At 49.8% G+C, this 70,589-nt stretch overlaps 2 protein-coding genes across 10 annotated transcripts in view; both read right to left on the reverse strand.

The window, feature by feature from the left end:
- Positions 1-1,680: 1,680 nt before the first annotated feature.
- Positions 1,681-33,398, reverse strand: Cttn (cortactin). Of its 3 annotated transcripts, XM_051145736.1 has the most exons (18): positions 33,260-33,398; positions 30,896-30,989; positions 28,976-29,062; positions 28,420-28,493; positions 26,391-26,520; positions 24,057-24,167; positions 22,733-22,787; positions 21,584-21,694; positions 18,324-18,434; positions 17,782-17,892; positions 16,840-16,950; positions 15,452-15,507; positions 12,047-12,116; positions 8,653-8,801; positions 6,366-6,455; positions 5,205-5,370; positions 2,889-2,960; positions 1,681-1,821 (listed from the first exon to the last, which is right to left on the reverse strand). In XM_051145736.1, exons 3-18 carry the CDS (start codon positions 29,060-29,062, stop codon positions 1,685-1,687), a joined length of 1,641 nt encoding a protein of 546 aa, XP_051001693.1. In that variant the 5' UTR covers positions 30,896-30,989; positions 33,260-33,398; the 3' UTR covers positions 1,681-1,684. The 3 variants fall into 3 exon arrangements, with proteins under 3 accessions (XP_051001693.1, XP_051001694.1, XP_051001695.1); XM_051145737.1 differs by lacking the exon at positions 16,840-16,950 and having other exon boundaries at positions 33,260-33,394; XM_051145738.1 differs by lacking the exons at positions 16,840-16,950; positions 17,782-17,892 and having other exon boundaries at positions 33,260-33,396.
- An 8,675-nt stretch (positions 33,399-42,073) lies between these two features.
- Positions 42,074-70,589, reverse strand: part of Ppfia1 (PTPRF interacting protein alpha 1) — a 38,616-nt gene continuing 10,100 nt past the window's right edge. The window contains exons 8-23 of one of the 7 annotated variants that reach the window (XM_051145740.1): positions 70,388-70,589; positions 68,223-68,252; positions 65,498-65,649; positions 64,152-64,324; positions 63,740-63,833; positions 57,590-57,671; positions 57,298-57,498; positions 55,077-55,139; positions 54,581-54,607; positions 51,134-51,309; positions 50,941-51,038; positions 48,435-48,610; positions 47,919-47,987; positions 46,096-46,261; positions 44,237-44,307; positions 42,074-43,296 (exon numbers count right to left, since the gene is read on the reverse strand). The exon at positions 70,388-70,589 is cut by the window's right edge and continues 30 nt beyond it. In XM_051145740.1, coding sequence (XP_051001697.1) covers positions 44,249-44,307; positions 46,096-46,261; positions 47,919-47,987; positions 48,435-48,610; positions 50,941-51,038; positions 51,134-51,309; positions 54,581-54,607; positions 55,077-55,139; positions 57,298-57,498; positions 57,590-57,671; positions 63,740-63,833; positions 64,152-64,324; positions 65,498-65,649; positions 68,223-68,252; positions 70,388-70,589 — 1,768 coding nt within the window. In that variant the 3' untranslated portion in view covers positions 42,074-43,296; positions 44,237-44,248. Of the gene's footprint in view, positions 43,297-44,236; positions 44,308-46,095; positions 46,262-47,918; positions 47,988-48,434; positions 48,611-50,940; positions 51,039-51,133; positions 51,313-54,580; positions 54,608-55,076; positions 55,140-57,297; positions 57,499-57,589; positions 57,672-63,739; positions 63,834-64,151; positions 64,325-65,497; positions 65,650-68,222; positions 68,253-70,387 lie in introns of all 7 variants that reach the window. The other 6 variants (XM_051145739.1, XM_051145743.1, XM_051145741.1 and 3 more) reach the window with 6 other exon arrangements.

Below are 70,589 nucleotides of genomic sequence, written 5' to 3' on the forward strand. Positions count from 1 at the left end.
TTGGGAAGCCATCTTAACAGTAAGCAAGGCTGAATGTGGACATGATGTGACCAGCTGCTTCCTGCTTACACTGCCATGCCCTCCCCATGATGGACCCTCCAACTGTGGCAAAAATAAACCCTTGTTCTTAACATTGTTTCTGTCAGGATGTTTTGTCACAGCAAGAGCCCAAGAAATGCAGCAAGCACTTTATCCACTGTTCCTGTTCAGATCCCGGGCAGATCTAAAAGCACCTGTCAAAGAGTGGCCCTTCAAGGTGCTGGGGGCTGCCTAGCTGTCCTGGCAAGGGACTGTGCAGGCTTGATAAAGGGCACCTGAGCTGGGCCCCGGGAACCCAACACCAAAGCCACCTTCAACAACAGAACACAGAGACAAAGTGCTGCAGGAGACCACACAACAAATGGATCAAAAAAAGTTTATTCTGAATATTTAATTTTAAAAAATCCATACCTATGAGGTGTGCTACAGAATTCCAGATGATAATTCATATAGAAAACCTGACCTAACAACAGAAAGGCAAGGATTCTGCAAGAAAGCACATGGGGAGAAAACAGGCATTGATCCTCATGTGTCCCAGTGGTGGGGACTTGTCTACAAGGACATGCTGTCCGCCTGACTGTGCGCAACCAGTGTGGCCCAGCCTCCTGGTGTCTCAGAGATTGAAAGCATCTTAGGGACAGTTGCTCAGGGAAGCTGTGGCAGGCACCCAGGTAGGAACATTAGTTCACTCACAGTCCTGTTTTCAGCCACATCAATCAATCAACCAACCAACCAATTAATCAATCATTCGACTAATTGAATATATTTGGCAAAAAAAAAAAAAAAAAGAAGAAGAAGAAGACAGCTCCCTCGTAGGGAGATGCTTTTGGAAGCTTGCAGAAAAAGGCCTGCCTAGCCACGTGGCAGTCCAAGCACAGCCCATTCCAGGCTGCTCAGGGGTTGTAAGCAGATCCAAGACCCCCTCCGCCTGCCTCCCATGTTGGAAGCCAAGCCCAGGATAGCTGCCAGCACATCTCTTAAGATACGCTTTGTGCTATGGGCCTTGAATGCAGATAGGGGAAGGTAACACATCAAGGCGAGGCAACAGAAGAGGCTCAGCCAGGACTGTGGCATCAGGGAAGGGGTAAAGATGAGATGAGATGAGGGGGCAGAGTGCAGGAAGCCTGGGATCCTGGCTCGAGTTGTCAGTACTGACAGACAGGACTTCCCACGTAGTGTCAATGCTCCAGGGCTCCCAGAATCCTCTTCCACTACCACCTCACTTTCCTCTTCTTCTAAACACTGGACCTCAGAGAGCATCCTCACTGAGTGGCTATTCCAGGAGCACTGTCTCCATCCTGGGGAACCCCACTGCCATGGGTAAAGAGGGGAGGGGGGGCGGGGCACAAGGTCACACATACCACCAACCTCAGGAGAAGCACAGACCCTGAAGTGGCTACAATACCACAGTTAACTTGGATGCTGAAAGGAATCACCCAGGTCCTTTATGAACATGATTATCAGGTGTTAGCAAATTCTGTGGCAGGACATGGCCTGAAGCATCAGCAGAAGTATTAAATATAAAGGCAATATGTATATTCCCTTCCCCACCTTCGGAAAACAGAAACAGAAACCAACTCAAATGCACGCAGATGATCTGTAATATGAACCCTGTGCTGGTGCCAGTAGGTGCTGGACGGCTGCCTTACTGCCGCAGCTCCACGTAGTTGGCCGGGAAGAGCCCGTATCTGCCTTTGCACACCCCACGCCACCAGCCATCGTCAATCATTTCGATGTTGGTGATGATGTCATCGGGGTCAAAAGAGATTTCATCATCGCCAGCTAGGGAGGAAGAGCAGAGAGAGACTCAGATGGAAACGCCGCCTGCCATCATGACTGAGACCAAGACACCCACCCAGCAAGAGACGGGGCTCTGGAGAGGGCCTTAGTAGCTGCACACATGACGCAGGCAAGGGAGAAGGAAGCTGGAGGGCTACTAAGATCACACATGAAAACCTGGAAGCAAGCTGGGCATGGTGGCCTACGCCTTTAATCCCAGCACTTGGGAGGCAGAAACAGGTGGATTGCTGTGAGTTCGAGGCCAGCCTGGTCTACAAAGCGAGTCCAGGACAGAGAAACCCTGTCTTGAAAAACCAAAAAAGAAAAAGAAAAAGAAAACCTGGACTCTAGAGAGACGGAGGTGGGGTGGGGGTGGGGTGATGGCCAAAAGTCGCAGAACCCAGGAAATACAGTCCAGGTCTCCGTTCAGAAAGGGGACTTGAAAATCCCTCCATCTGAGCCTGGCACCTGAGGATTTGAGGGAGTCACAGCCATGCACCCCATTAAACGCTGCTCGAGTGATGACAGACTAGGCCAGGAGGAATGGATGATCTGACATGACTCATGGAGGGGCCATGTTGTTTCTAAGGCACCCCTCAACCACCACAGTAAGGTGGCCCTTGGGCACATGTGTAAGGTGTCATCAGTGGGAGAGTGGGGTGCATTCTTGTAGAATTCGGTCCCCAGTTTGCACAGTGAGTCTATCATGTCCAAGGGGGACTCTGCAGCTTCAGACCCCCAAGGATTCAGGAAGATGAGAGACAAGGGGGTGGGGGCACAGGCATGGGCGTCCTTGGCATCATCCAGGTAATATCTCCAAAGTTACTTCAATATAAATTGTAGGAACTGTTCCCAGGCACAGTCATCTTCACCTAAGGTATCACCCCCTGGGGAGACTGAGGCAGGATTGTCCAAGCCTGGGAGTTCAAGGTCAGACTGTGTAACACAGACACTGGCTCAAAACTAACATAAAATAGCTTTGTATTTGTGCCCAAAACTGGTCTCAGGAGAGGACTACCTAGGAACTTCCCCTGGGGCAGAAACATCTGTGTCCCCAGTCAGTGCCTTACCAGCTTGGTAGTCATACAGGGCGATGGCTGTGATGCCCAGGTCACTTTCATATCCATCATAGGTGTCATCCTCTGTAAGCAAAGCAGAAGTCTTGAGCAATGTACCAAGTCCTCTAAACATACTTACCAAGGACTCAAGGGAAAACTTGCTAACATAGAGAGGTCTGGACAGCAGCTGAGCTGTGGCAGGTATTGGGATGGAGGAATCAGATACCTCCTAGAGACAAAAGGACTTAGCCAGGTGGTGGTGGTACAAGGCTTTAATCCCAGCACTAGGGAGGCAGAGACAGAGGCAGACGAATCTCTGAGTTTGAGGCCAGCTTGGTCTATAGAGTGAGCTCCAGGACAGCCAGAGCTACCCAGAAATCCTGTCTCAAACAACAACAAAACCAAACCAAACCACTATAAGGCATTTTCTTAATTAGTGATTGATGGGGAGGGCCTAGCCCATGTGGGTGGTGTCCTCCCTGGGCTGGTGGATCTGAGTTCTTTAAGATAACAGGCTGAGCAAGCCATGGGGAGCAAGTCAGTAATCAGTACCCTTCCATGGTGTCTGCATCAGCTCCTTCCTGCCTCCAGGTTCCTGCCCTGTTTAGAGTTCCTGTCTGGCTTCCTTCATTAATGGACAGTGATGTGGAAGTGTAAACCAAATAAGCCCTTTCCTCCCCAATTTGCTTTTGTCATGGTGTTCTATCATGGCAACAGAAACTCTAAGACAGGTCTTGGCTTTCAAGAATAAAAGCTTAGACAGCAACTCTGACACCTACAAAGAAGCATGGCCACATGGACAAGTAACAAGTAAGTAGGCCAGCCTGGGCTACAGACTGAATGACTGTGGTGGTTTGAATAAGAATGGCCCCCTCGGGGGTGGAGAAATGGTTCAGTGACTGAGAGCACTAGCTGCTCTTCTAGAGATTCTGGGTTTAATTCCTAGCACCCACATGGCAGCTCATAACTGTCTATAACTGTAGTCCCATGGATCCGATGCCCTCTTCTGATATGTAGATGTACATACGAACAACATCCACACATAAATAAATAAATCTTAAAAGAAGAAGAGAAAGAAGAAGAAGAGGAGGAGGAAGAGGAGAAGGAGGAGGAGGAGGAGGAGGAAGAGAAGAAAGAATAGTCCCTATATATTTGAATGCTTTATTTGAAAGGATTAGAAGGATTAGGAGGTGTGGCCTTGTTGGAGGAAGCATGTCACTGATGATGCCAGGCCCAGCATTGTTCCTCCCCACCTGCCGGCAGATAAGGACATAACTTTCAACTACACAGCCAGGCATGGTGGAACACACCTTTAACCCCAGCACTCAGGAGGCAGAGGCAGGCAGATCTCTGTGAATTGAAGGCCAGCCTGGTCTACAAAGAGAGTTCCAGGACAGCCAGGGATACACAGAGAAACCCTGTCTCGAACAACAAAGCAAAGCAAAACCAACAACAAACCCTCTTAACTACTTTTTCAACACCATGGCTGCCATGCCTGTTGCCATGCTTCCTGCCATAATGATAATGGGCTACGGCTCTGAAACTGTAACAAGCCTCAATTAAATGCATTATAAGAATTGCCTTGGGCTGGGCGGTGGTGGTGTATGCCTCTAATCCCAGGACTTGGGAGGCAGAGGCAGGTGGATCCCTGTGAGTTCGAGGACAGCCTGTTCTACAATAAGAGTCCAGGACAGCCAAGGCTACACAGAGAAACCGTGTCTTGAAAAACCAAAAAAAAAAAAAAAAAGAATTGCCTTGGTCATAGTGTCTCTTCACAGCAAAAGAACAGTGACTAAGGCAGAGACTGAAAAAAAAAAAAAAAGTCCTATGCCACTAATGTAAGAGGAGCGGAGGCTGGGCACCAAAGGCCCAAAGGCTGCTCTGGGCCTCTCAGGCTGAGAGAAGCCGAAGCACTCTGCACCATCCCCACGCGCTGCAGGTGGGATGAAGAACTCACTTGGTCTAGCATTTCATTGGAATCTCAATTTCAAGGTACACAAGGTAACCTCACTGTTCATCTGCTTAGGCACTGGTTCATCTTCAGGGCATAAGTGATGTGCCTTTGAGGTGGCTGGGCAACAGGCAGTGCCCGCCAAGGAAGGACTCACCAGGCCAACAGATCCCTCCCCACTGCAGCCTGAACCATCCATGCAGCAGAGCATGGACCTTCCCAGGACTGCGGGATGGGAGCACTGCATCTAGCCCACCCTGATTCAGGGGGTGACAGAGAACTCACATTCCTGGACAATCAGACAGCAAGGCAACCCTCTCTGAGGAGCACAATAGAGGGGAGGACTTCCAGGGCATGGCTAGAGTAGGGTCCAGTACCTGCTTGGTAGTGGCCAGGAGCCTCTGTGGTCTCATAGACAGGTTCTGATGTGTAGGCTAGGCCTTGCTGGGTACTGGCCTCGGGGCCACCTGCAGCCTCAGTGCTGTACACAGACTCAGGTTCACTACTTCGGTAGTTCAGCTCTGACTTGAACGGAACTGCATCCTGGTGAGAGACAAACAGACATCTTTTATGTGTCACCTGAGTTGGGAGAGCTCCACTCACAAGCGATCTCCATGGTCAGATAAAGCGAGACAAGAATGGGGGCAGGAAGCTTCCTGTGGAGGGAAATGTGCAGAGCAAGCTGTCACAGGCCAAGGACATGACCCAGGTCCAGGTCCAGGACCAGTCCCATATGGCAAGGCGCTGGCAGCCAGAGAAGACTGCAAGGCCAGTTCCTATTGTGGTGGCTCCACACTGGACCCTGCCCCATCCTTCCTCCAAAGCTGATCACAGGGCCTGTCCCTGCCCCCAAGAACAATGCAGTTGCCAGCCTCATCAAACAGCTAATGCCCCAGCACTGGTCCAGTGAGAGGCATGGCTATGTATGAATGCCTCTGTTGGTTGGGCCACTAACTCTAAAGCCACACCACCTGGCAGGGAAAGGCACCTGCCACGCAGGACAAGGAACAGTGGTGTCAAGGAGAGAGAATCCTGGTGTTGTAAAGGTCACAGTCACCTAAGCCCCATGTCCATACTATCCCAGAACCCGTGAGGAATGTCACTGAGCTAATAGAAGGGCAGTATATGAGGACTGGCCGAGTTCCATGGGATGTGTCTATGGGAAGAGGGGCTCACTTCAGTGAGGGAGCCCTGAGTCCAGACAGTGTGTGGGAGATGCTAGGCAAGGTCTCACAGAGCTTCATGTGAAGAAGCCACAAGGACCAGAGAACAAGATGCTCAAAGGGCTAGGGGAGAACACTGTCTCAGGGCGAAGGGAAGGCCGATTTCAGAGGGAGCAGTCATTATGACCAACACACTGAGCATGCGCCATCCACTGACCTCCCAGAAGCCACAGGGAGAAGAAGGCCATGGTGCTATAGGCTGCCTAAAGGTAACAGCCGATCTACGAGGACACCTTGCTCCAGGGACACAGAAGGGGAGGGTGGCATAAGTCTGTAGGAGTCTAGGGCAGCCAACTTAGCCATATGACTACCCACCTCATAGATGGGGCTGGAAGGCGGTCTGTCCTCAGCTGGCTGAGGACTAGGGGATGCAGGGGGTGTCTGCTTCTTAGCTCTGGCTTGCTCCTAAGACAGAAGGACAGCAAATGCATGGTTAATGGTCAGCCTGGAAGTCACACCTGCCACTTCATAAGAGGATGGCACCCAGGTGGGAAGCTTGACACCTGCTGGGAGAGTAGAAAGCATGGATCGGTCATGCCTTCTCAAGGACTCTAGCCCATGGCACTCCTGTGTCATAAGGTGGGAAGATGTACTGTGATGTGCAGTGGACAGGGACACAGGGCAGATGTGCAGCGGTGCCATCAAGCCTCCCCTCCATCTTGCCTTCAGCCCATTTCCCAATTTGGGGCTCTGAGCCAATGCTACCATGGGCCAGAGTTTTGGGACCTTTGTGTGGGTAGTATTTTCTGCATGTGGGGAGACAGGTGGAGTGCTCTCCAGAGACCATGCCCCCACAAGGCAAAATCCTAGTTCCCAAGACTGCAACAGAACACTAAAAAGAAGATAGAAACCATTCCAGGCTGTAAGTGGGTCCATGTTACCCCAAAGTTTTGATAAAAGGAGATGGAGTAGAGATGACTAGGGGGAGCGATGAGGAATGCAAAGGGTGGGAGAAAGGAAGAGCCAAGGCAGCCTAGAGATGCTGAAGGCAGAACCTGGGATCTCCCCAAAGCCCCCAGGGCCACAGGACGCCTGGACTTCAGGGCTGCGGCGCCAAATAGGGGATGTTCTAACCACTAGGGGGACAAGCTCAGATAGCAACATGGGAAATTTACTGAAATCTTCATGTCCCCACAGGAGATGTTCAGGGTTGCAGTCAGGGCCCAGAGACAGGACTGAACCTCACCTATCCACTCCACACCCCCTCTTTAAGGGGACAATGGCCACACTATGTGCTCTTGAAAGAAACACCATAAAGACTCTTAACACAGTCTCTGCAGCCAAGGAACTGCCTGTAGTGCGACACTAGAACAGCCATGGCAATCACCAAAGATGCGCCCCAGGCATTGGTGGCCCTGTGCACCTGAGGGCAGGACCAATCTGGGCGGTCCATGCCTCCAGCACAATGAGGAGGCCAGGCTGTTAGTCAGGCCATTTGTGACTACAGGCTGTGGGGTTCTTCCCAGCCCTCCCTATACACAGCTGGACACCAAGAAGAGCTCTCACTGCCAAGTGCAGGTTTAAAGTCACACAAGGAGGTCAGGTCTAGTCTCGTCAGCTTAAAATTGACAGGAGACGATGGTATAAGACAGGAGGTGGGCAGGACAGGAAAGCACCACACAGCAGAGGCATTAGCATCAAGAGACTCTGATATCAGAACTAGATATCCAGAGCCACAGGACCCAGTCAGCCTGCAGTGATCTTCTAAAAAGGAGTCAAAATGCTGTAGGATGAGGCACGTGCACTGTGGCTGAACAAAGCCTGAGGTGTGAGCCCTCGCTCTGGGACTGGGCCTCTAAAGGGAGGAGCTATATACTTTACACACGCAGGGTCACTCCTACATGCAGCTGCATGTCCTCAGACACAACAAACCAGGACCAACTGTCAGTGCCGGTGCTCTCAGCGCCATCTGCCAACTGCACATCATCTTCTTTTTTTAAAAAAGATGTATTTATTATTTATACAGTATTCTGCCTGCATGTGTGCCAGCAGGCCAGAAGAGGGCACCAGATCTCATTATAGATGTTTATGAGCCACCATGCGATTGCTGGGAATTGAACTCAGGACCTTTGGAGGAACAGTCAGTGTTCTTAACCTCTGAGCCATCTCTGCAGCCCACACATCATCTTCTTTAATTTCCTCTGCATGGTCTCAACCCCAGCACCTCCTTGGGAGGAAGTGTGTGCACATTAGCTTAGATGGAGTCTCGTCTTTATGAATAACTTTGCATGGGTTACTGGGGATTCTACTTCCTAACCAATGTGGAGAGTCAAGGCCAGCACACATGTGGCCACAGGGCCACGGAGAGGCGCTGAGGATTGAAGGTGTCCTGATAGTGGGTGGCCAAGTTACTCTACCTCCCCACGGAAGCGAGCCTTCCTACCAGCACCTCTTGAATCTAGCTGGGAGCAAAGAAACTCTCCTGTGATATGCAAGCAAGCATATCATAGGAGCTTCAGGAAGGAGCCCCTCCCCACACCCACTTCCTCTACTCAAAGCAGTGACAGAGTGATGAAAAGGAACATCCTCCTCATAGTGTGTCCCACTGCAAACTTGAGAGAGGCAGCTAGGTCTTGGAATGGGACGCAGCATCTTTACTCACTTCCAGCTTCCTTCGAGCCTCCTCCTGCTCCTGCCTCTCTTTGGCCATCCGCTGAGCTCTCTCTGCTTCCGCCTTCCGCCTGTCCTCCTGCTCCCTCTCCTTTGCCAGGTTTTCAAAGTTAGCTCGGATATTACTGGTTTTGCTGGTCACTGGGAGGAAAGAGAGGACACATCTGTCTCAGAACACCTCAACAGGACAAAGCCACACCAGGGTAACACTGCAGTGTCGTCATCCTCATTTAGCAGGGAGGGTACCCAAAGAACCCAGTCAACTCACCTTAGGCCAGCCACATGCAACGCCCAAGGGAGACTGATGGGTGTCAGAAGCCCTGGGCTGGACCACAGTTGAGCTGGCCACTGTCCTAGCCAAGCACCACATGCTCAGGCTGAATGATCGCTAGCTCTAGGCTAAGATCTCTAGCCATGAAGGCTGGGTCGGGAGGGGTTCTGTCCCTAGCACCAAAAAAAATGAAGGAGGAGGAGGGGGAGGAGAAGGAGGAGGAGAAAAAAAGATTAAAGAAGAAGGAGGAAGAGGAGGAGAAGGAGGAGGAGGAAGAAGATTAAAGGAGGAGGAGGAAGAGGAGGAGGAGGAGGAGAAAAAAAGATTAAAGAAGAAGGAAGAAGAGGAGAAGGAGGAGGAGGAAGAAGATTAGAGGAGGAGGAGGAGGAAGAGGAGGAGGAGAAGGAGGAGGAGGAAGAAGATAAAGGAGGAGGAGGAGGAGGAAGAGGAGGAGGAGAAGGAGGAGGAGGAAGAAGAAGAAGAAGAAGCAGCAGCAGCAGCAGCAGCAGCAGCAGCAAGGAAGGGGGAATAATTTTAGAACAAACAAAACAAAAAAGCATTGGCTTTCAACACCTATTGACCCTTGAATATATTTGCCCTCATTCTGTGTGAGGAAAGCAGAGAGTATGCCAGTCATGACCAGTAAAAGCCTGTCTCAGGAATAGGCTTACTGTACTACTAAGCTCACAAGTGAACAGGTTTGTTCTGGGAACACCATTTTTCCAGACATAATAAGCGGGTTTGAGTGTCTGGCGGGCCGTTCCTCCAAGGTGAGCCTGTCTGGTAAAGAATATGTATTCCCGAGCCAAGTACAGTGGTAAATAAATAGATAAGGAAAGAAAGTATTGCTGTTTGTCAACATGAAAGTGCTGTTTTCAAGCAAACTCCTGGGTTGGCTGGGTGTCATGGCACATACCTAGGACCTCAACACTTGAGAGACTGTAGCAGGAGGATCACTTTAAGCACAAGGCCATCTGAGCTAATTCATGAGCTCAAATGCAAAAAAAAAAAAAAAAAAAAAAAAAGAAGAAGAAGCTCTGGGTTCTGGGACATTTGTAGCTGCTATCACAGTGTGCTGGCTGGTTTTATGTCAGCTTAACACAAGCTAGCATCACTGGAGAGGACGGAGCCTGAAAGAATCAGAGTCAGCACAGGACACACCAAGGCCAACCTCATGGAACAAAGATTTATTTGCCCCAGGGGGACAAAGGGCAGAGAATAAGAGACAGGGGACAAGAGGCAGAGGATAAGGGCAAAGGGAAAAGGGACGAGGGAGAGGGAGAAGGGAAATTGGCTCAGGAGGGACAATGACTACCTCTGAATAGACAGAAGGCAGACGTGGCCCGTACACGTGTACATAGGAAAATGGCACTTTATAAAGGGAAAGAGGGAAGCCCCGTGTCAGGAGGAGTTGGTTAGTTTTGATTGGACAGGTTTGGTCAGTATAGCATATTGATGGCTGGACCCTGATGGTCAGCCTTAGGAGGGAAAATGGCCAAAAAAGGGAACAGACTTTGGTGGCTAGCTTTAGGAATGTAACCTAATGGTTTAGCAGGAAGAGGGAACAGGAGGGGACAAGACCTGCCAGGGCCATGTTTGCCATGCTCCAGCCTTCCTAAGATCAGGCTTCAGCTGGGCAGTGGTGGTGTGTGCCTTAATTCCCAGCACCTGGGAGGCAGGGGCAGGTGAATCTCTGAGTTCAAGGTTTACAGAGCAAGTTCCAGGACATCCAGGGCTACCCAGAGAAACCCTGTCTCAAAACAAAACAAAACAAAAATCAGGCTGCAAGCAAGCCTGCTGGGCATTTTCTTAATTGGTGATTAATGAGGGAGGCCTGAGCCCATTCATTGTAGGTGGGGCCACTCCTGGGTTCTATAAAGCAGGCTGAGCAAAGCTATGGGGAGCAAGCTAGCAAGTAGCACCCTCCATGGCCTTGGCATCAGCTCCTGCCTCCAGGTTCCTGCCCTGTTTGAGTTTCTGTCCTGACTTCCTTCAGTGGTGACCAGTGATGTGGGAACATAAGCCGAATACACCTCTTCCTCTCAAAGTTGCTTTTGGTCACGTGTTTCATCCCAGCAAAAATCTCTAATTGATACAATGATCATGACAGCTGTCATTTAAAGCCTGTAATGAGATGGCTGTCAGGTGTGACCTCTCAGATTGTGTGAAAGGGCTCTGCAGGTGAGGAGCAGCTAATCTGGAGTCTGAAAACAAACAGTAGCACCACTGAGTGAGCAAGACTCTGGAGGTGTTCAGAGAGAGACCACAGCCCGCTGGGCCTCACACTCACACAGCATTCTCTCCCGCTGCCTAGCACGGTTTCTTGTTCCCTTGTAAGGTTCCAGCAGGCAGCAGGAGCCTGTGGTCCTGTGACAACACCACCCCCATCACCCAGCATGACACTGAGGCCAATTTCCACACTGTATTCTCTATTTAAGCACCTCATAGTCTTTGTTTGTTCGTTTGTTTGGTTGGTTTGGTTTGGTTTTTTGAGACAGGTTCTCTCTCTACAGCCCAGGCAGGTCCAAGCCTCACTATGTAATCCAAGCTGGCCTTGAACTTGTGGTAAGCCTCCTGCCTCAGTCTGCCAAGAGCAGAGATTACAGGTGGCATATGCCACCATGTCTAGACCCTTCTAATCTGACAAACAGTAGATATCAAACTCCAGTTGTACCTGCAGAGGCCTTTGCAAAAGGCCTTGGTTTTCATGTATCAAAAAAAGTACTGATCGTGGATCTGCAGTGGCCAAAGGTGAGTTGGGGATTTCTATCCTATACGCAAACGGCATTTTCCAGATGCTTCTCACCCCTCACTTCTCACATGCCCAGTAGGCACCTGAAGCGACACCTGAAGTGACACCTGAGTCACTGGCCAAAAGCTTGTGGATGAGAGACTGAGAAGCCTCTGCTTCTCTTCCTCAGGCTGTAGCTGGGACCAGTGAGTAGAGTGGGCTCAGGGGCTACATGTAGGCTGGTCCCAGAACTGGTCCCCAGCACCTCTTACCAATACCCTACAAGGTGAGGCCTCTCCCTCAGCCATGGCCGGGAGAGAGACCACAGGGCACGAACAGAGTACCCCATGGACCAGACAGTGCTTTCAGACTGCTAACACTCACCAGCCTCAATGGGGACAGTCTTTTGGTAGGCAGAGGGCACCTGGGCCACATCTTCAAAGGTAGATGCGTTCTGCAAAGAGAGAGAGAGAAAGAGAGAGAGAGGGATCAGGGAGTACTGTCCTCGCTCCTTCACAGCCAGGGCAGCTGTTGCCTCGTGAATGTGAGGGGCCTTCCCCAGCTTTCAAAACACCCGCCACCCCCCCCCCCAACACAGAGCTGTTGCCCCCATCCTACACTCTGCAGATTCACTGGGGCTCAGCTCCCCTTTCACAAACTCGCTTATTAGCACGCAGTTGCGCGCTCCTGTACTTAGACCGTGGGGCTCTGTAGGTCACAGGGTCACTTGGCCAGGCCCTTCCTTGCCCTTCTGCATGTTCTCTCAACATCCCGCACCCCAACCATGCTTATAGGCTCCAGAATTACTCTGGAAGGGATCAAGGAAGTAGAGTGGCTGACATAGGCACAGGCTCACAGGGCACTGACACCAGTGATAGCCCAGCCATGGGGCTTCTATATAAATGGATATTCAGGGTTCGGCGCATTCACCACTCCCAACACATGCCACCTAAAGAAGAGTAGCTAAAGGTGGTCCAGGGGCCCTGAGCAAATGCACTCTGTCCTCTAACTCAGTTGACTCCAGATGGGCTACATTCAGCTTGACCCTCCCCTCCAGTCTCAGAGCCCATCCCCCTTCTACAAGGAAGCTGAGACCACCAGCAATGAAGCGGCACCCTGCCCGTCGCCCATATGGAGCCCTTCTCAGCTGAGTGCCCCTAGGTCAGAGCTGTGCCCATCCTAGCTGCCCTCACTATCCTTTTTCCTCTTCCCAGATGGCCTGCCCTCACCCTGACCCTAGCTGATCCTGCAGAACAACCCTCACCTTGCTGTCCAGGAGGCTCCTGTCTCATTGCCAATCACCTGGGGGAGCCCTGATCCATCTCCACACCCTCCACTCCTTTCCCTCACCCACCCATGCCCTGCCTTCCAGATCACAACACCCCCTTTTCTTCCTAAAGCATCCTGGGGGTGACACCGAGGGCCTCCTCAGCCTTAAGCCAGCCTCACTACTAAGCCACACACAGCCTCAACCCACCTTCTTGACCCCACTCCTACTCTCCTGGGTCTCCTCCTCTCAGACCCTGTTCCAACCTGCCTATATCAACACTCATTCCATCTCCTTCTCCATGGAGCCTGGCTCTAAGAGTCCAACAGGGTGTCCACTCTTTCCTTTGGATCACCCAAAGCCACCATGGGGAACACTTCTCCTTTCTTGGAGAGGGAGAGGCATCAGGGTCAACGCCTCATCTTAATCACTCAGGCACAGCCTGTGCCCTGATCCTGCCCCACAGTTCCCTGGGCAGGAAGGACCCTGGGCTCCTTCACAGGACGACAAGGAGAAAATAGCTACGCTACGCCTGGCTGACAGGGGCAGAAGAGATAGTTCTAACCACATCATTTCCTGACTGAGCACACAAGGTTAGCGGTCGCCGTCTCTGCGGTCGCCATGTTTGCCATTGCCACTAACCACAGTCACCACAACTTCCTCGATGCCGGCCTCGAACACACTTAGTTCCTCATGTCCTCTGCCACAGGGCCCTCAGCCACCAGACACCTGGTCTCTTGCCCCCTCCCCCAGCCTCCCTGCTCGGTCTCTGCTGACTGGCAGAGGTGAAGGCCTGAGGGGAGTCCCTCGGCACCCTGCAGACCCTCCTGTCCAACTGAGTCAGCCTTGCAGCACCCTGGCTGCCTAAAGCTTTATTACCCTCATCGTCTTTACCTGAGTTCTCCAACTCTGCAAGGATCCACCACTGCCTAGAGTGCCCCAACTCCTCCCTCAGCTCTGTCAAGTGCTGGAGTTACAGGCGTGTGCAACTGTGCCTGGACTCAGGTTGCTTTCATAAAGGACTGGCTGCATGGTCCACAGGCTTCCCAGGTCCCTCCCCGAGGCAGAAAACCATGTAGTTAAAACCGCCGACCCGTCACTCTTCCACACCTGCACTGACCTTGCTCCTAAACCAGGCTCCTAGCACATCCTCTGCTTCACAGTCCCTGAGACCCCATCTTTGCAGACAAGCTCCAATCTACCCTCAAATTTTGGCCCAGGGTCCAGGAGCACACTACCAAGCCCAGTGACCTCGGTTCAACCCCTGGGACCCACATGGTAGAAACCGACTCACACAGGGGTCTTTTGACCTCCATGTATACTCTGTGGTACATACATGCGCATGCACGTACATATGCCTACATATACATGCATACATATATACATACATACATGTATACACACAATAATAATTTTTCGAGACAGGGTTTCTCTGTGTAACCCTGACTGTCCTGGAACTCACTCTGTAGACCAAGCTGGCCTCAAACTCGGGAATCTACCAATCTCTGCCTCCCAAGTGCTGAGATCAAAGGTGTACATCATCACCGCCTGGCAACAGCTTTACCATGCACTCTCAGGTTCTCCTGTAAAATGATCTGGTGATGAGGTGGGAGGGGGGCCTGGGGTGAAGCTGCCCACAGTGGGCTATGAGCCTAACTGAAGAACAACTCTGTGGGTGCTCCTGACATGTGTGACCACAGCCAAGGACAGGACTGAACATGTGCATCTGTGCAGTTGAGAAGACGCAGCTCACCTCAGGCAGAGAAAAGCAGCACCTGCCAGGGCATTGGAGAATCCACAAAGCTGTCTAGCAATGCCCAACACTAACCCACCACTGGCTGAAACACTAGGAAAACAATTCTTTCACAGCTGACCTCACAGGGTCCCCAAACTGACTATTGCTGATGAGGGGATCTAGGGAGAGGAAACAAACTGTTTCTACAAGAACGTGCTTTCATGCCTAAAAGATAAAGCTGGACTAGATGGCACTGGCCACTCATGCCAGACTCTGGAGGCCGAGGCGGTAGGGTCTCAAATCCCAGGCCAGCCTGGGTGGCAACAGCAAGACCCCATCTGAAGGAAAGAGTGAAAAAGGACAGACCACGGACCAGTGCATCCCACCGGCTGTCCAACTGCACCAAGAGTAATGGCCTGGCTCCCTCTGTCTGTGGTGACAGCCAGAGACTAAATGTGGCCACTAAGCTCTTCCAAAGTACCAGCCAACCAAGAACTGGTTCTCGTCTGGCCTATTGCTAATAATTAAAAGTTCAAATAGTTGCATGGCCCAAAGACCCTCACAGCAAGTGTGTGGGTTTCACCTGAGAGCCCCTCTGCTCAGTGCTGTGCTGTGACCAGGTTCTCAGCTTGTCTGAACCAGAATGGACCCATGGTGTGCTACATGAGGTATGCAGGGTTCCCAGGCGGATGCCCCAGGGCCATGTCTAACGTTGCTGGATAGACCTCCAGTGTTGGGAGCCTAGGGCTCTCAGAAGGACATTCCCACAATAGCTCGGCGGCCTTACCTTGTCCATCCGATCCTTCTGCACCCCGTACTTCCCGCCGAATCCTTTGGCATAGTCTAAAAGGTGGTAAAGGCCAGACTTACATGAGGCTAAGGACGAGTGTGCAATGGCAGACACATGCACATGGGTCCACAAACAGCCCGGGGACACGAACCAGAGCAGAGGGACGTGAAAGCTGCCTGAGGACAGGCTCTCCTGGCAAAGCCAGCTGTCTAACCACAGTGCCCAGTGCAGGCAAGGAGCAGGAGAGGTGTGGGCATGCTTCCAGGAATGGGGGTAGGGAAGGGATGGGCAGCAGGCTGGCAGGAAGGAAGCCGAGGAGGGGGGGCACAGGACAGGCCTTTGCAGTGCACACTTCTATAGCACAGTCTTCGCACCAGCCAGGGCCTTATTCTCATCTGCTTCCTGGGCGCCTGCTCTACTGGGCACTAAATAGAGGCCCCACCGTAGTTTGTTCTCTTGCTTTTTAAAAAAAAAAAAAAAAAAAAAGGCTCTTGTGTCGAAATGCCACCAGACAAATATGTCTGCTGCTGCCACACACACAAACACATGAAAGTGACAGCCACGCAGCCTCGACATCACAGGAATAATGGCCACATCTGTGTAATCTGCTGGGCTGGCAATAAGAACACTCACTCCAGGCCCGATGGCATCTGGGAGGCTACATTCCACCCTTATTCAGAGAGTCACATACCTCTGCCTGGACACTCAAGTTCCAGGAGCCAGGTCTGATCTCTCAGAGAGAGAGAAACCACAAGAGCGGCTGACACCCCCAAGGGTATGCCTCCACCTGCCTGTAGCAGCCATGTGCACAGTGTGCCCATACTGTATGGCTCAGAGTGGAAATGCTACACATGGACAGTGTGGCCAAAAATCAAAACAAACAAGTCAAACAAAACAAAAGCCCAAAACTCTGAACACACAAAACTTTGTGCAACTGGCCATAAAAAAACAAAACACCACTGCAAACAAAGACACAGAGACCACATGAAACATGCCTGTCTTTCCATCTCTATGACCCTGGCGTCGAGTTAACATCAGGGCTAGGAGGAGTAAACCCACCTCCCTGTGAGTCAGAGTCAATAAGGAGGGGCTCAGATACTCAGTGCTGGGGGTTGGCAGCAAGGAGGCCAGAGTTGTCTGCTGCAGAAACTACACTGGCCTGGCCTGCAGGGTCCCTCCTAACCTGAACCCTAAAGGTTAGAGGAGAGAAAAAAACGGAGCTGAGGGAAGAAAGGGCTGAGCTCCAGGATGCTGTTGGGGTGGAAGACATCCCTGGCAGCCAGTGGCATAGGGAACTGTCACAGGCACTGCGGTGAACCCTGAAGTCTATGCTGCAAGTCAGCTGCACTGCAATGGCTGGTGGGAGGAGGCAGGGGCAACTGTGCCTTGCTGGGACTCGTGCTTGGCCAATCTCTCCTTGTAATCAAACCCCACAGCGGAGGAGTCCTGCCTCTCGGACTGAACACCAAATTTGCCTCCGAAACCAGTCTTATAGTCTGGAGATCCACGCGAGACAGTAGGGAACATGACCAAGAGAGGAAACAGCCAGGTTAGAATCACATGAGCATGTGCAATGGTCAAGCACACCCTGTTCAGACAGCAAGAGCTCCAATCTGGGCCTGACGGTCTAACGCTGACCAAAGGGTTAAGGAACAGACTTGAAAGTCAGTGCACTTCTGTGGAGATGCAGAAGCAGGGTCGGATGGTAAATGTAAAGCTTAATCAAAGCTACTCCAGGCTTCAAGATTTGCCTGTAGTGTCCTGCCCAGGCTGATGACAGGAAAGGGACAACAGAGGGATTAGTTAGCAGGCCCACTCCTTGTCCTGGAGGGACAGCTATAAGTGTCCCTTTACCTTCCTCAAACCCTGGGACAAGGTTCTCACTGCGACGAGAAAACACTCCCAGTTAGAATGGATGTGTGCTAAGGATTTGAGGGGAGGCTCAGAGGCAGACAGAAGCTGCCCAGCAAAGACTAGGCCCTGGGTTCCATCCCCAGCACCACAGAAAGAAGGGCGCCTTCCACATACCACAGCCCACCTTATAAGGAGAATCCAGGAACCCAGAGGATAAAAGTCCCTCTGGGAGCTACAGAAACCAGGCTCCCAGTGGCTGCAGCCCTGGGTCGGAGGGTTAGGGTACGATCACCCTAGCCCTCTGCCACCTATGGGGCCTTCTGACACTAGAGGAGACAGGGACAACTTCACACCGTGAAAATGAAACGCAAGACAGAAACACGGCTGACATGAAGCACGTGACCGACTGGGGAACAAACACACGCTTCCCAGAGGCCCCTGTAGAAAGCAGGGAGCAGAGCCAGAGGAGGTACCTTTTTGGGATTCATGCAGCTGCAGCTTCTCTTGATGGTCCCAGCCAAGGGCACACTTGTCTTGTCTGTCTGTCTGCACACCAAATTTTCCTCCAAACCCTTTCACATAGTCTACATGCACAACAGAAAGCCACACCCTGGCGTTACTTGCGCAGCCCAGGACGGGGGGAGGAAGCAGGTTTCATATGCAAGGAGACACACTTCATTTCCCCCTCGGGCACAGCTGGGAGGCGACCCTGGCTGACACCTCCTCAAGACAGCCATATCTTAGGAGTGCGGCTAAATAGGCAGGCCCAACACACATGGACCTTGAGGCAGCAAGGTCTCATCACACACAGGCAGACATGCGTGACAGGACACTGCTACTAGCAACCCGGGGGCTTAGAGCCAAAGATGTGGCCAATATTTGAGTTCTTATGTAGCCACGGGCTGGAAATGGCTGCCTTAGATTGACCATTTGAAATCCTGCCGGTGACAGTTTCATCCTGGCCACACCTGTCGTCCCGGAAGGGGCTAGCTAAAGTAAGATGAAGTGGAGGTACCTTTCTGGGATTCATGCTTCTCTGTTTTGCCTTGATACTCAAAGCCCACAGCACTTTTATCCACTTTGTCCTTGTCGATTCCATATTTGCCACCAAAACCTTTGGAGTAATCTGAAACAAGAACAACACTGTATAACAAACTAGCAACAGGGCCGGTCAGAAGGCTACGGGGTGCCGGCTGCCAAGTTTGAAGGGTCGAGGTCAATCTCTGGGACCTATGCGGTTTAAGGAGAGAGCCAACTTCTGTAAGTTGTCCTCTGACCTCCATACATGCACACATCCATACACGTGCACAAAATGAGTAAACATAAAACATTAAGCCACCAACAGAGTCAATGGACATGTTATATTGCCTTTAAGAAGGTAAAAATGTGGGCTGTCGAGATGGCTCAACAGGTAAAGTCACTTGTCACTAAGCCTGATGACCTGAGCCCAATCCCTGGGGCTCACATAGTGGGGAGTGAAAGAGCCCAAGTATGGGGGCTCATGTCTGTGTCCCAGGACATAGCAGGCTGAGGCAGGAGGATTGCTAAGAATTTGAAGCCAACTCCCAATATACACTGAGTTCAAAAACCAGCCAGTAAGACCTTGTCTGGAAAACAAACAAACAAAAAGAAAACAGAAATGCACTAGATGTTCTTGCAGAGGACCAGAGTTCAGTTCCTAACACCCACATGGTGGCTCCTAACCATCTGCAACTTTAGATGCCCTCTTCTGGGCTCTGAAGGCATCTGAACTCATAAGTCATACACACACAGACACACACGCATACATATATTTAAAAAAAAACTTTAGGGCTAAAGAGAGATATCTCAGTGGTTAACAACACTGGCTGTTCTTCCAGAAAACCTGGGTTTGATTCTCAGCACCCAAGCGGTGGCTCAAAACCATCTGTAACTCTAGTTCTAGGAGATCCAACACCCTCATCTGGCTTCCGCAGACATCAGGCACACATAGTAATATATAGACATACATGCAGGTAAAAATACTCATACACATAAAAATAATAGGAAAAAAAATACATGTGCAGAACCTTCTAGAAATCCAGGCTCTGTTCTGACAAGGTCATGTCACTCTTGCACTACCTATCATACCATGATTTCTGTAGGTTCTTGGACCCTCTAGAAGAAGCTGCAGGCAACTTATGGGCCCATGTGCCACAGCCAGCAGGGCAGGACAGCTTAGAATGTTCAGCACACACCGCCTGAGTGAGGGGTGGCTCCGGAAAAGAGCAGTGACCTGGGTGAAGTCAAAGCTGCACACCCAGCCCAAGGAAGCGCCCAAGGAAGGCAGCTAGCCACAGCTATGCAGGCCCCAGGCACATTGGTCCATTTCAAGGGGCCAAGCCAGCATGGCCAGAACTTTTGATGCGTGCGTGCGTGTGTGTGTGTGTGTGCGTGTATGTGTGTGTAGGTTCATGTGGAGATCAGAAGATAACCTGGGGTCCTCACCTTCCACCATATTTGAGACAAGACCTTTTGTTTTTCTACTGAGTACGTCAAGCTTGGCCCATGTGCTTCAGAGATTCTGTCTCTGCCTCCCAACTCCCAACAGATAAACTGGGAACACAGACCCTCATTCTACATGCTGTGCCCAGCTTTCATGTGAATTCCGGGGTTCAGACTCAGGTCCTCACACTTGCATAGAAAGCATATGTACCCACTGTGCTGGGACCCAGACAGTCTCTTGGCTTTTGGTTTGTTTGTCTGTTTGTTTTTAAGAAATCCAAGGGCTTCTTTTTGACACAAGCTCTTGGTTTTCAAATTCTGGCAAACACTAAACAGACTGATGTGTGTGTGGGCACAAACAAAAACATCACAAGGACAACAAGCCGTGGCTGCACCCTCGGTAAACACCAAGCTCCGCGTGCTCTTCAGAGCCTGGAAGGAAAAAGTCAGTATGGCCTAGCAGGACCTTTTGGCAGAATCTGACAAAGTTACAGAGGTTTGGAGGATGTGGAGTTCAAATCCAGAGCCTCGTGCTCTGCCACTAAGGTATACTCCCAGACCTTGTCCCCAAGTTTGCCCAGCTAAACGCAATCTTTAAAAAAAGAAAATGGGGGTGGGGAGTGGGCTTTAACATGGCTCTGCAGGAGCTGGAGAGATGCCTCAGTGGTTAAGAGCACTGCCTGCTCTTCCAAAGGTCCTGAGTTCAATTCCCAGCAACCACATGGTGGCTCACAACCATCTATAACGTAACCTGGTGTTTTCTTCTGGCCTGCAGGTGCACAAGCAGACAACACTGTATATATAATAATAAAATAAATCTTAAAAAAAAAAAAAAAAAAAGATGGCTCTGCAGGTACAAGTAGAAAGTAAGGTGCTTCCCACAAGCCAGGCGCTTGGAAGGAAGAGACAGGAGGATCTCCATGAGTTCCAGGCCAGCCTAGTCTATGTAGTGAGTTCCAGAACAGCCAAAGCTACATAATAAAGATTTTGTCTCAAACAAAACAAAACAAGACACAAAAAGGTGTTTGCCACACAAACATGCCAATCTCAGACAACCTCTAAAACCTGCATCCAGGTAGGAGGTGTGACCCCACGAAGTTGTCCTCCGGCATACACACATGGCACGTATGCCCCAATACACACACACACACACACACACACACACACACACACACACACAGATTCACACCTGTAATGGCAACATTCAGAAGACTGGAGCAGGAGGATTAGGTCAAGCTTGAAGCTACATCGTGAATTCTTGGCCTACAGAATGAGGCCCTGTCTTAAAATACAGAGGCACAAGGGCAGCGGCTTTCAATCTTCCTCACGCTACAACCCTTCAATACCTCATGCTGTGGTGACCCTCAACCATAAAATTATTTTTATTGCTATGTTTTAACTCTATTTTTGCCACTGTTACTAGTTGCAATGTAAATACCTGATACGCAGGATTTCTGCTACATGACCCCTGTGAAAGGGTCATTCAACCTCAAAGGGGTCGCGACCCACAGGTTGAACCCTGCTGTGCTAGAGAGACGTTTCAGTGCTTGAGAGGATCCTGGTTGGGTTCCGAACACCCACGTGGCCACTCATAACCATCTACAAATGCAGTTCCAGGGGATCTGATACCCTCTTCTGGCTTCTGCACAAAGTACATATATATACATGCAGACATAAAACCCACGCACGTCAGTATACATCACAAAATAAACAAATGTAAAAATAGTTGAAGGATGAAAAGATTGAAAGCTACACAGGATCAAAAAGAAAAAGAGCGCTTTCATCTGCAAAGGAGCCCAAGACCCAGCGCACCTTTCTGTGACTCATGTTTCTCCGTCTTGCCCTGGTAGTCAAAGCCCACAGCGCTCTTGTCCACACGGTCAGCTTGTACACCGTATTTCCCGCCGAAGCCACTAGAGTAGTCTAAGGAGACAAGACAGCAGCCAGCAAGAGTTAAGACTCCCGAGAGCTGCGGTGGACATTTTGAACAACACAAGGGTGGCATCCTTTCAATGACAGAGGTCAGATCAGTTCCCACCACTGCATGATTGTTTTGTACTGAGGGACTGAACTGGCCGTCGCAGTTCCCACCAGGAATTGTCAATCTGGGCTACAGTGTGAGATCCTGTTTCAAGAACCCAAAGTAGGGAGCCACTGAGCCTGCGGGAGCATGGGGGAAGGCGCTTGCTGCTCAACCTGATTGAGTTCCTTCCCCGGGATCCACGTGTTGGAAGAGAGGACAGACCCCTGTGGTCATCTCTGCACACACAGGTAAATAAAAATGCTTACATAAAATAAGTAAGGGAGGGTCACAAAGAAACGAAGATGTCTACCCACTTTAAAGACTCACAGGCCAGGCAACGCTGCACACAGCTGTGGTCCGGGTACTAAGGCTAAAGTGGAAAGCTGCCGGGAGTGGGAAGCCAACCTGGGCTTCAGAGTAAGGTCTAGGCCAGAATGAGTCCCTGTCTCAAAAATAAACAAAAGTGACAATTCACAGTCGGGTGAAGTGCCACACACCTGCCATCCCAGGACTCATGGGGCTGAGGCAGGAGAATTATTGAGTTCAAAGCCAGCCTTTGATAGCATGACATCTTAAAAGAAAGAAACCAAACCACTAGACAGTCAAGAGATGATTTGCCTTTGCTGTTTTTTAAAAAAGGCTCTAGCCTCCTGTGGCACCACGAAAACCAGTTAACACTCTCCCATGTTTCAGGGCACGTGCTGAAACACAGGCCTGTAGCTCTGGGTTTCTGCTTTCAGGGACAATGCCAGAGAGCTGACACTGAGCTGTTCTGCTCAGGCAAAGAGAATGCAGCTTCCAATGGAGCCAGCACACACAGGGCTCTGTGTGTGCCACCTACAGTGAGGACACACACCCTGCCACAGCCAGATGGCCCTGGAGCCCAAAGCAGAAAGCGGAGGCCTCCCTGCCTCTCCCTGCACCAGCACTCCCCTTACCTTTCTGGGAGGCGTGCTTCTCCGTCTTCCCCTGGTATTCAAAGCCTACAGCAGACTGCAGGACAAAAACATAAGGGATAGGCAGTTGAACCACCACGCGATGACCCATCTGAACTCATGGCACACAGAGAACAAAGGTTTTGGTGATGTTGGTTTGGGGAAGGGGTGTGCGCCACCCAAGTACAAAGGCCGGAAGAGGATGTCTGGTGTCCTGCTCTAGCTCTGTCTTCTTCCTGGCAGATTGGGTCCCTCACTGAACCAAAGCCAAGCTAGCAGCCAACAAGCTCCAGCAATCCTCCTGCCTCCTCCCTATCCCATACCCCCAACACTGGGCCTGCTTGTTGTGTGGGTGTTGAGGTCCAAATACAGGTCCTCAGGCTTGTACACCAACATCTGAGCCTCCCCAGCCTTGAAGGTTGGGTTTTTTGTTTGTTGATATAGGGTCTCACTTTGGAGCCCAGGCTGACTTTGAACTCCTGGCAATCCTCTTGCCTCTGCTTTTCAGGTGCTGGGAATACAGGTGTGAGCCAGGCTTAAAAAAAAAAAAAAAAAAAAATGTTCATTCTGACCTGTAAATTTTGCCTTTCCTAAACAAAGAACAGATACAATGATCACTGCGCAGGTATGTGTGTGCAGGCCCCTCCATCCCCCGCAGTCTCCCGGCACCAGCTTGGCTGACTTATTCCAGGGACAACATGCTGATCTGGAACTAATTCCTCTGCCACACAAGCTTTGCTGAGAACACTAACAATATGGCAGGGCTGCCATGAGACCGTGTGGTAGCCCGACTTCAGTGTCCACTCTGCTTTCTGTGTAACCTAGGGCTAGGACTCTGCACCTCCCCTACTTCAGAAAGGGACAGTCAGACTCAGCTACTATGTCTTAGAGACTGGGCACACACTGAAAGCCATGTGTTTCCTTGTTGCACTGACAGCCCCAGACTGGGATAATCAGAACAGCTCCAGTACCACAGAACCTCCGAACACTAAGAATCCAACTCAGCAAACCCACACTGAGGGAGGGCTCTACCTGTCAATCACATCCATCTAGAGGAGACAATGAATAGCCCAGTCAAAGGCTAGGCACATGGGGAGGCCTGCAGGAAGCACAGAGGCCTGTCATTCTGCGCCACTGCTCGTTCCCCGTTGGACAGTCCGCACCCCTCATATAGGCCAGAAAGGCTGTAAGTTCTTATTTAGATGCCCTTCCTGCAGTCCCATGGGGTCCAGAGGGCACCTGTGAACTGTTGTGCTAGCCAAAAGGGCAGCCACACAGCAGCTTGCTGCTGTGGCAGGGAGCCTGTAGCCCTGGTCCCATCACTCACCTGATCCACCCTGTCCATCTGGACACCGAACTTGCCTCCGAAGCCGCGGACTGAGTCCACTTGTGAGCAATGCTTGGAAAGCTTTGACTGGTACTCGTGGCCAACGGCTGACTGAAACAAAACACAAAGATGTGGCATTATGCACTCATGCCCAGTGTGGCGCGGCAACCATACTCCGCCACTCTGCTACTGCTGCTACTTGGGACAAAAAGGAGGACACCCCTGTCAGAGGTGGGCCTTTGCCCTCAAGAGGCCTTGACTCGCAAGACATGGCCCTGAACTGCCTGCGCCCCGATGCAGAGTTCTACTGTGGACCCCAAACCTACAGATCCTCCAGACTAACATTCCTGACTACAAATAGGAACTTGACAGAACCGAGTTTGAACAAAGGACAGAGCCTGCAGTACACACAGGAAGACCTATTTATATCAGTCACTCTCTCAGAGTTGGGTGTTTTCAAGGCTGTGACCCAAGTGTCAAAGCGAGGCACACACTTTGTGACTGTGCTGAAGCAGACACAGGTACTTCCATGACAATGCAGACGTGCATGCCACACCTCCCAGACACGCAGGCCACACAGGCAGGAACCAAGTGCTGTCATGTGCACAGCAGCTTCACAGCAGCCCTGGTCAAAGGATGCAGGGCCCCCAGGGCCTTCTGTTTAAGGCTGCATATCTGCCAACAGACAACGCAAGGAACACCAACTTACAGGCTGCTAGCAGACCCCCGTCCTAGCCCCTTCCATAAACAGGGCTCTCATATCTGCACTGTCACAAGCTGTCAGTGATGATACTGCCCGCACAGCAGTCCCATGGCCTTTTCTCATAGTGGACAATGCCTGTGTGGCTCCTTCCTGGACAAGGACAGAAGATTGGTGTGGGCATGCACAGGGCCCTAAGCCTCTGAACCTGTCTTCTTGGCCCTCCTGACAACACAGAGCCCCAATCTGACTGGCCTACAGGGAGAGTCAGCCCTGTGCACCATAGACCTTCCTTGGTTGGTTGGCCTTGGGCCCTGCTCTGCATATCACTGACCTCAATGTCCCTCTTTAAGGACACTGAGGTCAGTGATACCTAAACACAGTCTACAGAGAAAGCTTTGGCTGAAGGACTCTCTCATTCCCAGGCTTAGCTGTGGTCAACAGCTGATGGCAGACCACAAGCCACAGCCTCTGAAACCCCATCAGCACAGTGGCCTGCCCTCGCTGGGCTGCTAGGCTTACACACAGAAACTATAAGTGAAAGATCAAACAGAGGCAGCCATGCCAAAGAGATTTCCCAGCAGGACTGTCTGTCAGAAGGATATTAAAGAGAAAATGGGGCTGAAATGACAGCTGGCCCTGGTTCCAACCTACTGACTGAGTGCTTACAGGTTCATATTGGCAAAAGCACATCTGTTATCTGCCTTGATCTGCAGCATACAGGGAAGGCAGGAAGCCTCCTTGGCAAGCCACAGGTGTGAGCAGCCCTGGATGAGCCTGGCTGGGGAGGTCTATAGAACTCACCTCTCTTTCCAGTTTTTGACAACAGGTTACTCTCAAATGTTCACACGAGCCAAGGGCTAACCTCTACTCAATGCACAAGGACTAGGGGGCCAACATGATGGAGCACCAGCGACTCTGATGTCGCCCACTGCTTGAGAAACACTGATTGGCATCCAGCTGAGGAGGTGAACTAAGGATTCTAGAAGCAGTCTGGGTACTGACAAAGGTCAGCCACAGAAGTGTGGCAGTGCGCAGTGCACACTTACAACATTTGATACCCAGCATAGAAGACCAGGCCATGCACAGGCTGAGGGCAAGGCGTTCTAGGGGAAGCCCAGAAGGGCAGGTCTCCCCAGAATAGCAGCACAGGGCAATAATGAGAAGCCAACAAGGGAAAACAGATGCCAAGACAGGTGGGCACAAAAGGATGAAGGAAGGGCGAGGCTTGATGAGGCCAATGCCACAGGTTTGATGATGAGATCTGAGGCAAGGGAGGCCCAGTCTAAGTAGCAGATGAGAGCCAGAGACCAACACTTAAGCCTGTTGTTAAGCATGCCCCTGGTAAGTTACAAGCCTCCCCACATTGTCCTTGTAGCTCTCTTTGCTGTGGCTCTCTGACTTTATGGGAAGTGGGTATCCATTCCTGCCATGTGAGGGCCTCTGACAATTTGAAAAAGAGCTTCTAGAGACACAGAAGAACTTCACCAGGGAGCAGTCTACAGAGGACCCCTCAGAGCAGCCCTCACCCTCAGCAAACCCCACTGCACACTGTGACTCAGGAAAAATGAGGCTGCTGCCCACACTGTGGTGTACTCATGTAGGCCAGCGGCCCAGCCTGTGCGGCCACTTACCTTGTCCATCCTATCCTGCTCCACGCCGAACTTCCCGCCATAGCCATGGGAAGCCTTGGGGCCTGTTTCCAGCTCCTTCTCCTTGAGCGTCTGGTGCTCTTGGAAGACATTCTCTCGCAGCTTGTGGATGCTAGCGGGGAGGAGGAAGAAGATTCATGGCAGGGGCCAGGCACGCACCTACCCGCCAGCTGGACCAGCAGGGGCAGACATGGCCCTGTGAGTCTTCGGTTTCTCATTGGGTCGCTGTCCTGAGGCTCTGAAAATGGCTTGTACGGGGCTGGGGGGGCACGGACGGACATGGATCTAAATCCACAGAACCCTGCAGCTGGCCCTAGAGGCAGCTCAGCTGAACCTGAGCTGCCCTTCACAGCAACACTGCCACTCAGATCAGCAGATAGAGGGCACAGCTCTGTGAATGCCACCCGCAGAGCTCCCTCTCCAAAACCCCAAGGTCACCAGAAACTGGCTGTGCTGGTTAGCATTTTGGCAACTTGACACAAGCTAGAGTCATCTCGGTAGAGGAAACCTCAACTGAGAAAATGCCCCCATCAGACTGGCGTGTAGGGCATTTTCTTGATTGATGACTGATGTGGGAGGGCACAGCCTATTGGGGGTTGATGCTACCCCTGGCCTGGTGGTCTCAGATGGCATAAGAAAGCAGCTAAGCAAACCATGAGAAGCAAGCCAGCAAGAAGCCTTCCTCCATGGCCTCTGCATCAGTTCCTGCCTCCAAGTTCCTGCCTTGGCTTCCATCAGTGATGGATTTATAAGCTGTAAGGTAAAACAAACCCTTTCCTGCCCAAGCTGCATTTGTTCAGGGTGTTTACCACAGCAATACAGAGCAAACTAAGACAGGGAACAAAGATAAAACAGGTCAGAGGACACACTCAGAACCTAGATGCCTGGAAGCAGCTTCCACTGAGGCACTGCATGAGCAAAAGGGCCCACAGTTCTGCACGCAAACAAGCCCGAGAGTGTGGACAGACACACACCAACCTGGACCCACCCACCTCGATGAGCAGCAAGAGAAACACCACCCCAACAACCTGAGAGGGACCACAGGATGCCCATATGGCCCCTACTGGAGTCTTAACCCATCGAGAAAGTCACATGGGCATTCCCATCTGCCCTCTCCAATGTGTTCTAGAACCATGAGGAAGGAGATTCCCAGGCACTTGGTAGCCCAGATCCCTGGTCGCCTCTCAAATCCATTCCCTCTCCTAATGGCCCCCACACCCTTTGTACCACCTGTGACAACCACTATGGAAACTTGAAGCTTCTGCCATAGGAAGGGTGAGCTACGCTACGATCAGGTCCAGAGAGCCACTGTGGAAAAGGATGTCTCTAGCCTGGTGAGACCAGATAGGGAAACTCAGCAGGACTCTATCAAAGACAGATAACATGTAACAACTAAAATCTTCCTAGGAACCACCTCACAGAGTCCTCTTCTGGGCACCTGACTGAATGTTCTGAGGAAAAGATACTGCAGCCAAAATACCAAAGTGAGAAAAAAGGATGTATTCTGAGCCCCATGGGGCCTGAAATAGCATCTGGGTGTCTGCAGAGGCAGAGGTGTGCCTTCCGGGCAAGGATGCAAGCTGCTGTACAGTTGGCATTTCAAAAGGTATTGGGTCAGACTCCACGGCACAGTGCATTCCACACTCCTCTCTCTGCCTCTTCAACGCGTGGAGTTGGCTCCCGTCAACTCTACATTCCGCGATGCAGGACAATTGGCAGACAATGATCCAAGTGAAGGAGATGGCTGGGGTCCAAGTCACTCAAAGCCACCTCACACCCTCAAAAGCTGCTGCTTAGAGGTGAACACTCACAGCACTGCGTTCTGTGTTGAAAAACACGGCTTATGAGAGTGAGGCCTCACGTCCACTGTCTGTGCTCGCCTGACACCTGAGGCCCACAAACACAAGCCCCTGTAACGACTGCCACCTGGAGCAGCAAGGCGAGGCCCCTCTGACTGCTTCACCCTACAGAGGGGGGCATGTAGCAGAGTGGAGTGCCAGAAGGTACTTACTTGATGTGTTCCTGGTGACCCGATCCCTGCACAGTTTTGGCGCCCCATCTTTGCTCCTTTTCACTCACATCATTCTGCAAAGAGAAGTAACTAGCACATCCCACACCCTGATTGACACATCCTGTACTCTAACTAGTATTATCTCCACCCTGGAGAAGTAACCAGCACATCCCACACCCTGACTAGCACATCCTGTACTCTAACTAGTATTATCTCCACCCTGGAGAAGTAACCAGCACATCCCACACCCTGACTAGCACATCCTGTACTCTAACTAGTATTATCTCCACCCTGGAGAAGTAAGTAGTACATCCCACACCCTAACTAGTACACCCTGAGGCCTAACTAATACATCCCACACTCTAACTAGCACACCCCATATCCTGAATGGTGTATTCCCACCCTGGATAAGTAGGTAGTACACCCCATGCCCTAATCAGTATGACAAACTTATATACCCCATGGCCTGGAGGAAATTAACCAGCTCGGTGCAGGGCCAGGCTGGGAACCTCAGAGGCAAACACCTAGTAAGGCAGAGCAGGCTGGTGACTCCTACCACAAAATCAGGGTCAGTCTCCCAGTCATCGGCTCCCCCATCGTCCTGGGTGACAGACACGGCGTGGCCTGCAGAAGCTTTCCACATCTACAAGAGCAGCAGAGAGTCACCTGGGAGGGTCAACCCAGGACCCCAGAGAAGCCCTGATCCAAACCCTTAGGAAGCCACCTCCCCCAGAGGGCAGTCACTGAACTCAAGGACACCTGAAAGAATCAAAGCTTCATATTAAGAATCCTGTGTGGGGGGACACAGCGCCATCCAATGCTTGCCTTGGCATCCAATTAAAAAAAAAAATTATTTTTTTCAATGTAATGGGAATATTTATAACCCCACTACTAGGGAGGTAGAGACAGGAGGATCTGCAGGGCTCCACTGGCCAGCCTACTTACTGATCTGGACCACTCAAGAACCCTGACTCAAAAAAACAAAAACAAAACAAAGCAAAAACAAAAAAAAGATGGGCCTGGAGAGATGCCTCAGAGGTTAAGCATATTGCTGCTCTTCCAGAAACAGATTCAGTTCCCAGCACCCACAGAGCAGCTCACAACGGTCTGTAACTCCAGTTCCAGGGGATGTGGTGCCCTCTTCTGGCCTCTGTGGGCACTGCAAGTGTGGTGCATAGACACACAGCATGCAGGCAGAATACCCATAAACCTACAATAAAAAGTGAAAGTGGAGTGACAGCTCATATCTATAATCTGAGCAGTAGCTAGGCTGAGGCAAGAGGATTGCTACAAGTTTATGGCCAGACCAGACTGAGCTACAGAGTAGGACCCTATTTCACATCAACTAAGGGGGGAAGTGCACATTCTCCACCTAGTGAGGCTCTCCCCCTGATCAGCCCTAGGGTGACTATACACTCTAGGGGCAGCTCCCAGGGCCATGGGACTCCGGCGTGCCCTAAGTGCCCCTTGAGGCAAAACCACGTTATGTTTATTTTATCACAATTTAAAGAGATTATTTTGGCTTCAAGGACTTCCTGGGACTATGACGGCTATCTTAACATAGACGGGCAGTTCAAGAAGTGCCACTCGCAGCTTGGCACAGGGCATACATGCCACCTATTGGGGGGAGGGGGAGGCACAGCGCAGCCTCCTCACACGAAAAGCTGTTAGATGCAAACCCTGTGGGCAAGAGTGTTCTGGACATGACCTACTTTTTGTCAAGATTTTCCTTTTTCTTTCAGTTCTTCTATTTTTTAGTACACATGCATGGCCATGCGTGTCTTCTCTCACTCGTCCACCTTGTACACTGAGGCAGGGTTTCTTAATCCAGTCTGGAGCTTCCTGAGAAGGCTGGCCAGTCTCTCCAGCCAGCTTGCTCTGTGGATCCCCTACCTCTGCCTTCTGAGGTAAAGGTTACAGACAGGCCACTAGCCCTACCTGGTAATACATGAGCCTGAGGATATGAACTCTCACCCTCACACGTGGATGGCAACTGCTTTAACCACTGAGCCACCTCCCAGGCCTTGATAGGATTTTAAAGAACACCAAGAGCTGTGACCACAGCACAGGTGGTTCTCTCCTTCCGCCCTATAGCTCCCAGGGATTGTATTTACCCGCTGAATTAACTTGCTAGGACATTTTGGGGGGGAGCGGGCAGTGTCTCTTCATTGAACCCTGAGCTCACCAATGGGCTAGGCTAGCTAGCCAGCAAACTCTGGGATCTGCCTGATGCTGCACACACACATACACACACAGCACCTCACAGATGTATGCCCTGTGTTTACTTGGATGCTGGGATCCAAATTTAGGTCTTTATGCTTGCACAGCAAGTACTTTGCACACTGAACTATCTTCCCAGACCCTGGCATGAGATTCCTTTGAAAAGGTTATTGTCTCCTCATCTTTCACAGGTCTCTCCCTGTGCTGTCAGGAAGGGAGAAGAGAGAGCCTACTGGGGCCTTCACAGTGCACAGACCTTTCTTTTTTGCTGGGAAAGGCAGCTCACAGTCTATCCGTATCCAAGGAATTCAAGGAGGAATGCGAGGGCATCTGCGATGGTCAGTGATCACCTGGGAAGAGAAGACTTGAGGCTCAGCACCAGGCTTTCTGGGCAATCCCACTCCAACCCCTGGGAGGCACTTTTAGAGAACCTGAAATCCCGCCCCTCTCCCCCCAACACACAGAGTGCGTATGACATCAGCAGACAAGAAAACTGGCCTCCTACTATCAGAGTGCTTAGCCCACAGGGCCCAAGACCCATATCCACCACCCAACACGTGCCCAAATGCAACCCGAGACCTCAGCCTCTGTGGCCAGCACGTGCAATGCTCGCCGTACGGCTGAGATGCTTCATTTCTTGTCCGCTCTAACTTATAAAGGAGAAAGGCCATGAAATTCCATCACTGTGCTTACAAACAGTAACAGAAGTCCAACACAGCACATGCCTGTGACCCTAGCTATGGCAGAGAGCCAAACCACAGGCCAGCCTCTCTCAAGAAGCCAACATAATGAGCGGGCACAATGGTGCACACCTGTCATCCCTGTGCCGGGAGGTCGAGGCATGAGGATCGGGAATTCTATCAACCCCATCCTTAGCCAGCCTGTGCTACATGGGACCCTACCTCAAAACACAAAACAAAACACTAGCCAGAGCCCATTCAACAGGGCTGGAGAGATGCCTCAGCAGATAAAATTGTGTGCTGCACAAGCCTGGTGACCTGGGCCTGATCCCAGAACCCATATGAAAAGCCAACTAATGCAGCCAGTGATCAGGGCTGAGCCCAGGGTCTTCCTCACACTCACCAGACACTCTGTAGCCAAGCTATGGCCCCAGCCGTACACTCCATGTTCTCAACTTTACAATCACGAAAAACAACCAACTGGAAAATAAGCTTGTGCAATTTCTAGATCTAAATAAGGCTTCTGTGCCCTGCCTCTCACACACAAAACCACCGAAGTGAACTGGATGGTTCTGCCTGGGATTGCTGATAACGTCTCAGATGTTACATCAAGAACACAGGAACACGCCGGGCTTCAGTGGCACAGGCCTGTGATCCCAGCACTCGGGAGGCAGAGGCAGGTGGATCTCTGTGAGTTCAAGGCCAGCCTGGTCTACAAAGTGAATCCAGGACAGCCAAGGTACACAGAGAAACCATGTCTGGAAAAAAACAAAAAGAAACAAAACAGAACAGATACTTGGGGACGGGCTCTGTGTGCGTCAGGCCTGCCTGTCTTTTTTTTTTTTTTTTTTTTTTTTGCGTGCATGCATGTGTCTGTGTCCACGTGTGTATCTGTGAAGCAGCACATGTGCCATGGCATGTTTATAAAGTCAGAGGACTAATAACCCAAATCTCTCCTGCTACCGTGTGGGTCCCAGGGACTGAACTCAGGTTGTCATGCCCAGCAGCAAGTGCCCTTTACCCTCTGAGCCTCCTTATCTAAATGCCTCGCCTCCATACCAACAAGAGCCTGTATGGCAGAAGTTGGAACCCAGCACTTGGGGCTAAGGCGGGAGGATGGAGAGTTTGAGGCTAGCCTGGGCCACAGAATGAGACCCTGTCAAGAAACAAACAAGTGACAAGTTGACCTGCGGAAGAAGAGTGACTTTCAAATAATGGATTCAGAACATATAAAGAGCCAGGCGTGGTGGCGCACGCCTTTAATTCGAGCACTCGGGAGGCAGAGGCAGGCGATCGCTGTGAGTTCGAGGCCAGCCTGGACTACAAAGTGACTCCAGGATGGCCAAGGCTACACAGAGAAACCCTGTCTCGGAAAAAAAAAAAAAAAAAAAAAAACATATAAAGAGACTTTACTAAACATTAGTCAAAAAGACAGCTGACCTGTTTAATGACAAAGATACTAGGCACAGTGGGGGTGGAGGGGTGACACTTAAGCACAGGAGCTCAACAGAAAGATATCATCTCAAACAAACAAACAAAAAAGGAAGGGGGAGGGGTGTGTGTGGAAGGAACAAGGGAAGAGAAAGGCAGGGGTGGGATACTAGCTTTGTGTGTTCAAGGCCCAGCAATGGGAGGTGGCGGTATGGGAAGAGGGCTAGTTGGTGGGAAGTCAAGGCTAAGGTATCCAGTTTCTTTCTTTTCTAAAGGACAGAGTGTAGCGAGAGGCCCTGCCTGGTAGTGTGTATCCCCAGTCCAGAATCCCAACGCTCAGGAGGCTGAGGCAGGAGGGTGGTTTCAAGTCTGAAACCAGGCTGATATACACAGTGAGCTTACAGCCTAATCAAAGCTAAAGAGATCCATCCCAAATACATTCCAACCATCACCAAAAAGGAAGTGTGAGGGAGACGCAGAAAGAGAGGGGGACAGATGGACAGACTCACTCTAGGTTTGTTGCCCAGGCTGGCCAGAACTCCTTGGACTCAAGGCCCTCTGCCTCAGCATTCCCAGCCGCTGGAACCACAGGCATGCAAATTCTACGTATGTCTCTGAGAAGGCCAAAACTGCTTGTGGTGATGGCTGCACAACGGTGTTAACCACTGAACCCTTTAAGTGGGTGATCATGTGTGGGGTGAGCTATATTTCAATAAAGCCGATACAAAACACAGGTCAAAGAAAAGATGAAGCCTCCCCCAGTGCAAAGGCCAAAGCACAGAAAGAGGACGCAGACAGAGAAAGCCGCTCAGCCCTGCACGGCCAGCACAAAGCTCAGCCAGAGAGAACTGAGTCACAGGAAGGAGGAATCCAGCCTCCTGAGGCCCAGATCTTGACAGCTACAGCACAGCAAGCAAAGACAAAAAGGAAGGCAGCTGGGCCAGGAGTTGTGGAGAGGCCAGCCCCAACCCCATGCCTACTGAGGCCTGTAAGGGCAGTGCACAGAGAGGCTAGCCTGCCCAGGACACCAGCAAGAGACAAGTTGGTAGGCAGACCCTACCATGCCCAAGACAAAGACACGGGGCACAAGGAGGCAACGGTGCCTAGGATGATGCCCTGTTACAGCAGGCGCCTTCCCAAGTAACAGGCTAAGTCTGAAGGGCCAATTATATTCCCCGGCATTTACAAGGTGTTAAAGGCAGTGATTGTTAGTGTCTCCATTAAAGGTCAGCTCTGGGGCTAAGGCTGGAGCTGGTTAGAGAAGCTGTCTAGCAAGGCCCAGAGTTCAATGCCAACAGAAACGGAAGCATGCGGGAAATAGGCTCTATGGGGAAAGAGGTGCTCCAATGGCAGCTCCATTTCTAGTTCCTGGGGAACCGAATACTGGAGTCAGTTCTTCAAGCCCAGCTCTGCATTCTCCCGCATCTCCCTCCTTCGAATTTCTGGTGAAAACCTCCTCAGCCACACAGAGAAGCAGTGTTGTTGACTCAGGGCCTGAACTGGTGACTCACTCTGGAGGGAGCCAGCAGTGCTGAGGCTGGCCCTCAAATCCACAGTGGCTTGGCCTGGCGGACAGGGGTCTGTCTGCATTGACCATGGGGGCCTACTGGGTAGTGAGAACCTACTTGGGTCTCAGGCTACTGACAAGGCCCAGGGCAGCCAGGTCAAACCATCAGGAAGGGCTGAAGTCTTTGCTTCACTGGGCACAAGATGGAATTCCTTCTCTCTGGCCAGAGGACCCCACCCCTCACACAGACCAAGAGGAAGCAGGGGAACAGACCAGGCCCAAACACCTCTGCAGTAACTGGGCACACACCCAGGAGGAGGGGCGGATTGCGTTCCAGGCTCCCTGGCTCCAGGACGCAAACCAGCAGTCTGGATTTCCACTGACCCCATTGCAAATTTCCCTCAGGTGCTCAGGCCCCTCCCCAACTGCTGGCCTCTCCCTCGCTCAGCCCAGAGGACCAGATCCTAATCCTCCTAGCCCCTGGAACAAGGGCTGCCCAGCCCTACCAACTTCCCATAGGCCCTCATAATTCCACTAGGCTCTGGAACCCGAGGCTCACCAGGCCCACTAGCTTCCCCCCAGGCCCTCACCATTCCACCAGATTCTATAACCAGAGTCTCCCCACCCCCCTCCAGCTTCCCTCAGCCCTCAGGTCTTCATTCTGCCCCTAGGTTTTCGGTACTCTAACTACCCTAGAACACCCCACGCCGGCTTTGCACTTCGTCCAGGGATCCTACCCTGGAACCCCACCCCTTCCTTTATGCCCAGGAATCTTGGGCCAGCGTTCTGGCCCCGCCCCCTCTGAGCCAGACCGGCTCTCCACACCCGGGTACTCCAAAGATGACCGGATGATCGCCCAGCATCGGAGCCCGAAACCTCAGATCCTTGCCCCGTACCCTGCTCCGATCCACGCTCCAACGCCCCCATCCAGATCCCGCAACTTGGGACTTCGAGCCTCCAATCCTGGCCCCTGCACCCGACCCCCAAATCCCAGCCCTGAACCCCAATCCCCCGATTCTGGCCCCACACCGCGAACCCGTGGCCTTGGCCCAGCACTTGGGTCTTCCGATCCTGGCCCTGAACACCAACACCCCATCCTAGCCGTGCACCCAACTACCGATCCTAGCCCTGTAACCCGGGCCCCGACTCCCGATCTCGACCCCGCACCCCAAGTTACAATCCTGGCCCCACACCGCGATCCCCGGGTCCTGGCCCTGAACCCTGACTCCCGGGTCCCGCACCCTGCACCCCGAGGCCCCGATCTCTGGATCTTGTCCCTGCATCCCTAGGCCCCGATCCCTGCCCCGCACCCGGATCCCCTCGGTCCCGGCCCCGACCCCCAGGTCCCGGCCCCGCACCCCGACCTCTCGTTCAGGCCCTGCACCCTGACAACCCATTCCACCACCCTCCCAGCCCCCAGCAGCTCTCTAGGACGCCCATCCCCCTCCCCCCCCGCCCCAACTCACCCAGCTAGCCAGGTCCGCCAGGCTCCCGCCGCGCCCCGCCGCTCCCTGCGCCCGCTCACTTCCGGTTCCGCGGGGGCGGGGCCGTATCCGGGGCCATTGCGATACCCCGCCCCGTTCCAGGCCGGCCCCGCCCCATATTCCTAGCCGTTTGCTGATCCTGGACGCTGGATGGCGACCGGGACGCCAGTCAGCTGAGGGGAGCCAACTTAGAAGCACCTGCCATGCCCTGTCCAACGCACACTCACCCTACACCCATCTCTCAGCCAGCTTTGCATCCGCCCATCCACCACCATGCAGCTCTCCACCCAGGCGCGGATCTACACAGCCTCATCCACACACCTGTCAATCATCTACCCACGCATCCACCAGTCTGTTCTTCTGCCCATGTACCCATCCACCCATCTACCCACTCATCTATCTATCCATCTGTTTATCCATCCCTCCATCTATCCACACCTTAGTTAGGGTTCCTATTGTGATTAAAAAAAAAAAAAAAAAAAAATACTGACCAAAAGCAACTTGGGGAGGAAGAGACTTATTTGGCTCATAAATTACAGTCCGTCACTGAGAGAAGTTAGAACAGGAACTCAGGCAGGAACTGAAGCAGGGACCCTGAGGGAGTGCAGTTTACTAGTTTGCTTGGCCTGCTTTCTGACACATCCCAGGACTATGTGGCCAGGGATGGCATCTCCTACTATGGGTTGGGCCCTTCTAACAAGAAAATGACCCCAAAAACTTGCCTACAGGCCAATCTCATGGTGGCAATTCATCACCTAAGGTCTCATCTCCCCAGACGACTCTAGTTTGTGCCAAGTTGGAAAAAACTAACCAACATCCTACCTATACACCCACCTGTCAACCATCCATTTACCTATCTGTCCATCTGCTCGTCCAAAATGTCCTAGTTGCATTAACTGTCACAGCCTAGCTTTTAAAATAAGTCTCAAATGTGTATGTACTTGTCTTACTCAGGCTATTCTGTGGACATGGTTATCTTAATTGCTACAGGAGGGCCAGTCCACTATGGATGGCCCCTTCCCTAGGCAGGTGCTCCTGGTCTATGTAACAAAGCCAAGGCAGAGGCATGTGGAACACTAACAGGACAGTCTGGTCCAGGCCACCCCAACAGGGACTGACACCCCACCCCCCTCTCTGAAGGAGGAGAAGAGATGAAAGAGGGAGGAAGCTAGAGATGTAAGGCAGCGGTCCAATGCCCGTCTAGTGTGTACAAGGCCCTCATACCAACACTAGCATGGCAAGGGAAGAAAAGCTACAATGTCAGATATGAGGATGGGTCAGGGAGGAAAAAGAGATGTCAGACATCAGAGGAGAGTGTTTTCTTGTGTGTGTGTGTGTGTGTGTGTGTGTGTGTGTGTGTGTGTGTGCAGGTAGACATGCATAGGTGTGCATTCAAGTGTGTGAACATGCATATAAAGGTCAAAGGACAAGTTCTGGCACTTCCTCAGGAAGGTCACCCCTTGTTTTGAGACAGGATCTCTCTGGCCTGCAGATCACCCATAAGGCTAAGCTGGCTAGCCAGCAAGCCCCAGGGATCCTCCTGTCTCTGCCTGTCTAGGGGCGGGATTACAAATGGGTACCACTCCACCTATCATTTTCACTGCGGTTCTAAGAATCATACTCAGGTCCTCACGCCCGCACAGCAAACACTGAGCCACCTCCCAGCATGGGGGTATTTGTTTTTGTTTTTTGTTTTTCTTAAGTAAAAGCATGGTCACATACATACATTTTGTTAAGTAAAAACTATAGGCATCATTTTATATTAAGTACCTAACCTGTGCCTAACAAGTGGGGCTGAAGATTAAACTAGAGTCACTCCTCAAGCTAAGTCCATGTCCCCAAGCTGAAAAGCCAAGATCTATCTATACCTGAACCAGGCACAGTGCTATATGGAACTGAGGCACGAAGATGGCTTTAGCCTGGGCACCATGAGAGTCCACCTCAAAACCAAATCCTTATTTACTCTTCTAAGCAAAGAGGTAACAGCCAAAAACTAGGTCACTTCCAGGTCACACAAGGAGCCCCCTTTTGCTTTAACTCTCACTCAGGAGCAGTCGGAACCAGATGTGCAAGTTGGTTAGGGCCCTGCCACCAAGCCTGACAACCTGACTTTGATTCCCAGGACTCATGTGCTAGTAAAATACACAGTCTGCTGTGTGTTTTAGTTTCTTCAAGCCCTTCTCTGGCTAGGGTGCTGTTGCAGGATATTTGGTCCCATTGTGAACCCCGAGATTGTGAACTGTAAAAACCTGTTCTTGTTTGCCCTAACACATACCTTTAATCCAGTAACTTTATTTATTGTAAACAGGTGATTATGGTGTGGTCCAACCAGCCCTAGCACACATTTTTAATACAGGAGCTTTCTGTACACAGGATTTAATAAAGTTAACCTTAGTTCAAGAGGTGGAGCAAGAAACCAGCTGATAGGATTAAAAAGTAGGAGGGACTTTGAGTTGAAGGGTATTTAAGACAATGTGGATAAAAAAGAATGGGCCTTTTGAGCTTTGAGCATGCAAGCTTGGGGCTTTTTAAGCTTTGAGCAGGCAAGCCTTTGCCTTGGGTTTTTCGGCCTTTTCTTCCTGGGCTGTTGGCTGAGCTAGTGAGCCTTTTGGGCTTCTTCCTCTGAGATGTGAGCTGAGTAGGAAGGTTAGCTAGGTGCTTTCTCTACCTCTCTGAGATAGCAAGTTTTCCACCTAACATCTGGCTTCCGAGTCTTCATTGATGAAATCGAGCAGTTGGAATTTTCATTCTTTGTAATGACAAAAGTACCTCAAAACTACCTCCAAACAGACAAACAGCCTTTTCTCCTCAGCCCCAAAGAACTACCCATTTGACAGAATAAAATGCTGCTATGTTCTAGCCTCACAAAACAAAGCCAGAAGTGGTTCTGGGGTTAGGAACACTGACTACCTGTTCCTCTAGAGGATCCAGGTTCAATTCCCAGCACCCATATGGCAGCTTTCAATGGTCTGTAACTCCAGGCCCAGAGGATCCATGGGAGCAGCATGCACATGGTGCACATATGTGTATGTGTGCAGGCAAAAACTCATACACATAAAGACCTGTCAACAAACGAGCATGCAATTTGTCCCATAATATTTACAAAAGCCTGAGGTCAGAAGAACCAGTGAACATGAACATTGTCTTCTGGACATGACAGACTGCTGTAGTCAAGAACACCTAACAGCTGTGGTTGCCTGTACATGATTAAGCCAGTCATCACTCTGGAACGCAGTGGGGATGGGCCTCTGATCAGCTGATAGCTGCTGGGGTGGGAAGACTGTTGTCTTTGATGGTGTGGTTCCTGGTAGGGCAAACAAGCATGCACCATCCACCTATCCATGCACCCATCTAGCCCTCGGTCCATCCATTTACCCCCTCAGTGCTGGATCTTCAGTGCATACCATTTGGCTTCTTGTGTGGGTCCCCAGGAACTCAGACCCTCAAGCTTGCCCAGCCATCACTACCTGCAGAGCCATCTCCCAGCCTTCCCCATGGATCTTATTCCAATCAATAATGACTAAAAGAGTAAGAGTTACAATTTCTCAAAGAAATAGAAATGGTGATTTGCAAGTATGGATCTGTCTTTGGGGCCAAGCAACTTGGATGCCCCAAAGCTCAGCCCCAGAGAGACCAGAGATTCCAGGAAGGAACCAGAAGCCCTGGAATGCAGGAGAACAGGAGGCAGTGCACAAAGGCCCCTGAAGGAGGCAGCTCTGAAAACACCTGGCCCTTCACCTACTTGACACAGATGTCAGCTTCTGGAGTGAGGGTGTTAAGGGTTGATGGTGCACTCCTGTTATTCTAGCCTTGGGAAGACTGAGACAGGAAAATGACAGTTCTAGGCCAGCCTGGGCTACACAGTCAAGTCCTATTTAAAACAAAAACCCCACACAGGCAGGTGTAGTAATACACATTTTAATTCCCACACCAGGAAAGCAGAAGCAAGTGAATCTCTGTTTGAGGCCAGCCTGATCTACATAGCAAGTTCCGGGACAGCAGAGGCTATGTAGAAAGGCCCTATCTCAAAAAACAAATTAATAATAATAATAACAACAACAACAACATTTGGAAAGTTGTTTTGATCTGGCTTTATTGTTTTAAAGATTTATTTTTAATCTGACAGAGGGAAGTGGGAAGGGAAAGGGAGGTGTGAGTGGGTGGGTGAGTATCCCCTGGAGCTGAAGTTACAGATAATTGTGAGCCTCTCATTGTGGATGCTGAGAAGTGAACTTGGGTCAGCAAGTGGTCTTAACCATTGAATCATTTCTCCAGTACCTTTATATTTTGGTTTTGGTTGTTGTTGTTTTGTTTTGTTCTTGGGACGGTTTCTCTATGTAAACCTTCCGGGCCCTGAACTTAAGTAGCCCAGGCTAGCCTTCAATTTAGAGGTACAAAATTAGCTACCATGCCAGAGTTTATGTTTGCTCTGGGACAGCATCTTGCTCTGTAGCGCAGGCTAGCTGTGGACACTAGGCAATTCTTCTGCCTCAACCTCCTGAGTGCTTGGTTTACAGACCTGGACAATGACATCTGGCTTCAAATGCCACTATTTCCACTCAGGATTGGCTTTCTGGCATAGGAGCTGAAACAACCTTCCCAGCCTCACATGCACTTGAGTGTCACCTTGGAATGGGAGACATGGATGGCCTGGTCTTCTCGAGTCCCACAGCTTCACCTCCTATTGGCTGAGATGGTGATGGAGGGAGGTGCTCTGACTTCTTGTTGCCACAAGAACAAGTCACAGGAAGCCCAGCACTTTGTTGTGTGTAGTTTATGGTTATGATTATTTACTTTTTGAGATAGGGTCTTTCTACATAGCCTCTGCTGTCCCGGAACTTGCTATGTAGATCAGGCTGGCCTCAAGCAGAGATTCACTTGCTTCTGCTTCCCTGGTGTGGGAATCAAAATGTGTATTTGGGTCCTTGTAAATTGTTGAGCCAGCTCTCCAGCCCCTGCAAAGGATGCTTCCTATCCTGTGTGGGCTGTTGTGCTCTGTGGCATCCACCTGGTGTACTGGTCTGTAAGATTCTAAGGATCCTCCTGTGTCCGTCCCAACAAGCTGCAGCAGGATTACAGATATGCACTACCACATCTGGCTAGATCATTACTTTTGCCCATTGACCTCTCCTTAGCACTACTTATTTAGTTCTTGAGACAGTTTCTACTGTGCAGCCAAGGATGGCATAGAACCTGCAATTCTGCTCTGCTCCCCGAGTCTCGGGATTACAGGTATGCTTCACTGTGGGTGGCTCAGAAATGAGAGGAGTCATAAGTGTGACCCCATCAGAATTAAGAGCAGGGATGCTTGCAATCCCCGGGACCCATGCCTGCCAAGGGTGGCACAGAGCACGGCAGGATACAGCAGTTCTATAGATAATTCTCAGCTGACTAGTACCACCAAGGAGACAAGGAACCTTTGTAATGTGTGAATGCTTTGCCTATATGTATGTTCGTGTATCACTTTATGTGTCTGTGCTGGAGGCCAGAGTAGGCATCAAAAACCCTGGAACTAAGCAGGGTGTGGTGGCCCATGACTATAATCCCAGCACTCAGGGAGGCAGAGGCAGGGGGATCTCTGTGAGTTTAATGTTACCCTGGTCTACAAAGTGAGTCCAGGACAGCCAGGGATACACAGAGAAACCCTGTCTAGAAAAAAACAAAACAAAAACCAACCAACCAACCAAATCTAGAGTTGGACTGTTGTGAGCGTTCATGTGGGTGCTAGGTCCCTGGAAGAGCATTACGCTCTTAATCACTGAGGCACCTTACACACACGACATCATATTCAGTTTTTTATGTTGAAGACCTAAACTCAGGTCCTTTTGCATATAAGGCAAACTTTTACCCACTAAGCCATCTCCCTGGCCTCTATCATTGCCTCCAGCAAATAAGGTTGCAAAGGCCTGTGGTACAAGGTCGGCAGGCAGGTTGAAAACAGGAGGCAGTGCCCACAAGCACAGCTGTGCTGGGAAGGGGCAGGAGGACCCTAATCCACACCAATGCAGACATGTCCCAGGAAGACTGTTGGTTTTGAAGAGATACAACTTTCAGAAGAAAGACTCAGATGGGAGTGGCTCCAACTGCCTGAGGGTAGACTGATGGGAATGGCTCTAGGGATGCCTGGTGTGGCCATTGTGAGGCTAGCCCCCTCACTAGTGTCACCCTTTGCCCTCTCCTGCCTCACTGTCTGAAGCCCCCACCTCTGTCCAGGCCATTCCAGCCCTGTGTCATCTCCCACTCTCTACCTTCAGCAGAGCATGAGGCAGTCGACGCTTGCTCATCGCATTTTTAACTGGCAGTGGAAAATGCTGGGGACTTTATTGAAAAAAAAAAAAAAAAAAACACACCAATAAATAACACTGTGATAAAAACAGTTCAGAAGTCGACTGCACAGACTTTGTTATATAACTGGGAGGGTCACAGACAATTAACAGAAAAACAGAACAACCAATTGTCCAGATGAATTAAAAGCAGAAAGCAAATATAAAAGCCTCTCCCACATCAGCTACACAATAAATACGCACATGTCTGCCTGAGCTCTGTGGCTTAACTCCCCAAAGTCAGTCAGGATGCTGCCAAGACAGCTATGAGGGTACAGCTAGGTCCATTCTTAACACATTTACAAATAAATGTAAAAAGACAGTTTACACAAGAAAAATAAGGCCTTTATTGGAGTTGCAGGCTGCCCGTTCCGCTGAGGTCTCTTGCTTTCACCTGCTCTGCCCCAGCCAGGAAATGAGCACCTGCCCCATGATTGGTCCTTGAAGAGTGTTGGAGGGAGGTGGCTGCAAGGCTCCTTCAGCTGTTCAGTCTGCAGGTGACAGCCACCCTGCCCCAGTAGTGCTGCTCCCAGCTCAATGCCCTGCTCAACCTCTGAAGACGATCCACCCATGTCCAGAGCAGGGCCAGGGATATGGCCAGGGGTAAAAGCTGTTCACTGAGTCCTGACCGTCAGTCCCAAGCCTAATGGAAGCTGAGATTTTTGTCTAGAAAAAGTACGGTTACAGTCAGTCATTAAAATACGACAGAAAACGTCTGGAAATAAAGTCTGCTTCTTTCTGAATGATTGTTGCAGAGCTGGATAGAAGAGAACGCACATGGCTTGTATCATGATGACTTTATAAACGTAGCAAAATCCTTTCCTCTGTCAGGTTCATCATTAAAAAATTAAACAGGAATAATTACAGTAAATGCATAATTTACAAAAGCCCTATATTTGCTCAGATTTACACACAAGCATTACAGTACATTCATTTAAAAGACTAAAATTAGGTATAAGAACATGAATTGACTCAAAAGGATATTTATAGCCTGGATATACATGAAAGAGTAAGTAACTATATAAATGAGGAAGTGTAAGTTTACATAAATATAAGAAACAGTCAATTCTAAAATATTTTCTCTATGGTATTTGTGATTTTTTTTCCACTATTTTAAAAACTCTGTAATAAAATATCTTGGGTCCATATAGCGAGCGTCGCCAGATGGGGCTCCACGAGCTCTGCACCGTCCCCGCCACAGTGGCGTCATCTGTAGAAGTAGTGTGGGTAAACTGGAAACAAGCACAGACACTTCCTCTTAGCACACGCTGCCCACACAGGGCCACCCCACAGCCACCTGTCACCTATGGCCAGTCCCCAGGCATATATTTTAAAACATTAATTAAAAGAAGCCCCTCAAAAAGTCCCACATCCCAGTGGGAAAGCACTCCTGAAAAATAGGGGACTCAGAAGCAAAGAGAGATGAGGGAGGCCTGGACATGGGGGAGCCCACCCTCAGGTGTGTGTTTAAACAGCAGCTCTATAGACTGAGGACCGTGGTATCACACCACTAGTACAGTAGGTGTCTCTCATGAGGTGCTGCACTTGAAAGAGTCACACCAGTATGGAGGACTGTTCTTACCCCTACCCCACCCACTCCATGACATCAGCCAACACCTAGAAAGTCGGCAGAGCTGGAGAGATGGCTCAACAGTTAAGAACACTGGCTGGTCCTGCAGAGAACTTGAGTTCTGTCCCAAGCACCCACATCAGGCTGCTCAAAACTGCATGTAACTCCAGCTTTAGGGGATCTAATACTCTCTTTTGGACTCTGCTGGCATCTGAACACACACACCCACATTCTCTCTGTCTCTCTCTGTTTCTCTCTGTCTCTGTCTGTCTGTCTGTCTGTGTCTCCCCCCTCCCCGACTCTCTCTCTTTCTCTCTCTCTCTCTCTCTTTCTCTCTCTCTCTCTCTCTCTCTCTCTCTCTCTCTCTCTCACACACACACACACACACACACACACACACACACACAAGCAAGGTTTTCACCCTCTGTGGTCACTGTCCACCACACCACCTGTGTGGTTCCAAGTGCCAAGAGCTGTATCCTTTCCATTCCCAAAAAACTGAGGTTGGCTCTCATGGTCCAAAGCTGCCAAAGCCAGGTGGACACAAAGTGGCTCGCCTGGGCTGTACTGAAGGCATCTAGGAGCAGCAGCTCTCTACTCACCAGCAGGAGGCTCTAGCAGGAGTAAGTCCTGACTGTGGCAGAGTCCAGCCTCTGTGCTCCGGACACACTACCTGTCTCCACAGCCACAGGAGGAAGCATGCAAACACAGCGTGCAGTTAGTGTTAAACATCACACAAGGGGACAACAAAGACATTCCACACCTGACACGGCCTCCTGAGTGATGGAGTACAGCCTGCTGTGGGGAAGGAGCCAGGCAAGAACACCAACAGTGGCCCAGAGGCTCCCACTGAGCGCTAACTGGCAGCTAACTCAAACAGCAACAGGCAAGCATCACAAACAGAACTTCAGATGTCCACATTTGTAAGTGGCAACTATGAAAGGGGCTGCTATGTTTCTCCTGAGACTGCACCATAGGTCTTGCATAGGCCTTATACAAGAACCTCTAAGAATCTATACGTGAATCCTAGCCCCAAAATGGGCTCTGAGAGGGGCTGAGGCTATACTCCTAAGGTGGAGAGATCCATGAAATGGGGGCAGAGGTGAGGAGCAGGATGGCTAGGATAATGACTTCTCTTAGGAAACCAACGCCCAGAGTCAGCTTCCATCAGAAACCATAAAAGCTGCTAAGCTGCTAGTTGTCATTTAATAAACTGCCAACACGGCTTGAGAGATAGGATGGCCCTGTGGACAGGGAGGGTGCTAAGTTCCCATAGTCATACTCCTGGAGGCCCTGGGACAGCTGGCTTGAGTAGAAAGAGTGCCTGCCGTGTGCACTGCATCTCAGCTTTCCTCCCTCAGCACAGCTGGTGGCCAGCAGATGTCTTCTCAAACGTGAGAGTAGAGAAAGCCACCTCCACATCCTAGACTCCTACGCCTCTTTCCAGGCTGCTTTCTCTCTAAGCTCCCATTCTTAGAGCACTAGTGCTTGACTGAGGAAGCGTGGTTTATAACGAAGAAAGCCTGTGTGCACCCATTCAGCTGATCTAGGCTGGCACACCAGGCTCACACTGGCTCTTATGAAGTTGCTGTGAGCAGACAGACTGACCTTTCCCTGTAAGCACAATACTGAACCATGGCCAAAGCAGCCAGAGCTTTCTATCTGATGTGCTTTCCAGAAGTCCAGCCCAGGGAAGCTTTGCCCACATGCCTGTCTCTGGTTTGTGCAGTGACAGCAAGAATCCCAGCTAAACATGGCTAATCCAGCATCCACATCGGCAAGGAGGAGCCGCCTGCCGGCCAGGAGCACATGACACAGGCAGAGCGTCTGCTTAAGAACACGCCTACTCAAGGTCATGTGCCTTCTAGCAGCAAGGTCCTAAGAAGTCCTTCATCTGACTTCTGTCACCTGCCAGAAGCTTGGGGTCCACTCTGAAATCTGTGTCCCCCACCTCTGGCTGGAGCCCACCTGGTTCCAGCCTATCTTCCTTGCCCTATTAACAGAGGCTAACAAATAGTGGAAAGAGGCCAATTTCCTTGGCCAGGTGTTGTAGCTTATGCCTGTAACTCCAGCACTTATAAAGCTGAAGCAGGAGGCTCACTGTGCATTTGAAGAGAAGCTATTACACTAAGATCCCGTCTTAGCAGCAGGCTCTGTGATCAGGGCTTTGGCACTGTGATAGAGCAAGCTCACCTGTGCTGCTCACCTGTCATGTCTGATCTCACACCATGGGCTCTACCCAGTCCCAAGAACAGACAGTACTAAGCCTTGTAGAAAACAGGTTAAGAGTCAATCAAATGAGGATTTTCTTAGTTTCTGTTACTTTGGTTAATCTTAACAAACCAATGTTAGGGTTAGCTGAATAACAGATACGCCTGAGCATGCGGCTGCACTCCAACACCCCAGGGGCAGCCAGGGCCCAAACTCCCCACATGTAGTGGTTACAGGGCCCACTACATACCGTCCATCTGAACCTTCTTTGGCTGCATAGAGGGAGATGACATAGAGGAGGTGACTCGGAAGTTGGCAGGCAACGTCTCTGCAGAGCCAGAGGCCAGGCCACGGATGTCCTTTGGTCTGAACTTCTTCCTCCACGAAGGTGCTCTCCTGAAGCTTTTGTCATCATCCTGGCAAACCAAGGAGACAAGTGCCAATTAAAAGTAGAAGCAGAGGCCAGGTGTGGAGGTGCATGCCTTTAATCTCAGCACTTAGGAGGCAGAGGCAGGAGGATCACTGTGAGTTCAAGGCCAGACTGGTCTACAAAGTGAGTCTAGGACAGCCAAGGCTACACAGAGAAACCCTGTCTCAAAAAACCAAAAAGTAGAAGCGGCACCCAGCCTGGCCTGTGTTCTTCTCCGCTGTGACAGCACAGCTGCCTGCCTAGTCCACATCTGCAGCAGCGACGGGCTGCGGAGACACTCCTCTGACCACAGCTAGAGAGCTGAGGCCAGTCCCGGACTGCGGCCCTTCTCACAGACCCACCTGTCACAGAGAAACCCACCTCGCAGACTGGGACACAGCAAGCAAGACCTGTATCTTCAAAGGTAGCTTCTGCTCTTTTTGTCAAACTAGAATATTTTTCTTTTTTTTTTTTTTTCTGGTTTTTTTTTTTTTTCTCCCTTTTTGGTTTTTGAGACAGGGTTTCTCTTTGTAGCCTTGGCTGTCCTAGACTCACTTTGTAGACCAGGCTGGCCTCAAACTCACAGCGATTCATCTGCCTCTGCCTCCCAAGTGCTAGGATTAAAGGCGTGTACTACCACGCCTGGCCAAACTAGAGTATTTTTCAAGGTCCAATAATAACCCTTACATGTGATGTCACAGGTTTCGAGAGGTAAGAAATACCAGTTTTGAACTGACATACTTCTCATACACATCTCTCCCCAAGGCATAGAGGCTCTGGCTGGGGCAGAGTGACCAGCTCTTTCCAGAGTATAAGACATAGCTGCTGCTTCTGGGCTTCGTCCAGTTTTATAGCTTGACAAACCACTTGTGGGACACCAAAACCAACAGTAATCTAAGAATGCTAGGGTGCTTGTGACCCCAGAACTTGGAAGGCTAAGGCAGGATGCTGCAAGTTCAAGGCCAACCTTGAATTTTCTCAAGACAAAAAGTAGTAAGATCAAAACAAAAACAAACAAAAAAAAAACCCTGAAGAGCAATTCCTTTTTTTGTTGTTGTTGTTTTGCTTTTTTGGTTTTTCGAGACAGGGTTTCTCTGGGTAGCCTTGGCTGTCCTGGACTTGCTTTGTAGACCAGGCTGGCCTCGAACTCACAGTGATCTGCCTGCCTCTGCCTCCCCAGTGCTGGGATTAAAGGCATGTGTCACCACACCCAGGTACTAATTCATTCTTGTGGGATGGTAAATGGCACAATTCCAGCATTCGGGAGGCAGAGGCAGGTGGAACTATGAGTTCCAGGCCAGCCAGGGCTACACAAAGAAACCCCATTTTGAAAAGCAAACAAAAATAAAATAAAAATATTGTTTTCTGGGCTGGGCATGCCCAGTGGTAGACCGTGTTAATGCACTTAGCTCTCAGCATCGGCATCTGTGTAGGTGTACACACACACACACACACACACACACACACAGACACAATTGAATGTATGTTCATAATCCTTAAATAGCATTTCCACATGGTTCTAAATATGATGAAACAGGGCCTACTCAATACACATGAAAACACACCTGTGGGCTGGGCTGGGGTTTGGTGATTGATTTCCAACAGCAACACCAGAAAAACAAGCAAACCAAACAGAGAACATGCCCATCAGGGTGAGCACTCACCTCATCAAACCTCCGATCAGTCCCCGAGACCAAAAGGTTGTTGAACTCTCTTTCCAAGACAGCTCGAGCCTGAAATAGTGAAAAAGGCACCAAAGTTTTCATCAATTACTAAGAAGAAAGCTGGCATATCCCACTGCCAGGGACATCCTGACCCATGATGGCATCCAAAAGTCACATCTAGTCTGTGGATGGACCTGAGGAGAGAGAAGCCATAGAAAGCACTATGCAGGTGGCTGAGAGTATGAGCTGAAGCTGGTGTTCCGTAGAGGAATGGAAAGTCCACACTGAAGCAATGAGAACTAAATAAAGCAATTACCACAGAAGACAAATTAATAAAATTTCCATGTGGCATGCAGGTGAGAGTGTAACACCAAGCCTCTGTTGATCTGGGCATTCCCCCACTATGGAGCTTTAAAAAGTCAGTTCACTATCTATCCCAGGCTAAGCTTTCCCTGAACTCTGCAGTCAGGACTTCCGGAACACTGGCAGCCTACAGGCCCAACAGTCTGGGGTCACCTGTGTATTCTGCGTTGGAATCTGTAACAACAGTGCCAGTGCGCTGAAATCAAAAGTCTCGTCCAAGGCCAGAAGTGCACCGTGAACACCACTCTCTATTAGATTGTTGGCATACTCTTTAAGGCCGATTGACAGAATCCAGCGAATCACCCGGTCATTGCTCCAAACAAGCACATCTGTAAGACAATAAACAAGTGCATGGCAGCCCCAGAGACATTTTGCTCACAACACCCTGCAGCAGCTCAGGCGAAAGGTCCTGGTAAAAATCCTACCTTGTGCCCCTGATACAGACCCAAGCCCCCGGGTGCCAGCTTCACAGGTTCCAGTGCCCTAACCTAGGAATCCTGACTATCCACTCTAAGAACCCATAGGAACTGACCCAGGGAACCCAGGGGTAAAGACAGACAGAGCTCACTGCACTTCCGTGAACAGAATGAGACAACAGCCTACAAACCCAAGGACCAAAGCAGATTCTTCCTGTCACAGACAGAGCCACCTCCATAGACCAGACACTTGCTCAGCCTGCATGGTCCAGGCAGCTACCCAGGGAACACAGTTTGCCAGGATGCTGGGCACGCGACCTCCCTCCTCCACAAGGAATGTGCAATGACCTCAGCAGCCAGGGCAGGTGAGAAGGCTCCCAGCTAACCAGCCCATGGCCCTTTGTCCTCTAGGGTGTGTTCTGTATAGCCAACCTATCTTGCATTCAAACTTTTGCTCAGGTTAAACTTTTTTTTACAAAATTTACTTCATGATGTGTCTTAGTTAGGGACACTATTGCTATGATGCCCATGACTTGGGGAAGAAAGGATTTATTTTACTCACAGGTCCATTTAACAGTTCATTAGCAAAAGCAATGAGGGCAGCAACTCATGCAGGACAGGAACCTGGAGGCAGAAGCTGATGCAGAGGCCATGGAGGAGTGCTGCTTAGTAGCTTGCTCCCATGCCTTGCTGAGCCTGCTTTCTTATAGAAATGTGCTGGGCCCTCCCATATCAATCCTAACTAAGAAAATGCCCTATAGGTTTGCCTACAGCTGGATCTTAGGGCACACTTTCTCAACTGAGGCTCCCTCCTTTCCAATGACTCTAGATTATGTCAAGTTAAAATAAAACTAACTAGTACATGATGCAGATATCTTCAATGTTTTTCTCACTTTATTTTCATAAGACAGGGTCTCACTTTGGAGCCTCAGTTGGCCTTGAACTAACACGGTCCTTCTGTCTTGGTTTCTTGAGTGCCGGGGGTAATGCACATATGACACCATGGCCAGTACTCACAGAAAAACTGAAAGACATTCACCAGAACAGAGGCTCTGAAGGCCCCACCTGTGACAGGTACAGTACTCCATTAGCACTAATGGAGATCTAAAAATATGCCCAGTCACTTCCAAAGACAGTACCTGTTAAGTATAGAAGGACAGAGGGCCACAGAGATTCGACATGCAGCAGATTCAACATTCTACCCCAAAGTGCTGCTCTAGGAAAGAGGCTGTGAATCCCCAGCAACTTCACTGAGCAAACTACCCTTCAAATGTGCAATCTTGGGTAGTTTGTTTCTAACACGCAGAGTACAAGCACAGGCCCCTCTAATATGCGGCACCCTAGGACGAGGCTCTACACTGAGCTACCGCACTACACAGTCACATGTGCACTCCCACACATGCCCGCAAGCACCAGGCCCTCTTCACACACATCTTCACCTCAAGTTTTTTGCTTTTGTTTGGTTGATTTTTTTTTTTTTTTGAGACAGGGTTTCTCTGTCCTGGAACCCACCCTGTAGATTAGAGATCCCTTGCCTCTGCCTCCGGAGTGCTGATTAAAGATGTGCGCCACCACTGCCCCGCCATCTCTATAGTTTTTTTTGTAACTTTTTGTTTTTCTTATTAAAAACAGCATTTATGAGATGAGCAGCGAAGAGACTAAGCAGCAGAGACGAACAACACCTAGTGCCCACTAAGCTCAATGCCTCTGCTAAATCATCAATGCCTTCCTGACTTCCAAAGCTTTCTCTTTGAGCAAGCAGCTGTCTCCATCACTAGGGCTGCAGCAGGAAGAAGCCACCTTACAGGCTGTTCTTTCAGGACTGTTCTGTACGCACCCCTTCCCCCACCCACGCTGTTGTCTTCCAAGGGCTGACTGAGGGCGGCCTTGGGGCCTCCTGCCTCTCCTGTGAGATCAAGACCCTTGACTATCCCATAACCCTGCATTTCCTATTTATCCCAGGGACTATGCAGCAGACTCAGCTCTATTCTGCATTTCTAAATGTCAACACAGAACACACATAACCAAAGGATAACACTAATGTCACAGGAAAGCACTAGGACCACAGACTGTATCCAGGCAAGCTTTTAATCATTCCTTTTCATCCTCCTCATGTTAGGCCAGTGCCTCCACCCAAAGCCTTCCAGGATTCCTCCTGATGCTGTTGGCAGATGCTCCACTCCCCTGAGGCTGCAGCAGCACTAGCAGCAAAAGCCAGACCACTGCCTAGGCAGGTCACTCACCTCTTGTCTCATTCTGACTCTCTTCTCTTTTTCTTTCCAGTTCTTTTCGGTCATAATTCAACCTTCTCAGGCACATGATTCCACACTGGAAACTGTTTCTGTTTACAGAGACACACACAAAAAAGAGGTTATGTGGAGCTGGCAACGGGGCAGGCCTCAGGGCAGAGAGAAGGCATGGTAAGTGCCCACTAGCCTGTGGAAGCTGTCCACCATCTTCAGCTGCCCTCGCAGGTCCTTCTTGGTGAGGTGATCCAGCATCCGGGCATCCACCAGGCACTCCATGAAGTAGCTGCGGTACTGCGGCAGGCCCAGGCTGGGCAGCCACTCATTGCCGATCCACTCGTGGTTCATGTCCCCATATGCTAGCGTCTGCTTTTAATAAGTAGGGGACACCGTTAGTTATGGGCTTGGAATCTTCATTTTATGTAGACTAAACTAACGACACTAGTCTTAGTAACTCCTGGGTGCCCATCCCCACTGAAAGTTAGTTAGACGTCATACAAAAGGAGTCATTAAAAGTCTAGGACTCACTGCTGACTTAACCTATCTAAGGAGCCACAAGGAAACCACAGCCAACTGCAGAGGCCCTTCTGAATCAGCTGTTAATGTAGCAACTAAGAATGGCCACGACTCATGAACAAGTTTGAAGATGGGTTCAGCTTGAGTCATTAAAATTTCCCTGGCTGGTTTTGACTTTTTCTCCTAATTAAATTTTTATTTAAAAAAATCAGCAAAAGTTGATTAGAAAAAAATATGCTAAGAGACAAACCAATAGCTAACAGGATTCAATGAAGAAAAAGACAAATATACAATTATAAACAAGACATAAACATTCTTTAGAAAGAGGGTACTACCATAAAGAGGCAAAGCCTCACACTCCATCCCACTAGGCCATGTGGTCCTAGAAGGCTACCATCCTGAAGAATGGCACATCACTGTCAAGTTCCTGGCCTAAACTAATCCTCCTGCCTAGCCATCCAAGTAGTGGGCAACAGATGCACAGCTCCATAACCTGCTTCAGAATATGCAGAGATTAAACTCGGCCCCATGTACAGCTCCACGATGAAGCGTCATGGCAGTTCTCAGTACACTAAATCTCAGTATTTTCTGCTTCAGAAGAAACTGAATCAGATTCTGTAATTCCAGTACTTACAAAGCTGAGGCACAAGGACTGCTACAAGTTGGAGGTCAGCCTGGGATACAAGGCAATACCCAGATAGGCAGAAGGGATGGGAAGAAGAAGGAAATCAACAATTAGCCAACTGTGGGGTTGCAGGTCCATAGTTCCATAGGCCAAGATGGGATGGTTTAAAGTAGAGGCTAGCCTGGGCAATACAGCAAAGACTTTGTTTCAAAGGAATAAACAATAGTGGCTAAAACATTCAAATACCCTCCAAATACTTGTACATTAACACACTTCCAAAATAATAGAGCAAGAGTCTATAATACCAGCAAGTCAAACAACAACATACTAAAATAAGACCTGATATCAAGAGGCTTACTGTCATGGGATCAACATTTGGGAAAAAGAACAAGGGTTTTTTGCATATCAAGAAAGTGAAAAAGCATAATACTCCAAAGGACACAGAAACACCATATGAAAGGCTCCCCCTTTACTATGGAACATTCAGCATTTCTGGATTGGAGTAAATTGGCTGCCACATAGCACAGAGCACCGGAGAAAGGGAAGGACTAAATGCATGTCAACAAGCAAATACAGCTGTGTCCGCACTAACTACCAGCAATGGGCCACCAGTACAAGACAAGATACAGCAAGCCTGTGAGCAGGAAAAGAGTCAGTCAGCCCTTTCATTCACAGAAGACAGGACCAACCGAGAACAGGAAGCTACACAACAGCCCCCAGGGCCACAACACAGGTTGTGCTGGGCAGCAAGAACAGGGGTCCATTCCTACAGACTAACAACCAACTGGAAACCTGTCATTTCTAATGACCTTAAACCTCATAAAAATGCAAAGCTGACTAGATAGGTCTGTCCTGTGGAAATGAACACACTGCAGGTACAGACAACAGGTGACTCGATGCTGGGAGATGAAGACAGCCTTCCTCTACCTGGTCACCTGCTCCAGCCAAGACAGAAACAATGAGTCAGACCCAACAAGGACACTGAAGCTCCACTATAAGAACCATCCCATTACTGTCCCTAAGCACTCTGGGTCATCACGAGATCTCACTGTCCATCAGCACAGGACCCTCAGCTATTTTCTGGCCTGGCTCTGCCATCTTTGAAGGGCAGAATGAGAAAGAACCAATAAAGAAAGGGCCAAATGAGGCAGCACTGCCCCATCTCTGGGTGTTTCCCATGCATGCCAATCACTTCTTTGTGGTGGCACCTATGTTGAGGGCTCAGTCCAGGGAGCCCTCCTCTTCTCCCAGGATGCTGAAGCAACCTAGGGAAGGGAGCACACAGAGGCAGATGGCCTTGGGGAGAGAACTCTGCACAGTGCCGACACAACCCAGACTCAGCAAAACTTGGGCCGCAAAGGAGGAGGATCATGGCCATACTGCTTGCTGGTGGTTCTGCAGTGTCCGAGAATCACTAGCCTGTGGGAGGGCAGGCTGACTCCTCTGCCCTGACAGCTCGGATGGAAAGAGGATTGTGAGGGAGCACTACAAGCCCCTTCTTTCGCATTCCCCTGCAGAGTGCGCTACTCTCACTTCACAGGCTGATACAGGCAGCAGCTTTCACAAAGAACTAGAATCCTTCTGCCTGGAGATGGGAAGTGCATTGCAATCATCAGAAATCACCCGGCTGACCGCAGCAAGACTGGACCAAAGCCCATGCTCTTTTTTCTGCATCACCGGCAACACCTTGATGTAGAAGGAGGTAGCTGCCTTGTGGCTAGGAATACTAAGGATACTACTTGTCCAAGTCCACAGTTTAGCATCATTCACCTGAGCTGCCCCAATGTAGAGATGGCAAAGAACCCAGAAGAGCTCTTTGGGTGCTGAAGAGCTGGGGAGCTGAGGATGCAAACACAGCGGGAGAGCTTGAGGGTTAAAGCACTTGCCACCAAGCTGAAAACAGTTCATCCCTGGAACCCACATGGGTCAAGAGAAGTGATGTCCCCAAGTTGTTCTCTGACCGCACCATGGCATATATACATAGACACATAGACAAACACAGATAAATAAATATAGTGAAAACTTAAGCAAGAAAACACAAACCCTCACGAGACAGGAAGAAGTCTTACCTTTGAGAATTCCCCTAGTGAGGTCTTTAAATCTATGCAGCATTAGGACAGCATTCAGCAAAACACTAACACAGAGGCACAGGAAAAGGCATCATGCCTTTCAGGTTTGCAAATTATTTCACAGGTTTCTACCAGGAAACCTTGAAACTAAAGTCACTCCAGCAGCAGGGAATTCTGTGTGGATCCCTGTATGAGGGGCCCCACAGTAAGAGAAGCCTACGTTCACGAAGAGCCACTGCCAGGGCTCCTGTGAGAATGTTCAAAGTTGTCCATGAGACGCTGCCAAGCCTGCCCAGGGCTTTCAAATCATTAACCTCAAAGAGCAGACTGGGATGCTAAGAACCCCCAGAAAGACAAGTCACACACTTCCCCACCCCAGATACTTTCTGTTGCCACACAGTGAAGGTAGGTAGAGAAAAGCGCCAACCTGAGCCCAGCTTCCCTCCTCGTCTTCCTGATGTTACGTGGTTAGGGGTGCAAAAGAACAAACTGTTAGTGTTTGTAAGCTATGGTAAGGCAAGCGAGCACACAGGGACAGCTGGATATGTGAGCATGCTGGGGTTGCAGCAGCATGCAGTCTGTACAGCACCAGCAGCCTGGGGTTTTCATGCAAGAAACACATCCTTTCCATGCCAGCATATCAGTAAGAGGGAAAAGCTGGGTCCCACTATCACAGTGGGATACTAAACTGAGCTCTCTCCCCAGGGTGAATCAATTTTATCTAAATGAGCACGTCTGCAACTGTAAGATCCTGGGGGGGAAAAGCTAAAACAAAAACTCTAGTTTATACACTTAGTTGATAACCTAAGGGGACATGTCTCTGAAACAACTACATATTAAAACTTCATTCCCAACAGAAAGGCCAAAGCCCAAGCTGGTCTGACACAGCATGTGCCCTATGAGTGCAGGCTGCAGTGACTAACCGTTTGTGGCGTGGCTGTGAGCGTTTCCATCTCTTCATGTGTCAACCAGACATTTCCTGTAGTCTAAGGTACCCAGTGCACCAGCCACATCCCAGGGCCAGGGAAGCATGACAAAGAGGAGAGGGCACACGCATAAGCTTCAGGCACAGGAGCCTGATGCAAAGGCCACTCTTCACAGAAAATGACCAAAAGCCACAGCAGCCCGGCCCTCCTGCCAGCAGCTATACACCCTGCCAGCCACTGGTCAACAGAGAAGAGCTCACAGCTTCCAGGGCTGGCTGCTACGTCCACCCCAGAGGAACTTAAATAAAGAAAAGAAAGTCCATTTTAGATTTCTAGAAATGCTGGTTCTCTCAGAACTCCACACTCACTCCATCTTCCAACAGTCTCCCTGGCTCAGTGGCAGAGCTGCCTATCAGCTGCAAGGCCCTGGGTTTGATCCCCAGCACGTCCAAAAGAACCCCCTCCCACAAGCAGCCTCACTTTAACAGCAGGTACACCAGGTGACCAACCCAGACAGGCCAAAATTGACCACATTGTGTCCCCACTGTATTCCTGCCACAGCCAGACAGGAGACCAAAATCCACATGCTTGATGCTATACACTCAAGAGAGGAATCTATGACTATGCCAGACAGTGTGGAGGGAACACTTCCAAGCTGAGATGGTGGGAGCTCCCCACAAGAGCACAGCTGAGGAAGACTTTGGAGGGGCCATGATGAACATGCCTTTCTGACATGAAACTACTGTGGAACAGAAAGGAATGTGGTGACAAACACCATCCTCTGGATAAGAGCTCTGAGCCATAGCCAAAGACAGAGAGAGGCTCAGGGTTCCTCCCACAGAGAACAGAAAAACCTGAACACTTTAAAGTAAGTTTGAGCCTTAGGCTGTTGTAGAAAGGCATATCTCAACAGCACTCCAGTAGTTTCTCCAGAGTCACTCAAGCTAAGTATGGCCATTTCTGGCCTTCCCCTTTGGTTTTTACAGAGGGGGAAAAATATTGTCCAGTGAGAAGAAAGAGAATTCTCTAGTGACCAGGATGCTAGGTAGCAGCAGCTATTCCTCCCTAGTGCTGCCATCTGCATTCAACAGGTGCCTCCAAGGTGCTCTGGAGAGCTAGCACTTCTCAGAAAATGCAAGTAGCTCACTCCTCACATGCTGCCACCATGCCCATGCCAGGGTGGAGCTCACAGACTGAGGCAGAAAGGGGCTGGACACCAAAGAAAATGTTTTTCCTGAGACAGGGTTTCTCTGTGTGTAGCTAGCCTTGGCTGTTGAACTCACAGCGCTCCGCCTGTTTCTGGCGCCTGAGTGCTGGGAATAAAGGTGTGCGCCACCAATGACTTGTAAGTCAGCAGCATAACTAGCTCCTCTCCCATGTTCTACTTCCCAGGACACTGTGCCACAACATATGGCAGGGAGGGAGTGCCCTTCTGTCCATACCCTACACACAGGCAGTGCTGTAGATGAAGAGGCCACACCCCACCTCTGTGACAGATCAGCCATAGGCCCAAGCCAGCAGCCACCAACTGGATCCCTACAGTTGCACTGTGAAGAAGTCACAGGCACTGGACTGTGTGACCTGCTCAGCAAGTCGCTCATTCATGTGTGAATGCAAACACCAATGCTGTGTGGTCAGAGGTCATCAGACATGAAAGACAAAAGGCAGGAGGCGTATAGCATAGGAACAATACAGAGTGTACACTTACTAAGTTCCTGCCCAGAAGCCCTCAGGACAGTCAGTACAATAATCACACGTGAGGTTCGTGAGAGTCAATTTCTACCTTTAAACCTTCTTCCTCTTGAGGTTTTTATAGACAAGCTTTCATTTTTAACTTGAGTGGGATCTCAATATGTTGCACCAGTTGCACTCAAAGCTCTGATCCTCAGACTGCCATGTAGCTGAGATCACAGTGGGCCTCATGTTCAATTTCAGCCAAGTTTTCATGAAAACCTTTGTTTGATGCTGGGGATAAACCTGGGCCCTTTCCCATGCTCGGCAAGTGCTCTGCACAGAGGTATAGTGCATAGTGCAAAATGCTTGCTATTCTTGGGTCATTCAATTCACCTAAGCAATAGTTCTAAGGCATCTGCAGCCATGTTTCCAATGAGACCTGCTGAGGGTTTCAAAGACCCAAGAAAGCAGTCTCAGTGGTTTGTAGCTTTCCAGGAGGCAGTCCTTCCTCCCAGAGCATAAGAGCATGTGACTGGGGACTTACCGTCCTGGATGTGGGTGGGGCAGAAGGGCTAGTCAGCGACATTATCTCCTGGATAGCCAGTCGAAGCTTCAGCCTGTGCAGAGGGTTGCTGATGCCGATCTCCCGCTGGATCTCAGTGTCTGACAGGGCCGACATGATGGCACCACTCTTGACGTTTGCGCGACAAGCAGCCACATACCAGGCAGGCATCCCAACCCAGAGCTAGACACAGGGAACAAGAAGGCCAGAACATCAGGCAGGTGTGAGAGGCCATGGGTGAGTTCCTATAGTGTAGCACGTGAAGAGGACTCACCTCCAGCCACACCACCACTGTGGGGCCATCCCACTGTGCGAAAGGCAAGCCTTGCCTGCGGGCTTCCTCCAGCAACTCATGCCTATGAGGGAGACACATTTGAAAGAACCAGTTAAGTAGGCATCTTTGGCAGGTTTCCAAAGCACAACAGTTGCTTACCATTTTCCTTCCGTTTCAAGATGCTGGCACCATGCATAGTGCACTAGCCTGTGCTTTCTACAGATCACCTGCAGGAGGAGCTGCTCACCCTGGATCCCCACACAATTCTACTTCCTCTGAAAGAATGACCACTAGCTGGAGTGATACCCAGCAGTCCTCATTCCTAAATTCACATGGCATGAGGGTGAAACCTAGATGCCACACCCTTTTGCCCTCTCCAGAAAGAGAGCACATACAGGTTGGCAGATGGATACCCAGTGCTGAGTGTCCTTAAACATACAACAAGAATGGTACAAAAGAAATCAAAGGTAGTGGCCCGCACCATTAATCCCAGCACTCCAGAGGCAGAGGTGGGCAGATCTCTGTGAGTTTGAAGCCAGCCTGATCTACATAATGAGTTCTAAGACAGCCAGAGCTACATAGTGAGAACCCATCTCACTGCCCTGGGGAAACAGCACAGTGGGTAAATTGCATGCCAGAACACACCAGGTGTGGGTTCTCCCCCTACACAGGTTCTTTCTTACAAATTACAGTTCTGTATATGAGATCCAGCTCTGCAAAACCAAAAGCAATCCCCCAAATCCTGGCTCCATAATAACTGCCAACAGCGGGGTTTTCTCTCAAGTCACAATGTCACAAATAGCTTCAGAGCCTGCCTTCTTCAGTAACCCTTGGCTCCTACGGTCAATGGGTGCTTTCTGTTCCTGTCTTCTGCCTAGGGGCAGATCCCCTGGGCAATAGCACTGTTTGGTGTCTCAGGCAGAGTCAAAAATCACACTTCTGATCTGAGGGATAGGGTTACTCATCAACTAGAAGAGACAGACATGTGTGCTCATGTGAGGCTGAGGTAGAAAGGGTCCGTGGGATGGACACAGCCCTGGCTACAAGGAGGGAGCCAGTATCTTGGGAGCACCAAGTGGTGACTGGGAGATTTTCTGCTTCCTCCAGACAAACTCTCCTCAACCATAGCTGCTATCATTTATCAAAACAGGCAGAGAAGCCGCAAGCAGCAGCAGTCACTCCTGGCCAACCAACCCCAAATAAAGATGGAAACTCTGAGGGCACAGGGCAGTGCCCATCCTGGGTTTCTAAGCTAAGTTAACATTGACTGGACTAGGTCCTCCTCAGTTGGGCAGTTTGCTAGGACCTCTATTATCCAGGAGTATCAGATCCAAGCAGAGAAGAGGTAAGCAAGCACAATGCAGCCTCAGTGGCTGCCTGGAGTCTGCTGCACCCTTGGGGTGCCCTGAACTCCCTCTAGCACTGGAAACAGCTTTTGCTGGTTCTTAGAGCCCTGCAGCAGCAGGAACAGTGTAGAGGCAGTAGGGCATGAATTAGGAACCAGTCAGGCTACATTGAGGACAATCAGTTATAAAAAGCAGGACCTGGAAAGGGGACTAACACTGGCTTCTCTCTGTCTCCTTTAGCCTTCCCTACTGGGCAGCCAAACACAGCCATGATAAGGCTCTGATTTCTTGACAGGGACACAGCTCTCACCAATCATGTGACATAGGACATAGCATCCATAACTATAGACACCAAAGGCTAGCTGACTCAACCTGAGATCTTATGGCAGCAGCACTACCTCCCTCCTTCCCATTGCACCCTTGATCTTCACAATACCCTCCCAACTCAGCCAGTTTTCAAATATGGACCTTCTGCAGATTCACCCAACTACCCAGTCCCTTTCTAGCTATAGAGTCAATTAGTCTTTCTGCTCCATACACCTGCCAAAGTAAATGTGGTAAGAGGGACGTGACAGTTCATGCTTATAATCTCAACACTTGGGAGGCCGAAGCAGGATTGTCATGAGTTTGAAGCCAGCCTCGGCCACACAGCAAGCCTGTCAAAAAGTGGGGAGAGCATTTAGCCCCCACCAACATCATTTATTTTCTCCTTCTCAGTTTTTCCAGACAGGCCCTCTCTGTAGGTAACTTTGGCTATCATGGAACTTGCTCTTTATAGACCAAGCTAACTTCAAACTCAGATACCCACTTAACCCGCCTCTGCCTCCGCCCAGCCATATTTATTTTCTTACTAGTCAATTCTCCAGGTAATAAAAACTCTTTTAGTCACTGGCCCCAAAGCTTAAAACGTAGTGACCAAAGTAAATAAAATTATTTTTAAGAATCTTTTTTGGGGATATGTGTATATACAGTGTATGTGCAGGTGTGTGTGTGGTGTGAATATGTGTATGTGCAGGTGTGTGTGGTGTGAATATGTGTATGTGTGTGCATGTACATGGAGCCTAGAAGTAAACTTCAGGTGTCTTTCTCAGTGGTGCTCCACCTTACTTTTTTGAGACAGGTCTTGTAGTAAATCTGAACCTCCCTGATTGGCTAGACTGACTAGTCAATGACTTCCAGGGACCCATCTGACAAGTTTTGAGAATTCTGGAATTTTGGTTTCTTTTAAAAAACACAGAAATGTAAGAATGTGCTTTGACTTTAATCCCAGGTGTGGGGATATAGGGATATGCAGCAGCAACTGACTATGATTTGCCTTGTGCTCTAACAGAGGCATGGTTTTGCCTGCTGTAGATAAATTTCTGTGATTGTGTGACAACTGGAATTCTGGGAATTTTTCAGAGGGTGTATAAATGCTAGAGCCCTATAGGTGGGGTTGGTGCAGTTTGTTAGTAGTCATGCTCAAAGGGGAAACAACAAGAAAGAGTCTTGTTTCTTGTTAGATTCAGGATGTTCTCTCTTTCTCTTCCTTTCCCTCTTTCTCTCTCATCTAGTGATGGAGGGTGTTAACTGGGTTGGGGGAGATAAGGGGTAGGAAAAAGAATCCACAAAGTAGCTAAGGCTGGATCCCCACCCCCACCCTGTCTCTACACACCCAGAGTTTACATGAGTGCTAGAGACCCAAACTCACGTCCTCACGCTTACACCGCCGCACTTTACGAACTGCACTGTCTTCCGAGCCCAAGGGAATTTCTTCTAAAAGGCCTACATAGCTGTCTGCATTTGAAGTCTAAGACCCAGGAGTGTCAGACTGTTCTGAAGCATGAGTCTGACACACTGATGACCTGGGGCCACAGGTGCTGCTTTCAGCCTCAATGTCATAACCCTGGACATGGAACCAGGGCAGCAGAGATTCTGCTATACCTTCTCTTCCTGGGCTGTGAGATATAGCAGTAGTGCAAATTTGTAATTCTCCTGTCTCTGCCTCCCTAACACTGGGACTGTGGTCATGAGCCACCACGCCCAGCTCCCAAGTGTAAAATGGCTGCTCTAACACAAACTCATTCAGCAGCAACATTGCCTCTGCAGCCAGAACTGGAGGACTGAGGGATGTGGCTCCGAAGCACAGTCCTGGCAAAGCATTCCCACAACTCTGGCCTTCATCCCAGTGGCGTAAACTGGGAGTTCTAGAAATGCAGTCATTTCTATGAGGACTAGCACGTGTATAAAGGACAGGCCTGCAATCACATGGAGCTTTTTGCTCACCTACTCCATGATACCAGCAAGTATGGCAGCTTTCCCCTCAGACCCAACTGTACTTTTCTGTATGCCGGCATTGTCCCACTGATACCTTAAACAAAGGCTAAGGGGCCTTTCTTCCATGATACCAGCTAGGAGTCCTAAGGACACCAGTGACATCACTCTGACAGGGAAAAAACAGAGGCTACCTTTTTACCAAGACCCTCTCAGAAGCTCAGCATTTGAGGGTAAGCCTGATATCCTTAGGAGCATCCCATAGCATGGGTCTCCATGTGGTCCAGTTCCCCACGTGTGAACACACTACAGCACCACACAGAGCTGGGAATGCCCCAAGCATTGTTACTGGGGAAGGGAGGAAGGCACAGTAGTCCCCCAAAGCATGAGGGCAGTTACCAAGCAAATTTGCCAGCCCTCGCCTGCCTGGTCCATTCAGCAGGAAGAAGTGATCCTCATGTCAGGGGCTGGCTACAGGAAACATTCCTGAGAGATGAGGTTTATGAGTCTTCAATCACACACTCACAACATACATTACACGCGCTCAGTCAAATCACAAGCCTGCTGCTGTTCCACATCCTATGCTCACGGTCAGAATCACAAACAGATTGAAACATTGGGAAAATTTAGAGTATTTTCTCTCACATGGAATATAAAACCTCTAGAGGGAGAAAATGTGGTAACATAGCTGCCAGGCCATGCACAGCCTTGCTGGTTTCATTATAATGTGTGATGTGAAACTGAACACATCAGTGGAATCTGAGAGCATAGAAGTTTCCTAGTATAGTTCCAGGAGGCAAGAAGCTGTGCTTTAATACCAAGTTTCATACAGCCAAATGGCAACTCCCAAGGTATCATGAAACATTTTAATTAAGTTCAAAGACACCAATATTCCAAATCAAATTTGGATATTAAGAAGTTTCCACAAATTTCCATTTGTAGAGTTCTGAGTTAGGGAGTTTCCAGCACTGATAATGGAGCCTGCTTCTTACCTGGCGCACTGACCAGTTATTAGACAACACACGAGGCAAAGCTCAGGACTGGCAGCCCCAACAGCAAGGCCAGCACCACTCTATGTTTGGTGAACTCAGGACCCTTTGCAGAGCTACCCAGTCCATCCCAGCTCAAGGAATACTTCCTCTTCTAAGGTCAGCTCTCGCTTCTTGTCTACACCCTCTGCCTGTTTTTTGATGCATTGTCTCACCCTATCTGCCTGCTTCTCTCACTGGTTCTGAGTGCAGAAAGATGCACGCACGCATGCACGCACGCACATATCACTGTTCTGTGCCTCTGCAGTGAAAACTATTCCAAATAGTACTACTTATCTTCAACAAGATTTAGTTTACTGACTTTATCTCTTTGCAAATCCAGGGACTCACATGCTATGCGCTTGTTTCACCCTGAGCCACACCTCCTGTCTTTCAAGACTTAGTGCAGAACTGAAATTTAACAGGTTACAAATTCTTAAGTCTATGATAAAAGACGACAGCCTACCAAGAGAAAATACAGAGAGCCATTCAGGACCCAGAACAGTCACTGTGGCTGCCCTAATAGCTCAGTTGTTTAGGACTATTTGTAGGACTTAGAGCTATTTATTTGAGACTTGGTTTCATGTATGTCAGGCTGGCCTTGAACTCACTTATGTAGCAGATGACCTTGAGCTTCCCATACTCCTGCCTCTACCTCTGGGATTTGACATGTGGCACTATGTCAAATTTATATAGTGCTGGTGAGGGACCATGGCTCTGTGCACTCTAGAGTAGCGCTCTACCAGCTGAGCCACATCTCAACACAGTCACCACTCTTCAAGATATCCACCATGCAATTTAATACTCAGAAAAGCTATCCACAGTGAGCTGCTGTGACTTTCATCCAAGGAAAATAGGCACGGGGGCTACATGACTCCTAGAGTCACAGAGTTGGCCAAGGCAGGATTCAGACTCCCAAGGTGGGTTCTGGAGCATGGCACCTCAGCAAGACACTTCCCACAGTGGCAGGAATCCAGGCAAACAAAACAGGGTTTCTCTGTGTAGCCTTAGCTCTCGTGGACTTGCTTTGTAGACCAGGCTGGCCTCAAACTCACAGTGATTCGCCTGTGTCTGCCTCCCTGAGTACTGGGATTAAAGGCATGTCCCACCACATCCAGCTTGGAAACACCTTCTATATGTCATAAATGTTCCCTCCTCCAGGAAATACGGATTTTAAAAGGTTGCAGTTACACATGTGCGTGCATACGTTGGGGGGAGGGTGCATGTGGACATGTTCGTGTATGTGGGTACACTCCAGATACATGCAGAGGCCAAAGCTCAACATTGGGAATCTCCACAATACTTTCTGAGATAGAGTCTCTCACTGAACTTAGAGCTTGCCCCTTTGGCTAGGCTGGCTGGCCAGCAAGCTCCAGGGATCCTCTAATCTCCAGTCCCCTCCCCTCAGCATGGAGTTACTTTTTCAGAAGGCTATGTACACACACAGCTGTGCACCAATGTTGAAACCTAAACACAATTCACCCTGAAGACCGCCCAGTATGGACACACAATGAGAAGCTTACTTTTTCTGAAGTTTACGGTTTTTCTCAGCTTGTCCTCCCAGTTTGCTGAGTCCCAAGGCATCTTGAGATGAATTTTCTGTCTCTGAAACACCAGCTACAAGGAAGCAGAGGCCCCAGACTAAAGTGAATCAATGTGGCAGAATACAGTTCAGGTCTGGTCTCTAGAGGCAGAGTTAAGCTTACACACAAGAGCCATTTCTGACCAAACAGTCTAGCAAACTACTTAAAACAGGAAACTTGCATATTTGAACTGTTAGGTATTGCTCTTTGGGTCATAACTGTGCCACCTTTGAGGGCCCTACTCCCTAGAGAAGGTCAACCAGTATAGTGGCATGAGGGGGATGAGCAGACACAGCAGGAACCCAGGAGCACCCCATACCCTTGTTAAGATGCTTACTGTAAACCTACCAACCTTGTCCTGGTGACTCCTTGCCCAGTGGCCCAGGCCGGCCTTTTTCCTTCTTGCCAAACAAGCGGCCAATGGAGGACTTGATGCCTTTCTTCTTTGGGGCTTTGTGGAGGGAGTCCTGGCTACTATTACTGCTGCTAGGGTTGCTCACGGGACCATCCTGGGAGCCTGTGGAGCTTCAAAGGAAGAAGATGGACTTTACCAGGAGCCCATGCACAGGCTGCAGTACTTCCCTAGGTTGTTTCTGAGACAGGCTTCCACTATAGCCTAGGCTAGCCTGGAACTCATGACAACCCTGCCTCAGCCTTGAAAACACTAGACTTATAGCATGAGTCACAACACCCAACCAGAAATTCTACATTTTTAATAACTGCTCCTTAGAGTTCCTAAGATACATCAAGTCTCTCACTGTATACTGTGCAGGAGTGACACATGCTGCCAAGGATGCTCAGAAGGAAGGATGGTTCTGAAAGCTCAGCTTCTCTAGGACTTGACACTCCTCTTAAGAGGAGTCCTGGCCTCCAAACAGCTGACAAAGGAAGCCTAGGCTCAGTCAGTGAGAGCTGCTTGCAGGCCAGCAAGTGAGGGAGAAGCAAAAAGGAGATGCCCATGGGGAACCAGAGAAATTAATTGCCAGTCAAGAATGATGCTTACTACCTGCAGAGCTGGGTGAGAGCTGTCATTCAAATGTCCTCCCCCATCTGCAGGACAGCACAGAAACTCTGCAAATGGCCATGCAATAACTGTCTATCACAGCAACCAAACAGGCTCCTATTTTTCTGATAGGAAGCATTAATAAAGAGGTGGGGGAAATGTGGACTGCCCAGCATCTTGGAGGCCCAAGAAGGGACGAGAACATGAGAAGCCAGGCTGTCTGTCGGTAGAGTGCCACCATCCAGAACCACACAAGTCTTTGAAACGTTCCCCAGACAGGACCTTCTGCTGGTAACCACCTAGGGCAATGTCAGTAACTTAAACCGAACAACCTAAAACTCTTTAAAATCCTTGTTTTTCCAAGTTATGATTAATATTCTTTTTGGGTTGATTTGTTTGTCTTCAGTTTGTTTGGGGGGGGGGGGTTGTTTTTTCTGTTGCTGTTGTTGTTGTTGTTTTTGTTTTTCCAGACAGGGTTTCTCTGAGTAGCGTTGGCTGTCCTGGACTCACTTTGTAGACCAGGCTGGCCTCAAACTCACAGAGATCCGTCTGCTTTTGCCTCCCTGAGTGCTAGGATTACAGGAATGTGCCACCACGCCTGGCTATGATTAATATTCTTAAACCCCAGACAAGCATGGCTCCACAGATGGGTGGGGGTCAGGGTGGAGGGTGCTGTCCTCAGCCCAACTCCTTACTTCCTCAGGTCCCTGATGTCCTCATGGCTGACTGTGTGCAGTGCGCCCTTGTGCAGCCTGTCTAAGCGCAGGGGCCTCGGGGAGGAGGGGGGTGAGGTTTCACATTTTATTGTCGTCTTGTCGTCTCGTACCTCTTCTCTGGAAGCTGGCAGCTGAGGGCAAGATAAGGGCAAAAATAGTGAATACTGTACCAAATCCCAACTTAAAGATTTATTAGTCACTTTTTGCTAGCACAAGAGGACACATTTTGTTGTTGTTGTTTTTTCGAGACAGGGTTTCTCTGTGTAGCCGTGTGTAGATCAGGCTGGCCTTGAATGCAGAGCTCCACCTGCCTCTGCCTCCTTGAGTGCTGGGATTAAAGGTATGCACCACCACCAGCTGGCTGAGGATGCATTTTTTTTTGTTTGTGTTTTTGTTCTGAAATGGGACCTTGTGAGGACACTACCCCAGCCTCCTCAGTGCTAGGGTTCTGGGTGGCACTACTGTGCCTGGAAAAAGGCTGCATTTTAGTTCATACAATCTGGACTGCTATCCAGAAGGGAACCAAAAGTACAAAGCAATATAATTCATAGCCCATCTCCCTAGGAAAAGTATGGACAAGCACAGGCAAGCATAGGACACCAACAACTCCCTGAAGTGTAGGCACATCAATGCTATCAGAGGCCAATGCCCAACAAGGCAGCCAAGACCTGATCCATGCTATCAACTGCATCCTAACCAACACAACATGGCAACCACCTCTCACTGACCAGGAGCTCTGACAGGCTTCCTTAGGCAACTCTGTGGATGCACTGAGGAAGCAGATTCTTCCCTAGCAAGTGGCCAGCACCTTCCTGCTAGGGGTTGGGAACACATCAGACAGCTTGAGATCATGAGCCACCCCTATGTGCATGGCTGCATTTCTGGGTGTTTTGACTATAGACTATACATGGAGGCACATATGCAGTTTAAGACCCGTGGTTTAGACAGAATAATCCTGTGTATATCATTAAGATGGTCATGAGTATGTACTGAGGGACACAGGGCAGAGGGCAACGTCACACCATTTGGCACTGAGGAGCACTGGTCCCACTGTAGCCAATCTGTTGAGGGTGAGGCTGAGCTGAGGCAGTTCAGGTCACTCATTAGCCAGCAGCAGATACATTCTGCATCTCCCTGTCCAAGATCTCAAAACAGCAGTGGGCATTATGGGTCTGAGTCAGGCTCTGAAGGGCACATGCTCAGCATGCAGGAAGCCAGGGTTCCATCACCTGCTTCCCAAAGCCACCATGGCTAGAAACTTTGAAGGAAATGTTAATAGCTTACAAACGCAATCACTGTTTAAACATAAACCAAAGAATGAGCTCAGGAGCAATCCATATGCTGGGTGTGAGCTATAATACTTCTGAGCAGGGCCTCAACACACAACAGCTCTCAAGCAGGTCTCAAAATCCTAACAGAGACTTCCAGATGGGCCCTCTGCACTCCTTCAGGAAGGGATGGCATTAGTACTCTTCAATGTTACCAAGTTGGGAAGTGACCTTCGCTTGCCAGTGATATTAAAGAAGAGGCAGGGTACATCAAAGTGCAGCATCTAGCCCATGCCTGGCTCTGCACACCAGGCCTCCATGCAGGAATGGAATGTGGCTCACACACTGCTTCTTCACTGACACAGCCAGTAGAGCTGAGAGGAACACCAGGCAGAGCAATTGGGGACTTTGTCACTATAGTCACCTTGAATGGCATGGTTTATTGGGTTGAGGGCAGGGGTGGGAACATGGTCTTGCTTTTTTACCCCAGGCTGTCCTGAAACTTGTGGTCTTCCTGTTGTGCACAGGCACTGTTTGGGCAGAGCAGCCCCCTCCCCCCCTTTAAGTTAAGAAAGAAGGCAACAACCCACAGCACTAACCGGGCAACACTCATTGGTAGACTCATTAGTAGCGGGAGGGGATGGAAATCACAACTGCTCTACAGTGCAGCAGGCTAGAAAGGTTAGTGACAGGACAGGGCTCCTGGGCTGAGCACGGAAGATCAGAGGTAGAACATCTAGGTCAACCACCAAACAGCTACTGCCAGCTCTTCACAATTCTGCCCAGCATGCTGCACTCACACCAACTTCTAGATACCACCAAGTAATCAGGGCAGCTGGCAAAAGGCCCAAGGGCAAGGTGGCCACCAGCTCAGCTTTTTGAAGCCGACTTAAACCCACACCCATACCCCACACCCTGAGTCACTGTGAGCTTCAGCTCCACACTGATAAATGGAGTAGCTATGATGACCTGTATCCCGCAGGGATGCATGCAGGAGTTTAAGACCATGCTTCCAGCATTTGGAAGGCTGAGGCAAGAAGATTGCAGTGAGTTTGAGGCCAATTTAGGCCACCCATTGAGTTCTAGGACAGTCTGTGCTACAGATTTAGACTTTGTCTCAAAGAAACACAATTGCTAAAAATGAATAAAAAGACAATGCCTTGGCTACACACTAGGCCCATGTTTGGCATGGGGATGAGCTCACTGTGTACCAGCCCCAGCCTTCCTCGGAGCGCACCCCTGCAGCTTTGCCTCAGGAACTGTTACTCTCAATCTTGAACAGCAGACAAGCATGCAATGATCAAACACAGACACTCTGCCCCAGTATTTCAGGGACAGACTAAACACTGCTGTGAAATGTCAGCTACTCCTCTTCACATCACAGTAGTGAGTCACTCATGAAGCCACAGGGTGTGTAAGGTCACCAAGTGATTTACCTGTCTCCGGTGCTTCCTTAAGTCACTAGGCTGACAGATGCGTGTGAAGAAAGGAGAGAGAAAGCAGGTTTACTGCATATGTTGAGGGAAAGACTCAAGGACCAGTGAGGCAAATATACTAAGCAGGGCCAGGACAGACACAGGTTGAGCACTGAGAGGAAACATCATTGGAAACAAACATTCTCAAGACAGTTAAAAATTATGCACACTTCCCAGGAGGCAACACTGGTTATTACTTGGCTAAGAGTAAGTCTGAGCAGAGGCAATGCATTAAAATCCAGCATTCCATGTAAGCAAGGACTCTAATGACCTCCACTCTGAGCCAGCCTCTGCAGCTACTTACAAACACATTGATACTCAATAAATACCATCAGGAGCTGTTACATTATCTGTTATAAAGTCAAATAAACCTGTTTTGAGCTAATCATCTACAGGACATTAATGTAAAATTCCAACCTAGAACTTTATTTACAACTCTTCAAAAATATGCTGACTGTTTAAAGTAGTAAGAGCAAAGCCCCACCCCCCAAAAAGTTATATGAAACTAGTTGGGTACCAGGGAGAACCTCTATGTCTTACAGAATGCATAGCTTCTGTTGAGAGCTTATCAAAGACACTTAGTCTGTCTACAGGTAGCTGAAAGCCACGTGACACCAGACCAAAAAGGGCTGACTCTGTGCAGAGCTTCCAGCAGTACCACACAAGGTGCGTCATCGCTGCATACAGGACATTCCCCTGCAGAATCACAGGCTGCACACCCCCTTCCTGTCTGTGGATACCTGCAGGATGCATGAGTAGCAGAATACATTCTAAGCATGAAAAAGCCCAACAACCCACTCTTCCAGCATATTGTAGCAGATGTGCACTTCAGTGCTGGTCATCTGCAGGAGCTAGAGCGGACTGTCATAGCACAAGGTACTGGACGGGCAGAAAAGGATCTGGGGTCAGGATCAGATGGAAGCAGATTGGACAGTCTAAGTTGAAAAAAAAAGACATGGCTATTCCTAAAAAGTGTTTGGAAGGAGAATGAAGCCATAGAGCACACTATGAAAGTTAACATCTTATCCACTGCACTAGTGACATGTATTACACAGTGATTCAAAATACAACACGGTACTAAAGTGATTCTCCTGATTTAATTACATGGCCACTGCCGGTGCCATGGAAACTGCAAAGAAAACAGCAGCAAAAGAGGCACAGCATGGCAGGGTAGCTGGCTTACAGAATGAACCTTAGTTTAATATGGTCTCAGGACCACACACATGTTAAACCCTCAGCAGTCACTGGGTATTCTGAGATCCACACACCTGGTCAGAGAATTTCTCAAAAAGAGCCCCCAAGCTGACCAGTCAAGATGTTCATCTGTTTCGGCTCCATAGTCCATGGGTCTTCAGAGTGGCCCTTGTGCCTCAGAGCTTAGGAACACCCCTTCTGTGAAAGGCTAAGGGACTCCGGGTGTACATTTTTTAAAACTGTGTTAGGGATGGCAGCCAAGCTACGCACTGCTCCCTCCACCACTGCCTCCATGCCAGGCTTTCTGTAGCTCTTTCCACAGGCACTACCTTTCCACAGTCAAGTCTGCTGAAGACAGGTGGCACAGCCTCTTATGGCTAGTATCAGACCACTGCCTGGCATCCCACAACTAAGTAGTAGCATGCTGGCCTGGTCATTGAAGTAGTATAGTTAATTTGCATTATTGAATAACTAAATACTAGTTAACTTAAAAAAGAAAAAAAGCACAGATTCTCACTGTATAACCCTGGCTAATTCAACTCACTATGCAGAACAGGCTAGACTCAAACTCACAGAGATCACCTGCTTCTGTCTTTACCCCTATGGCTTTTATCTATCTTCTCTCTCTCTCTCTCTCTCTTCTATCTACCTATCTATTGTGTACAGTGCTCTGCCTGCATGTACACTTACACATCAGAAGAGGGCATTAGATCACATTATAGCCATCATATGGTTGTTGGGGATTGAACTCAGGGCCTCTGGAAGAGCAGTTAGTGCTCTTAACCTCTGAGTCATCTCTCTAGGCACGGCTTCTTCCTTCCCCCAGCGCCCCCACCCCACCCAACTTTTATAATCTGGAACCTCTTGGAGGAAGATGTGACTTCCATGTGTATGCTTCCCCAGAATGCTGAGGCAGATAAGGCCCCACTTACCAGAGTCATGACACCCAGCCTGTCCACCTCTCGGGCAGGACTATGAGGAACCCTTCTTGGTGTAGACCGACCACTGCCTGGAGGAGAGGAGCCAGCAAGTGAGGAAGCAGGGTAGGGAGGGATAGAGCTCATTGATCTAAAACGACCAAGATTGTCCAAGCTTCCACTGCCCACTCTGCTCTCGATCTCCTCTGCCCGCTGC

This window comes from Acomys russatus, chromosome 5 (assembly GCF_903995435.1).
Source record: "Acomys russatus chromosome 5, mAcoRus1.1, whole genome shotgun sequence".
Lineage (NCBI taxonomy): Eukaryota > Metazoa > Chordata > Mammalia > Rodentia > Muridae > Acomys > Acomys russatus.

Bases quoted from the DNA above. Each gene is read 5' to 3' on its own strand.
- Cttn (XM_051145736.1), bottom strand. From the start codon at position 29,062: ATGTGGAAAGCTTCTGCAGGCCACGCCGTGTCTGTCACCCAGGACGAT. The intron at 28,494-28,975 runs GTAGGAGTCACC...TTCTCTTTGCAG, and splicing joins AGACTGACCCTGATTTTGTG to AATGATGTGAGTGAAAAGGA. The intron at 15,508-16,839 runs GCACAGTTGCCC...ACCACCTTTTAG, and splicing joins CAAGCACGAGTCCCAGCAAG to ACTATGCCAAAGGATTCGGC.